The sequence below is a fragment of the Nicotiana tomentosiformis genome, chromosome 4 (genome assembly GCF_000390325.3).
Source record: "Nicotiana tomentosiformis chromosome 4, ASM39032v3, whole genome shotgun sequence".
Classification (NCBI taxonomy): Eukaryota; Viridiplantae; Streptophyta; class Magnoliopsida; order Solanales; family Solanaceae; genus Nicotiana; species Nicotiana tomentosiformis.
In genome coordinates, this window is record NC_090815.1 from 117,522,680 (window position 1) to 117,593,114 (window position 70,435).

General features: G+C 38.1%; 9 protein-coding genes across 10 annotated transcripts in view; 4 read left to right on the top strand and 5 right to left on the bottom strand.

The window, feature by feature from the left end:
* Positions 1-236: 236 nt before the first annotated feature.
* LOC104094064 (F-box protein At1g47056-like) lies at positions 237-2,331 on the top strand. Its single transcript, XM_009599922.4, has one exon. The coding sequence runs from the start codon at positions 420-422 to the stop codon at positions 2,022-2,024; it is 1,605 nt and encodes a 534-aa protein (XP_009598217.1). The 5' UTR covers positions 237-419; the 3' UTR covers positions 2,025-2,331.
* Positions 1,134-7,098, top strand: LOC104094063 (cyclin-J18). The gene is made up of 2 exons (XM_009599921.4): positions 1,134-1,259; positions 4,808-7,098. The coding sequence occupies exon 2, from the start codon at positions 6,205-6,207 to the stop codon at positions 6,907-6,909; it is 705 nt and encodes a 234-aa protein (XP_009598216.1). The 5' UTR covers positions 1,134-1,259; positions 4,808-6,204; the 3' UTR covers positions 6,910-7,098.
* Positions 7,022-11,702, bottom strand: LOC104094061 (mannose-P-dolichol utilization defect 1 protein homolog 2-like). Its single transcript, XM_009599920.4, has 8 exons — positions 11,403-11,702; positions 10,591-10,744; positions 9,626-9,698; positions 9,421-9,487; positions 9,184-9,243; positions 8,493-8,553; positions 8,372-8,413; positions 7,022-7,505 (listed from the first exon to the last, which is right to left on the bottom strand). The coding sequence occupies exons 1-8, from the start codon at positions 11,556-11,558 to the stop codon at positions 7,402-7,404; spliced, it is 717 nt and encodes a 238-aa protein (XP_009598215.1). The 5' UTR covers positions 11,559-11,702; the 3' UTR covers positions 7,022-7,401.
* Positions 11,703-32,426: 20,724 nt separating this feature from the next.
* LOC104094060 (protein RER1A-like) lies at positions 32,427-36,240 on the top strand. Its single transcript, XM_009599919.4, has 3 exons — positions 32,427-32,908; positions 35,028-35,208; positions 35,838-36,240. The coding sequence occupies exons 1-3, from the start codon at positions 32,559-32,561 to the stop codon at positions 35,889-35,891; spliced, it is 585 nt and encodes a 194-aa protein (XP_009598214.1). The 5' UTR covers positions 32,427-32,558; the 3' UTR covers positions 35,892-36,240.
* A 1,916-nt stretch (positions 36,241-38,156) lies between these two features.
* Positions 38,157-40,579, top strand: LOC104094059 (protein RICE SALT SENSITIVE 3-like). Its single transcript, XM_033655598.2, has 7 exons — positions 38,157-38,666; positions 38,765-38,818; positions 38,888-39,019; positions 39,108-39,216; positions 39,425-39,466; positions 39,562-39,618; positions 39,821-40,579. Exons 1-7 carry the CDS (start codon positions 38,518-38,520, stop codon positions 40,331-40,333), a joined length of 1,056 nt encoding a protein of 351 aa, XP_033511489.1. The 5' UTR covers positions 38,157-38,517; the 3' UTR covers positions 40,334-40,579.
* A 1,762-nt stretch (positions 40,580-42,341) lies between these two features.
* Positions 42,342-44,077, bottom strand: LOC104094068 (probable carbohydrate esterase At4g34215). The gene is made up of 3 exons (XM_070201660.1): positions 43,740-44,077; positions 43,509-43,677; positions 42,342-42,626 (listed from the first exon to the last, which is right to left on the bottom strand). Exons 1-3 carry the CDS (start codon positions 44,075-44,077, stop codon positions 42,342-42,344), a joined length of 792 nt encoding a protein of 263 aa, XP_070057761.1.
* Positions 44,078-61,782: 17,705 nt separating this feature from the next.
* Positions 61,783-62,277, bottom strand: LOC104094067 (uncharacterized). The gene has a single exon (XM_009599925.2). It carries the CDS (start codon positions 62,275-62,277, stop codon positions 61,783-61,785), a length of 495 nt encoding a protein of 164 aa, XP_009598220.2.
* Positions 62,278-65,154: 2,877 nt separating this feature from the next.
* On the bottom strand, positions 65,155-67,273 carry LOC104099566 (probable carbohydrate esterase At4g34215). Of its 2 annotated transcripts, XM_009606599.4 has the most exons (3): positions 66,878-67,273; positions 66,231-66,742; positions 65,155-65,456 (listed from the first exon to the last, which is right to left on the bottom strand). In XM_009606599.4, the coding sequence occupies exons 1-3, from the start codon at positions 66,885-66,887 to the stop codon at positions 65,205-65,207; spliced, it is 774 nt and encodes a 257-aa protein (XP_009604894.1). In that variant the 5' UTR covers positions 66,888-67,273; the 3' UTR covers positions 65,155-65,204. The 2 variants fall into 2 exon arrangements, with proteins under 2 accessions (XP_009604894.1, XP_018627422.1); XM_018771906.3 differs by having other exon boundaries at positions 66,231-67,273.
* A 133-nt stretch (positions 67,274-67,406) lies between these two features.
* LOC104099567 (low-temperature-induced cysteine proteinase-like) overlaps positions 67,407-70,435 on the bottom strand; it is a 3,213-nt gene continuing 184 nt past the window's right edge. Inside the window, exons 1-5 of the mRNA XM_009606600.4 lie at positions 70,073-70,435; positions 69,104-69,339; positions 68,871-69,011; positions 68,244-68,693; positions 67,407-67,887 (exon numbers count right to left, since the gene is read on the bottom strand). The exon at positions 70,073-70,435 is cut by the window's right edge and continues 184 nt beyond it. Of these exons, the coding sequence (XP_009604895.1) occupies positions 67,789-67,887; positions 68,244-68,693; positions 68,871-69,011; positions 69,104-69,339; positions 70,073-70,435 (1,289 nt within the window). The 3' untranslated portion in view covers positions 67,407-67,788. The remainder of the gene's footprint in view (positions 67,888-68,243; positions 68,694-68,870; positions 69,012-69,103; positions 69,340-70,072) is intronic.

Sequence of the window (70,435 nt, forward strand, 5' to 3'; positions counted from 1 at the left end):
ACCAAACACATCCTTTGAGATGTGATATTTTTTCCTAAATTTACCTGAATAAGGAATGGTTTATGTATCAAACGGTAATTTTCCCTCTCAAAGACCCCAACAGGCACGCCTACTTGCAGCTTTTAGGTTGTCCACACGGCACGCACTTTTGACTATTGTTCAAGTTTTACACCCCCCTGAAATCAGATATAACAACCATTTCCTAAAACGTAATTTAACCTTAACACTTACCTGGCCCTAACAAACTTGCCAAAAAAATAGAATAAAATCCGAACTAATTCTAATTTCAGGTCCGCTTTCTCACCCGCAATGCAGCTTCTTCACCCGAAAAAGACGAAGACAAAAGGACAGTGGAAAAAATAGCAATTCACCACAAGTGGATATAATTAGCTTTTTTCCTTCTTTTTGGCTAGTGGTGGATGGGTCAATCAGCTTCCACCGTCGCCGGAGCTCATAACCGTATCAAATTCAGATCCTCGTCGCCGATTTCTTCCATGAAAGATAGCGACGATTCCGACGATGCTGTTATTGATGTATTCGAAGTCGGAGATTTTGATTATACTAACTATATTCCTGATGAGTGTTTAGCTTGCATTTTCCAGTCTCTTAGCTCAGGTGACCGGAAAAGTTGTTCTCTCGTCTGCCGCCGTTGGCTCCGCGTCGAAGGTCAGAGCCGTCACCGTCTCTCTCTCAACGCGCAATCGGACCTTGTAACGGTGGCTCCTTTGATTTTTTCCCGATTCGATTCGGTCACGAAACTCGCTTTGAAATGTGACCGTAGATCTACGAGTATAGGTGACGAGGCGTTGGTGCTTATCTCGTTACGGTGCCGGAACCTAACTCGTTTGAAGCTCCGATCGTGCCGTGAGCTTACTGATGCTGGAATGGAAGCTTTCGCGAAGAATTGCAAGGGTTTGAAGAAGCTATCTTGTGGATCGTGTGCTTTTGGAGCTAAAGGCATGAACGCCGTGTTGAATAACTGCTCGGCGCTGGAAGAGTTGTCAGTAAAGCGCCTACGTGGCATCACAGATGGCGCGTCGGCTGAGCCGATTGGTCCTGGTGTTGCAGGAGGTTCTCTAAGAGTTATATGCCTTAAGGAACTGTATAATGGACAGTGTTTTGGACCGTTAATTATTGGATCGAAGAATTTGCGGACGCTTAAGCTATTCCGGTGTTCTGGAGATTGGGATAAGCTTCTGGAAGTGATTGCTGAACAAGTTAGCTGTGGACTTGTTGAAGTTCATCTTGAGAGGCTTCAGGTAAGTGACACTGGTCTTGCTGCTATTTCTAAATGTTTAAATCTTGAAATTCTGCACCTTGTGAAAACGCCTGAATGCACTAATATTGGTTTAAAGACTGTTGCTGAACACTGTAAGCTTTTAAGAAAGCTTCATATTGATGGATGGAAGACTAACAGGATAAGTGATGAAGGGTTAATTGCTGTGGCAAAACATTGCCCCAACTTACAAGAATTGGTTTTAATCGGTGTGAACCCGACATGTGCTAGTTTGGAGAAGCTGGCTACGAATTGCTTGAATTTAGAGAGATTGGCTTTGTGTGGAAGTGAAACTGTTGGGGATCCTGAACTGTCGTGCATAGCTGCAAAATGTAATGCTTTGAGAAAACTCTGTATAAAGAGTTGCCCAGTATCCGATCAGGGTATGGAAGCACTTGCTGGTGGATGTCCGAATTTGGTGAAAGTAAAGGTTAAGAAGTGTAGATTGGTGACTTCTGAAAGTGCAGACTGGTTGAGGACCACTAGGGGTTCTGTGGCCGTGAACTTGGATGCAACTGAACCTGAAAATCCCGATGCAAGCGCCAGTGATGGTGGTGTCCCTGAAGTTGGGAGTGAAAATAGGCAGGTGGCCGCCCAAGTAGGTGGTGCGAATATTGCGTCAAGCAGTACCGGGAGGTCCAATTCCTTTAAGGCAAGGCTAGGACTTACAACGGGAAGACATCTGGTGGCTTGCACATTCAGAAGGTGGTCGAGCTTTGGTGGGAGTTCCAGTTCCAGAAATACTTAGAAAAAGGAGCTGACTGATATCAATGTTATGCTCAAATATTCTGCTATTGGAGTTATTTGGCTCTTATTACATTTATATATTCTTGAGTTCGCGTGCTGGTTAATGCAACAACCGGTTCAGCCTTTATGGTTGGACCTTGTCCTTGAGTTTCCTCTTTTCCCTCATGTGCTAGTGATACTCTTTTTGGGCTTATATGCTCCTTTTACGTGGAGTTCTTAGTACTTCTACTGGGAGAGGACACAACATGCTATCTTCTGAAAAAGAAAGGAAGGAAAAGGTTATAATCCAAAAGTTGGTGATTTTTGAATGTGTTTTGTGGTTTGTGCTTTGCAGAGTTTTCAGTATAAATATGGTCCATACCAAAGATTCAATAATGTGAACACATTTTCCTGACATATCAAATGCACTTGAACGGGAAACTGAAAAAACAAATGCAGTAGAAGAGACATACTATTGCTTTCTCTTATACACTATGTTAAACGCATTAAGCTAATAGGAAGTCAAGATTTTGATTCACTCCTATGTTATTGATGACGTGATAGCATCATGGGAAGATTTAAAGGCTGAACTCAGGATCAACTTCATTAAACACCTCTTATGAAAATTCACTAGTCTTACAGCTTGTTTGTTCCACAGCTTTTACCTAATTAACGTTGCACTTTTTATATTATATTGTGCTTCATTTATTCACCACTCGAATCATGTGGGTTTGTGGCGTGCCCTTAGCAGAAATTATTCTTTTATTTTTGGTGAATGAGGGGAAGTTTGCAATAGTGTGATTCACCTGGTAAATGAAGGACAATGGTGAAAAGTCAGGCTTGAATAGTCAAAGCTGCTTCCTAACTGAAAAGGGAAGAGTGTTTCAAGGCCTTGGTATGCTACAATAAATTTTAAAATGCAATATAGCCTGTTTCTTGGAATGATCTTTCTTTATCATCCTCTCAATGTGCCTTATGTGACTTGTGATGACACTTGGGAAACATGTTGAGAACTAGAGCATGGATTTGTTCATTTTGAGAACTAGAGTATATATTAACTCTGCTATTAGATCAAGATATTGTTTAAGCCAAGGTTTCAACTCTAGATGTTGGGTAAAGAAATCGTTTCAGTAGATTTTCTGGTTCTTTTTGGGTGTTGAGATGTACTTCTGGACTCCTTAGAAGCTCTTTACTTTGCATTGACACAACGACACGGCACTAAGTTAAACTCTGGGTTTGGGGCTAAGAAATAGTGAGTTCCCGTGATACCATGTTGGCTTAATTAGTTCTGTTCTGGTTAAGAAAATTTTGGTGACTTCATGTAATTGGAGTCCTTAATAAGAATGGAGATCATGGATGGTTTGTGTAGTTATTATTCATACCGGTTCCTCTACTGTTGTCCTTGAAGGCCATAATTTAGCCATACTCTCCTTGTGGGCATTGTCTACAATCATTTAGCTAAATCAAATGAATATATCAACTAACTTTATCAGAAAAGGGTGATTGAAGCTAATTTAGAGGGAAAACAACATTTTTTTTGTTCTTCTGCATGCCTGATTTATTGGCTTCTTGACCAGCTTCTGTCCTTTAGTCTGTTTTCATGATGAGCTATTTCTTCAGCTTAGTTATGGCTTGTGTCGCTTTCACTAGAGTTTTCTATAAAAAAAATTTTATTAAGGCAACTGAAAACCCTTTGGATTTGGTTCTTAAGCTGCAGCATCACTGATTAGTTCATATTGTGATGGGAGAATGTTACTCTTCGGAAGTAGCTGCGACAATCAATTTAAAGTTGCTGATCTAACTAAATGACCGCCTCATAAGTATGCTATTGTGAACCGTATTTTGCTGTTTTCTTCATGCTTGGTTGTGAACCGTATTTTGCTGTTTTCTTCATGCTTGGTTGATAGCAGGTATTGGATGGTTATATTCCACTGCTACAGTGTTTTGGGTCTTTACCATATATAGCAGTAATATTCTGGCTGTTTGAGAATGCATATTCAGATTCTGTTATCATTGTTGGTCTAACAAGCAAAGCCTTCTTGGTCATTCAATTACTGAAACTATTGGTCTGAGTATCACTTATAGTTAATTTATGACCATTACTGTTAGAACTTCGGCTATGCTGCAGCCTGCATGATTGATAATTGTATGCACCTTCAGGGTTGTGGAGAATTATCCTTTCTTCAGTTATTGAAAAATTAACTAATATTTATCTCCTTTTTTTTTTAACAATGGGGTCATTAGGTTTTCTCCACCACTAAATCCAAGTCAATGGACATTGGTTATTACTATGCATGTGTGTTCTCATGGTTGATTTTTTATGACTTGAGAACTCACTCTTATAATACACTGGGTTTAGTTAGTTGATTTGGTGGTTAAACCACTGAATTTGTTCGTATTGGAATGTGTTTCGGAAGGATTTTTGCTACCTCTCTATCTTGCTTGATGTCAATAGTATTGTTGTTTTAAGACTATTACTGTCTTGCACCGGTGGTCAAAATAACTTCAGTGGTTGGTAGTAGTTTTCTTGGGTATTTCTTGATTTCTGTTATGCATTCTCGACGACAGTTTGTTTTTGAAATCTAGACTATGTATAGGATAAGCTTTCTGTTAATAGTTGTACCTTAAAGAATATTTTGTTACTTTTGCTTTACCCAAGGACTCGATAGCATCACTCCATATGTAAGTGATGTTTTGGTGATTGGTTTGTAAGCTTTTGCTTGCTTGATTCCGGTTTAATTAATGTATAAGATGTTAGATTTAAGGTTTGAAATTGACGAAGCTGTGCTTCGGCAAGCTGCACAGGTTGGTTTTGGAACAAGGGTCATGCTTCCTTGAAATTTGCCAGAACTGTCATCACCTATGGTTGATTATGGAAAAAAACTGGATACAAGAACCTGTTCAACACCCCCCCCCCCACCCCCCAAGCAGTTTCTGCTTCTAGAATGTCTGCATCGATTGTTCTTGTTTGTTGATATTTCGTACCTTTGCTTTGTTCATCAAACTCTTCCTTATCCATTGTATATTGTCAATCAATTTTCAAGTAAATTATTATTGAATCTGTTGACAATATTTTGCTTTAAGCTGCATCCATAGTGTGTTGATCTTAAATATAACGTCAGAAGCTTATGGGTTTAGTTGGAGTCTGAACCAAGTGCGCTACAGTTTGGTTTGCTGATCCTTAAGAATGTTCGCTCTAGCCCATGCACCCATGCGATCCTTTGGTCAATAAAGTGGATGAAAATCATGGGAGACCAAGGTTCACGTATTGATCGAGACAAAATGCTAAGCGGTTTCTTTTTATCTATCTTATGTTGATAGTAAGTAGAAGGTACTTAGTTGAATAGTTGAGGCGTACGCAAATTAGCACGAATACTAAAACAAGCCAATTTTTCCGTAATATACAAGAGCTGTTTTCAAAAAGCCACTCTGTTAAGCTTGCTTAAAATGTTATTTTTCGGCGGGTAATCAAGATGAATCCAATTCCTGGGATTTGAGATTCTACGAGCTAAAAGTAATTAGTGACTATTCTAGACCATAAAGAAGCAAGATACTGATAAAAATGACTAGCCTAGCCAATAAAGAACACTCTCTCAGGAATTCAGCATCTTTTCATCTCATAACATTGAGCTTGATCTTTGAAAGCATTGAGGGGATAACGTAAAAATTGAATTATCACCCACGAAATCAACCTACATTTCAATCTCTAAATTGTGTTACGCTTGAAGAGGGATGATAAGAATGAACTTAAATAGTCGCCCACTCAACTACTTAAACTAAAAATAGTCGGTAGATGTATAATCCATGTATAATATGTGTATCATCATATATACCGGCTAAGTAAAGTAAATAGTGAACCCAGCCCACTATTTGTGTAAAGATGCCGGTAAATATTGGTATATATTTATATGACGATGTGACTAGTCTAATGACCACCTGCGACCGGAAAGGAACTATGAGCTGCATATTTGAATTTGGATTTCCGATCCGCTGATTAGTTTAGTTATCCGTTCATCTTCTGATGCAGTATTTGGCGGAATTTTGGATGTCGTTTCAAGTTTAGAGCAATAATTGTGTTACAGAAATTGATAATCATACTCATATTTCCTTTATGATTTCAAACCGATTGATGGTTAAATTAGGTAAATGAGTTTCTTCTTCAGCATTTGGTTCTTTTAGGCGTTTCGTCAAATAGGTTTCGAATGAAGGAGGTTTGTACTTGTTTGCGAGGTCGAGTGGTAGAGTTCCTGATTCAATCAGCACAGGAGCTTCAAGTTTCACCCATCGTCAAATACTCGGCACTTTCACTTTTCGCCGATCGATTCTACCCATCTCTAATTTCCAGAAAAGGAATTAACGATGCTGCTAAAACCTGGCTCTTACAGCTGCCTCTGAGAGAAAGCAATTTGCAGCTATTTGCTCTCGCAGCACTATGGATCTCAACCAAAATACACGATTCTCCTCCACTTCACGTCAAATGTTTCAAGTCTTTATCCGACAACACCATTACAGAGCAGCATTTTACAACAAAGGATTTTCTAGAAGCTGAGTTAGTGTTAATGCAGGTATTGAAATTTGAGATTGGTATGTTAAGAAGCATTGCCTTCAGATTCTTAGAAGATCTAATTACCAAATTGAAGGAAGTTGCTAGAGTTGGAGAGCAATTAAAACTTGAAGCTTGTATGGATATTATGGACTTACTCTATGAAAAGGGGGAGATTTCATCTTTTAATACTTCTCCCCGTCATCTCGCCGCGTCTATAATGGTTGCTGCATATTTGATCACAGTTCCAGTACAGAAGACTGAATTCCCCATTCTTCTATGGGTTAAGTTTGTAACTTCGTGCAACGAGGATGATATTCTGGACACTGTTAGAAACATTCTAACTCATGTGTTTGAAGCTTGAAAGTTGAATCTGTAACTGTGAAGAGGTCAATGAAATGTTGTTACAGAGCTGATCTTTACCGAAGGCAATCTGTATGCGCTATATGTAATCGGAAAAAAAAGAAGAAGAAATGTTCATACCAAAGTGTTGTTGTATTTTCATGTAACAATTCAAACATTCAAGAAGACTAATCTTGAAGCTTAACTTGGACATAGATCCTATATTTTGAACTAAGTAAATCTACGACAGCTTCTCAGGGGAATCACATGTATAAATGAACTACTCTATTCATGACTCGTGTATCGATGACAACTAAAAATTCAAGAGGACTAGTGTTGAAGTAAATTTATGAAACACCCTAAATTTTGAACTAGGCAAATCTATGTCAGATACTTTAGTGGATGACATGGGCAAATGAACGACAGTATTCATGCTCGAGTATCACTGCATTGAGCTTCATGGTGCAGGAGAAAGAAGTAGCAAAGCCATTGCCAGCATACCAAGCTGAAACTTCTAATCTGTCTTCTTCCCTTTCTTAGGTGCTGGTGCTGGATACAAGAGAATTTGACTCAAGATGGTACCATTCATCAGTATACCAATCACAGATCCCATGACAACTGCAAACAAAATCAAACTCGGGGAGTTAAAAATGCAGGATTGATCAAATTACAATTTTATCATATGTCCCCGATTGATTGATCAAATTACAAAGATCATACAATGATAGGATGTGAAGAGAAATTCCTTCTTACAAAAGAATAGCATTTCAGAAATCTTAGAAGTGAAGAGATCAGTTCAAGTATATTTGAACTGCGCAAGGATTCAGCTAGCAAATGGACACGTCTCCTCAACTATGTATGTCCAAAATCTTTCACATCAGCTCGTATCAACTAAGAAAATTCCTTTTTTAGTATTTTGAATTTTCTTAGTATTTTCAACTACCTGAACTATTAAAGGTTATTCTTTACACCACATTCAAGTAATTTGTTCACTCCACTTTTAATTCCCAAAGTTGCATGTATACTTTCAAATTAATGCTATTAAACAACCGTGTAGGTCACAAAAAGATTTAGTTCTTCTCCACCTGCACCTCCAAAAACCATAACTACAGAAAGGAATAAAGCATGAGCAATATTGATCTAAAGGACACTCAGCACAAGCATCTAGTGTTTTCAATTAAATTTTCTTTTTTTTTCCCCCTAAAACATCTTAAGAACACTTGATTAGGACAAACTGAGCCGACCTCACATTCTACTGTAGCAGAAAGAGACTAGTGAACATAGTAATTAGCAATGATGATAATACAGCAGAACCATCAAGTGTATAAATCATTGTTATGCACATCTAAAAACTTAGATTATATTGCAAAATAAGAATGCATCAGCTTATTGTTTGGAAATACACTACGCCACAATGGTTCCATATCCAGAGAGCACTTTGCAGAATTATATGGAGGTTTAGATCAAAGAAAATCAGAGCATACCACTCATTGGAACTTTCTCTTGGAGGCTGGTAAACACTCTAACTGCAACATAGAGAGGAAAAGAGCGGGTGAGAACTTCAATATTTCGTAAGTGCAAGCAGAAGTTCAATGGTCAACATACCCATGGAACCAACAAAGTTCATAAAAAAGGTTAAGAAGCTTAGCTCCCCAGTACTTCTGTTCTGCTCAAACAACATTAATGATAAAAAAGAATAATTACATTAAGTAGCTGTCAGAAAAGAATGAATGTAGCAAAAATGTAACTGCACATGCAGTGATTCTTGTAAACATTATTGGATAAATAAATAAATAAATAAATGTAAGAATTCAATCAGGTACGAAACTTCATGTGTACTTGCATGGACGGTCTCTGATTTTATCTCACTCATTCATCATCTACTTTAAAAGCATTCACATAAAAGCTCCCTCCCTCTCATTACAATTCCATCACATTTGGCATGATTTCCATTGACAGAGTAGAAAACATTCAAGCAATATAGTGCATAGCAAGGAAACTGCATGTTACAGCAGATACCCATTAAACACAGCATGTTTCAGTACGGATCAAGTTTCAGATAATTAAGATACCAAAAGAGTTGACATGTTACATACACAATGACAAGTCGTCAAACCATAAGCTAAAAGTTTAATGCTACCACAAGCAAAAAGTTTATAGGTAAAACAGCATCACATTATTAGAAATCAGGCAACACTCCATATGTCAAGTCAATCTGCAAAATTACCATCTGTTATCTCCGCTCTCAACATCACAGCAATATTAAAATGAGAACCATCATCACACGAATAAGTACCTTAAAATTCTTCCAGATCTGTGGAATCCTTGCAAAAAGAAAAATTGCATGCTGAGAGGCCTGCAAAAAATTATTCCAAGACAAGAATGAGCCGTGGTATACTCTTTCTATGGAATCCACTTATGAAAGAGGAATCCATATCTTTGGAGCATTGTAGTCTACCAAAACAAAAAATTACTAATTAAGGGTAGATGAGCAAAAATATTTTACAGAAAGGAATTATAAGTCACCACTTACATATAAGGCCTCAAAAAGGATTGGATCAATTTGACCTGCCAAAAGAGTTGGAGCGACAGCACAATATCTGTTTATTTAAATAGGAGGAACAACAGATTCTAATTCCATCCGAAGGAGCACCTAAAATTAACAAAAAAGAGTAGTCTAAATGGCTAATTGATACGGAACACTTTTTACGAATTCAAAGGTGGAGGAGGTAGGATACAGTAATGCTCTAATCCATGTCTTTGTTCCCAAAGGCAGAGAAAAATAATAGATGATCGCAACCAATATGATAGCTGCAACAAGTAAAAAAGCACAAGATGATCTTGCAGCCTTGCAGACCTAAAATAAATAAATAAAAGTATCTCCTTCAACATCACCAATTCAACATGGTTTGAGCCCATCAGCAAAATATTTCCACATACTTGACTCAACAAAAAGAATCAAACCCGCAAATGAGGGGTGCTTTACAAAATTAAAGTATATTTCACTAACAATTTGAAATTATAGATGAGACACGTTACACAATTTAAGAAAACATACGAAACTAAGAAATTGAGATATTGAAGTGCAATGAAATGAAGGTGATTTACTCTATCGACAAAGGAGTGAATAACCAAACTACCATATCATAGCATTTGCCATGAACTCAAAAAAGGTAAATAGGTACAATCTAGATATTTGTTCAAACACTTAAGAAAAACCATGGTATGATGATGACATGGGTTGAGCTTAAATGACGCAATAGGCGACCCCAACTTGTTTGGGACTGAGGCCTAGAGTTGCTGTTGCTTAACAAAAACCATGCAACTACAAGCATCTTTTATTCCAATCTCGGAAAACAAATGTCCAGCTGCTGTCTCGGATCATCAGCCATTTGGCTTGTCCAGAACTGCTTAAAGGAATTGAATTGGTTGTTCAATGAAGAAGAACCAGTGAAAAAGATGCATGGTTAGCTAAAACAACCACAACACTTCTGCACCCAAACCAGTTGAATTGGTTGGTCAATGAAAAGGAAGAATAGAAACAGATGCATGGTTAGCTAAAACAACCACAACCAAACAATTCTGCACTCAAACCAGTAGAATTCCAATGCAAATTTGAGAAGCTGCATCCCAACGCTTTCTCAACATATCAGAATAGAATATTAAATGAATTCCGAAAGCAAGATGCATATGTTGAACATACCTTGAATCAAAAGAAAAACATACTCTCCAAAAGCTGAAAATGGAAGTCCTTTGTGAAGGCAATATGCTAAAGCAATGGTATAACCAGTTACTTCTAGCTCGAAGCTCACAACACTAAGCCCTCTAACACTTTTGTGCTGTAAAATTTTTAATATCTGCAAGAGGAAGAGATGGGATATGTGATACACTTAGTCCAATCTGTGAATCGCTATAGCCAGTAGACGTGCAAATTAAGAAAGTAATGACAGCCTAAACAACTTAGCTTACCAACCCATAACCCTATGTTGAATCTTTGTAGTTCCTAAATTTGGGAAAAACAGGATCCCAAAAATTTCGTTGTCTTTCACCTGAAATGTACAAGAAGATCACAGAAGCAGCACCGGACGACCCACCTACATAGTCTTTAACCTAAACATATATAAATATTACTTCCCCTATCCTAATTTATATGGCACCCTTTCCATTTTGTATGTCTTACATTTGACACATACCGCTTTTACAACTTTTAATAATTCAAATTCATTCAAATATTCAGATTTCTTGATTTTTCTTTATCTGATTACTTTTCAATTATCACCTTAATATTTTCCTTCAATATATCCAAGTCAAATTAACATCATAAACTCCGTGCCCACATGAATACCTTGCATAAAAATGGGACAGTGATGACTATGTATCAGCTGTTAAGCTAGATGAGATTCAAGATATAGACAACTTAACGTGGGTGGAAATTAAATATCATAAAATTGTAAGTCTCTAAAGTAGGACACGATAAAATGTGAAAAAAAAAGACTGGATTTTTAAGGAAAATACCTGAGGAAGTTTAACAGTGGTGGAGGCAGCAACAATGGCGTAGCCCAGGAGCTTGGATATTAAGGGAAACAAACAATTTTTTTCTGGGAATTCACCTTTGCTAAGGGATCCCATTACACAACCAAAATCCATACCAAGAAATTTGAGCTCTACCATCTTGATGATTTCAACACAATTCTTTAGGTTTGTATATAGTCAAAGGATGAATCCTTAAAAACGGTGAGCTGATTTCTGAAATTTCTGATTAACGTAGGTTGTCTTCTTGTGAATTTTTTCTCAAAATGTCGACTTTTTGGCTTAAAAAAAGGGAAAAGGGTCAAAAATACCCCTATACTATGCGAAAATGATCATTTATACCCTCTGTTATAATTTTGGTCCACCCTTACCCCTAACGTTACAAAAGTGGTACAAAAATACCCCTCCTCCATTAGGGCCCTCCACCATGGCCACCATCATCCCACGTGGATTGACATTTAGCTGAGGTTAAGGGTGGCATGTGGGCCGGTTAGGACCGTGATCGGTCCAGGACCGCAAGCCCAAATAGGCGATGGGCCTAAACGGTCCTAATCGGATAGGACCAGGACCGTGGGGAGGTGGGCTGGGTAGTGGGCTGGTCCTATAGGGGAGGCCCGTGAGACCGGGACCGTTTGGAACCGGGACCGACTGAGAAGTGGGTCGGTTCAAGCGGTCCTAAACGGGCCTATCCCGGCCCAACGGATAATTTAAGAAAAAAAAATTGAAAGTTTGGTCATTTAAAAACTAGCCGTTTGTTCTGCCAAAATAATCGTTGGCTATTTGTAAAATAGCCATTTAACCCCCCCTCCCTCCAACTTTGTTTTAACCCCAAACTTTTTATAATTATACTTTTTCCCTATTTTCAACTATAAATACCCCCTCATTCTTTCATTTTTCTCACAAAATCATCAATCTCTCTCAATCTCTCTCTAATATTCTTCTATAATTGCTTACTTAATTGTTACATTTTGTGCTAAATTGTGAAGTTGGTGAATTGAAATCTTCAAGTCTTCAACGATAATTAATTTTCAACAAGTTGTTCGTCAATTCGGTAAACTCGTTCCAAATCTTAAGTTTTAATATTATAGTTTTGTTTGTTTTATTTACTTTGCTTGATTAATTAAGATGGTTTATTCCTTAAAAAAAATGTTTAGTAAAAATAAGAGAAAATCCAAGAGTGGTGAATCTAGTGGCCAATCTGTTCCTCCTCCACTTCCCCCGGCTCTCCGACCCAAACCTGTTACCCGTCCTACACCTCTTATTCTTGATAGCAATAATAGTTTATTATAATTTACCGAGAGTCAATTTTGACATAATATTGCACCCGGTGAACAATTAAACCATGAATATATGAATACTATTTATGGTAATCCAACTATTGATGAAAATGATGATGAAGAAATAGATTTTGATGAAACGCAATTGGATGACGATACACCCACTAGTCCTGCTCCTGAAGTTAACCCAACTAATAATAATCTAAATGATGCTGTCACGACCCCAAATTCCCTCCGTAGGGTGTCGTGATGGCACCTAGTCTCTAAGACTAGGTAAGCCTATCAATGCGGAATTATAATAAATAAACTACAATTCAAACAATTTTAACTCCCAAAACCCGGTAGATATAAATCACAAGCTTCTAAGAATTTATTCTCAATATCTCTATATGTCAAGGTCTAAATAAAATATAAGGAAGCAACATAAAATAATAGAAGGGGACTCCGGAGTCTGCGGACGCTGCCAGATATACCTCGAAGTCTCCGTGCGCAGGTAACTCACTGACGTCTAGGCTGGTAAAATGTACCTGGATCTGCACAAAAAGATGTGCAGAAGCGTAGTATCAGTACACCACAACGGTACCCAGTAAGTGCCAAGCCTAACCTCGGTAGAGTAGTGACGAGGTCAGGTGAGGCCCTACTGGAATATAATAATGGCATGGTAAAATGTTTATCAATGTAGTAAAATAAAATGACATTGGAAATGAATCAAATAGTATGTCACATTTAATGACACCAAATAATTGCAAATAATATCTCGTGGAATCAAAACAGAATTTTCTTCAACTTTATGAAAATCACAACAATTAATCGAAAGCAACTATGGCCATAAATCAATAACAACAAGGGCATTACCGAGGTACCGCCTCGTAGTCCCAAATTATAAATAATTTTACAATATCTCATTTCCTTATATCACCGCGGGAGCCTTCACAATTTATTTTAAAAAAATATTTTTTCTGAAATAGCATCCCGCGTTTTAGCCTCCCTTATCACAACGCATGACTTCTAGTAGTCACCCCTACTAGTCACGCGTATCAAGCCACCCTTATCTCACCGCATGCGTATCAATATCACAATTTGCACCTCAAGTACCCAATATTTCAATTTTCCAAAAATAAATCAACAACAATATTTTTCAATAATAAAGAGCTCACGGCTCATGCCAAAATAATTCAAAAATAATATTTTTCCACAATAAAGAGCTCACGGCTCCATCACAATGAGTACCAAAAATCTTGCGAAAATAATCAGGAATAAAATAATTCAAGAAAATAATATTTTATATTAATAATACTTAATTTAAAGAAAAATCAACCTTCAAATAATGCACAGTATAAAAGAAACCAAGTTTCAATCAAACAGGTAAAACAATTAGCAGGAAAATGTCAAGCAAATTTAAGGTATACAAATCAAATCATTAATGGAGAATATAACAAGATATAATAATTTAATTAATATGTAACAGTGATATTCATAATTTGAACACATAATCCTTCACATTTAGTCTGTGTACACACTCGTCACCTCGTGTACACGACTTTCATCACATTACAATTAATATCAATCCTAGGAAAATTTCCCATACACAAGGTTAGACAAGTCACTTACCTCGACTTGCTCCAATTTAACCAAGTATTATACTTTTTTCTCGATTTTTCGACTCCGATCGACTCGTATCTAGTCATAAGTAATTCGATACAATCAACAAAAATTATAGGAATCAATTTCATAAGAAAATACTATATTTTTTAATAAAATCCGAAATTAGCTCAAAATTTACACATCTCGGAATCCGGTGAAACTTATAAAATCTGATAACCCATTCAATTACGAGTCCAACCATACCAGTTTCACTCCAATCGGATTCCGGATCGACACCGAAATCTCAAAAAATTATTTCTATGAGATTTCTAAAATTTTTCAAATTTCAATCTCAAAACACTAATTAAATGATGAAAATAATGATATATTTGTGTATATAGACCAAATCCGAGTTGGAATCACTTACCCCAAATATTTTTTTCTTGAAAATCTGTCAAAAGTCGCCTCTGTTCAAGCTCAAGTTTGTCAAAAATGACAAATGTTGAATGCCACTGTTTTTATAACTTACAGATCTGTCCAGTTCGATCTTGGGAGCTCGATCTGTCCAGTTCGATCTTGGGAGCTCGATCTGTCCAGTTCGATCAGGGACCTCGATTTTTGTCAGGGACCTCGATTTTGTCAGGGACCTCGATTTTGTCAGGGACCTCGATTTGTCAGGGACCTCGATTTTGTCAACGACCTCGATTGTAAGGGACCTCGATTTTATGAGGGAGCTCGATTTGTCAGGGAGCTCGATTTTGTTAGGGAGCTTGATTTTGTCAGGGACCTCGATTTTGACAGGCAGCCCGATTTTGATAGCATTTCCAGCAAAAAAATTGCAGCAGCTTTTGCAGCAGCTAAGTCCCACTTTTGATCCGTTAACCATCCAAAACTCACCCGAGGCCCTCGGGACCTCAACCCAAAATACCAACAAGTCCTAAAACATCATACAAACTTATTTGAAACCTCAAATCACATCAAACAACGCTAAAATCACAAATCATGCTCCAATTCAAGCTTAATGAAACTTAGAATTTCCAACTTATACATTCGATGTCGAAACCTATCAAATCAAGTCCGATTGACCTCAAATTTTGCACCCAAGTCATAAATGACATAACGGAGCTGTAAAAAGTTTCAAAACTAGATTACGACCCCGATATCAAAAAGTCAACTCCCCGGTCAAACTTTCAAACTTTAAATTCCCATTTTAGCCATTTCAAGCATAATTTCACTACGGACTTCCAAATAAAATTCCGATCACGCTCCTAAGTCTAAAAACACCATACAGAGCTGTTGGAATCATCAAAATTCTATTCCGGGGTCATTTGCACATAATTCGACATCCGATCACTATTTGAACTCAAACTTTAAATTTTTCGTCAAAATTCCATATCTCGGGCTAGGGACCTCGTAATTTGATTCCGGGCATACGCCCAAGTCCCAATTCACGATACGGACCTACAGAAACTTTTAAAATACTAATCCGGGTCCGTTTGCTCAAAATATTGACCAAAGTCAACTCAGTTGTGTTTTAAATATCTAATTCACATTTTAATCCATTTTTCACCTGAAAACTTTCCGGAAATTTTTTAGGGACTGCACACGCAAGTCTAGTAATGGTAAATAGTACTTAGATCACATAATTAATCATTAAATTTAAAGATGACATTTGGGGTCATCACATTCTCCACCTCTAAAGCAAACGTTCGTCCTCGAACGGAGTTAGAAAAAGTACCTGAGCTGGTGAATAAGTGTGGATAACAGCTGCGTAAATCATTCTCGACCTCCCAAGTCGGCTCCCCGACCGGATGACCCCTCCACTGAACCTTTACGGAAGCAATGTTCTTTGACCTCAGCTTTCGAACCTGCCTATCTAAAATAGCCACTGGTTCCTCAACATAAGATATATCCTTGTCCAACTGAACCGAACTGAAGTCTAACACATGAGACAGGTCGCCGTGATATTTTCGAAGCATAGAAACATGGAATATCGGATGAACCGCAGAAAGACTAGGTGGTAGTGCAAGTCTGTAAGCCACCTCTCCAACTCTCTCAAGAATCTCAAAAGGCCCAATATACCTAGGGCTCAACTTGCCCTTCTTCCCGAACCTCATCACACCCTTCATAGGCGAAACCCGGAGCAATACCCGCTCACCAACCATGAATGCAACATCACGAACCTTCCGATCCGCATAACTCTTCTGTCTAGATTGGGCTGTACGAAGTCGATCCTGAATCAACTTAACCTTTTCCAGGGCATCCTGAACCAAGTCTGTATCCGAAAGTCTAGCCTCGCCTGGTTCGAACCAACCCACTGGAGACCGGCACCGCCTACCATACAAGGCCTCATATGGAGCCATCTAAATGCTTGACTGGTAACTGTTGTTGTAAGAAAACTCCGCAAGTGGTAAGAACTGTTCCCAAGCACCCCCAAAATCTATCACACACGCACGGAGCATATCCTCCAGTATTTGAATAGTACGTTCGGACTGCCCGTCCGTCTGAGGGTGAAATGTTGTACTCAACTCTACCCGGGTACCCAACTAACGCTGTACTGCCCTCCAAAATCGTAAGGTAAACTGTGTACCCCGGTCAGAGATGATAGATACTGGTACACCGTGAAGTCTGACAATCTCGCGAATATATACTGAGCCAGTTGCTCTGAAGAGTAAGTAGTAATCACAAGAATGAAATGAGCTGATTTGGTCAGCCTATCCACAATCACCCAAACTGCGTCCAACTTCCACTGAGTCCGTGGGAGCCCAACAACAAAATCCATAGTGATCCGCTCCCATTTTCATTCTGGAATCTCTAACTTCTGAAGTAATCCACCCGGTCGTTGATGCTCATATTTTACCTATTGATAATTTAGACACCAAGATACATACCCCACTATGTCCTTCTTCATCCGCCTCCACCAATAGTGTTGTCTCAAGTCCTGATACATCTTCTCAGCACCTGGATGAATGGAGTACCGTGAACTGTGAGCCTCTTGGATAATCAACTCACGCAAGCCGTCCACATTAGGCACACATAGCCTGCCCTGCATCCGTAGTACATCGTCTTCTCCAATAGTGACTTCCTTGGCATCACTGTGCTGAACTGTATCCTTAAGGACAAACAGATGGGGGTCATCATACTGACGTTCCCTGATACGATCATAAAGTGAAGACTGAGAAACCACGTAAGCCAAAATCTGACTCGGCTCGAAAATATCCAATCTAACAAACTGGTTGGCCAAGGCCTGAACATCCATGGCTAAAGGCCTCTCTGCTACCGGTAAATATGCTAAGCTACCCAAACTCTCCGCCTTACGACTCAAGGCATCGGCCACCACATTGGCCTTCCCCGGATGATAGAGAATGGTGATATCATAATCCTTAAGCAACTCCAACCATCTCCGTTGCCGCAAATTAAGATCCTTCTGTTTAAACAGATGTTGTAGACTCCGGTGATCGGTGTAGATTTCACAATGGACACCGTACAAATAATGCCGCCAAATTTTTAAGGCATGAACAATAGCTACTAACTCCAGGTCATGTACAGGATAATTCTTCTCATGCACCTTTAACTGTCTGGACGCGTAAGCAATCACCCTACCGTTTTGCATCAATATTGTGCCGAGACCAATACGCGACGCGTCACAATACACAGTATAAGATCTTGTACCTGTAGATAATACCAATACTGGGGCTGTAGTCAAAGCTGTCTTGAGCTTTTGGAAGCTTTCCTCACATTCCTTGGTCCACCTGAACGGAGCACCCTTCTGGGTCAATTTGGTCATACATGCAGCAATATAAGAGAAACCATTTACAAATCGGCGATAATACCCAGCCAAACCAAGGAAACTCCGAATTTCCGTAACTGAGGACGGTCTAGACCAACTCTGCACTGCTTCAATCTTCTTTGGATCTACCTTGATCCCCTCGCACGAAACTATATGACCCAAAAATACCACTGAATCAAGCCAGAATTCACACTTTGAAATTTTTGCATATAACTTCTTTTCTATCAAAATCTAAAGCACAATCCTCAGGTGTTGTTCATGATCTTCCTGACTCCGGGAATACACAGAATGTCGTCAATAAACACAATAATGAAGGAATCAAGATAGGGCTGAAATACACTATTCATTAAGTGTATAAATACTGTTAGGGCATTGGTCGGCCCAAAAGACATCACAAGGAACTCATAATGACCGTACCGAGTCCTGAAAGCAGTCTTCGGGATATCTGGATCTTGAATCTTCAACTGATGATAGCTTGAACGCAAGTCAATTTTTGAGAATATCCTGGCACCCTGAAGCTGATCAAATAGGTCATCAATACGTGGCAATGGATACATGTTCTTCACTGTAATCTTGTTCAACTGGCGGTAATCAATACACATCCGCATAGAACCATCCTTCTTCTTTACAAATAAGACAGGAGCACCCCAAGGCGATACACTGGGTCGAATGAAACCCTTATCAAGCAACTACTATAACTGTTCTTTTAATTCTTTCAACTCTGCTGGGGCCATACGATATGGTGGAATAGAAATGGGTTGAGTTCCCGGTAACAAATCAATGCCAAAGTCAACATCCTTGTCGGGCAGCATACCCGGAAGATCCGCTGGAAATATATCAGGAAAATCCATTACTACAGGAACTGACTCCACATTAGGAGTATCAATACTAACATCTCTCACATAAGCCAGATACGCATCACACCCCTTCTCAACCATTCGTTGAGCTTTAAGAAATGAAACAACCCTGCTAGGAACATGATCTGAGGTACCTCTCCACTCTAGCCGCGGTAGACCTGGCATAACCAACGTCACCATCTTGGCGTAACAATCAAGAATAGCGTGATAGGGCGACAACCAGTCCATGCCCAAAATAATATCGAAATCCACCATACTGAGCAATAATAAATCAGCTTTGGTCTCAAAACCATTGATAATAATTAAACACGACCGATACACATGATCCACAATAATAGATTCACCCACGGGTGTAGATACATAAACAGAAGAACTCAAGGAATCACTTGATACACCCAAATACGAGGCAAAATAAGATGACACATAAGAATAAGTGGAGCCTGGATCAAATAAGACTGACGCATCTCTATGACAGACCGGAATAATACCTGTGATAACAGAATCAGATGCAACAACATTTGTCCTAGCAGAAAGGGCATAATATCTGGCCTGGCCTCCCCCTCTAGCGCGACCTCTACCTGCCCGTCCTCCACCTCTAGCTGGCTGTGCAGGTGGAGTGGCAACTGGTGCAGAAATCATGGCTTGAGAAGCCGGAGGACCCTGTGGAATAGGTGGGGCCTGAGAAATCTGTGGAGGTGCACCCCTCCTAAATCTGAGCAATCTCTCATAATATGGCGAGTGTCACCACACTCAAAATAAGCCCTCGGAGGACATGGCTGCTGGGACTAGCTCGGGCCTGATCGACTAGACTGTCCGCTGAAAGCACCCCGTACAGGAGGTACAGAAGACACTGGTGGTGCATAATATAGAACCTGAGGTCTGGGAGTAGTCGGAATACTACTGGAAGCTGGAAGTGCTGAATGAATAGGACGGCCCACATAACCTCTACCATGTCGGGCTGCAACTGGGTCACGAGAATTATTATATGTGCCAGAATCTCGGGGTCTCTTAGCTTCCCTCTCTTCCCTCTCCTGAGTCCGCATACCTTCCAATCTTCTAGCAATTGACACCACCTGTTGGTATGTGATTTCCATCTCTAGCTCTCGGGCCATACTGTATCTGATACTAGGGTGAAGACCCTCAATAAACCTATGAACCCGCTCTCGAACAGTAGCAACTAAGGCTGGTGCATGCCTAGCCAAATCACTGAATCAGACCACATATTCTGACACGGTCATAGAACCCTGGCGCAGCTGCTCAAACTCTGCGCGCCAAGCATCCCTAAGACTCTGAGGAACATACTCCCTCAAGAACATATCTGAAAATTGAGTCCAAGTAAGTGAAGCTGCCTCAGCAGGACAATCCAACTCATATGCCCGCCGCCACTGGTAGGCTGCTCCTCTAAACTGGAATGCCGTGAAAGAAACTCCACTAGAATCCATAATACCCATAGTACGAAGGATACAGTGACATTCCTCCAGAAAACCCTGAGCATCCTTTGAAGCTAGACCGCTGAAAGTGGGAGGGTGGTACTTCTTATACCTCTCGAGCCTGAGCTGCTCTTCCTCTGAAACTGTTGTCCTAATCTCAGGCCGAACTGGGATAACTGGCTGCACTGGTATAACCTCTGGGGCATGGTCAATTTGGTCACGTGGCTCTAGAGTATAGGCGGCGGGAGTCTGCGCTCCTCCCCCAGCCTAAGATGTGGCAGGAGCAAGTGGAATTAATCCTGCCTGAGCTAAAGTGCCAAACATGCTCAAAAACTGGGCAAGAGACTGCTGAAGTGCAGGAGTAGTAACAAGCGTCTCAAGTGCCTGCTCTCTAACTAGAGCTACTGGTGGCTCTGGTGCAGCAGTTCGTGCACATGCTCTGGCTGCACCACGTGGTCTTCCTCGGCCTCTAGCTCGGCCTCTGCCCCGACCCTGGCCTCTTGCGGCTCCAATAGGGGGTGCGGGTGTCTGATCATCAGATCCAGTTGTGCGTGTCCTCACCATCTGTGAGAGAATAGAAAGACAATTGTTAAGAACGTTGAAATCAACAAAGGCATACGATAAGGAATCAAAGAAGTGAATAATTCCTAACAGTTCCATAGCCTCTCGAAGATAAGTACAAACGTCTCTGTACCGATCCGCAAGACTCTACTAAACCTGCTTATGACTCATAACACCTATGAACCTAGTGCTCTGATACCAACTTGTCACGACTCCAAATTCCCTCCGTAGGGTGTCGTGATGGCACCTAGTCTCTAAGACTAGGTAGGCCTATCAATGCGGCATAATAATAAATAAACTACAATTCAAAAAATTTCAACTCCCAAAACCCGGTAGATATAAATCACAAGCTTCTAAGAATTTATTCTCAATGTCTCTATATGTCAAGGTCTAAATAAAATATAAGGAAGCAACATAAAATGATAAAAGGGGACTCCGGAGTCTGCGGATGCTGGCAGATATACCTCGAAGTCTCCGTGCGCAGGTAACTCACTGACGTCTAGTCTGGTAAAATATACCTGGATCTGTACAAAAAGATGTGCAGAAGCATAGTATGAGTACACCACAACGGTACCCAGTAAGTGCCAAGCCTAACCTCGGTAGAGTAGTGACGAGGTCAGGTGAGGCCCTACTGGAATATAATAGTGGCATGGTAAAATGTTTATCAATGTAGTAAAATTGTAACGACTCGGTCGGTCGTTTCGAGAGTTATAACCTTGTTTTTACCATTCTTACTTCTTTTTGTGTTATTCAGCTATATTATATTATATCGGGTTAGTTGGTTCGAGTCCGGAAGGAACTCGGAGTGAAATGAGATACTTAGTCTCATAATTGAAAATTTTAAGTTAGAAAAGTGGACCGTATATGGACCTATATGTAAACGACTTCGGATTTGAATTTTTGATGATTCCAATAGCTCCGTATGGTGATTTTGGGCTTAAGAGCGTATCCAGAATATTATTTGGGAGTCCGTAGAGGAATTAGGCTTGAAATGCCGAAAGTTTTATTTTTGAGAAGTTTGACCCGGGGGTAGACTTTTTGATATCGGGGTCGGAATCCGATTCTGAAAATTGGAATACCTCTGTTGTGTCATTTAGGACCTGTGTGCAAAATTTGAGGTAAATCGAACGTGATTTGATAGGTTCCAGAGTTGTTTGTAGATATTAGAAATTCCAACGTTCATTAGGCTTGAATTGGGGTGTAATTCATGGTTTTAGCGTTGTTTGAGGTGATTAGAGGATTCGACTAAGTTCATATGATGTTTTAGGACTTGTTGGTATATTTGGTTGAGGTCCCAAGGGCCTCGGGTGAGTTTCGGATGGTTGACGGATCAAAAATTGAACTAGAACAACTGCTGCAATTTCCTTCTGTTGGAAATTGCTTCTGCCCAGAAATTGAGCCCAGATCGAGCTCAAGGTCGAGGGCCACGATCGAAGCCCAGATCGAGCTCAGGGTCAAGGGCTACGATCGAAGCCCAGATAGAGCTCAGGGTCAAGGGCCACGATCGAAGGCATGATCGAGCCCAGGGTCGAGGGTCACGGTCGAAGGCCAGGTCGAAGTCATAATCGAAGGCAGGACCGAGGACCAGGATCGAAGGCAGGACCGAGGACCAGGATCGAGGACCTCGATCGAAGGCCAAGATCGAGGGCCAAGATCGAGGCAGAACCGAGGATGTCTGGGCAGAATTATAAAAACAGGGACTTCGTCTCATTTGCCATTTTTGACAAATTGGAGCTTGGGGAGAGGCGATTTTGATATATTTTCAAGGAAAACTTGAGGTAAGTCCTTTGTGATCATTTCTACTCCATAATATTGAATTATCATCGAATAATCCGACTAGATTACATGATTTTTGAGGTGTAAATCGGAGATTGGAACTTAGAAATTTGGAAATTAGATTTGTAGATTTGAGGGTCGAGTTGAGGTCGGATTTTGGTAAAATTGGTATGGGTAGACTCGTGGTTGAATGAGCTTTCGAATTTTGTAACTTTTGTTGGGTTCCGAGACATGGGCCCCACAGGCAATTTTTGAGCCAATTTCGGGTTTTGGTCTAATTTTGAAGCTTTTCTTGTGGAATTCATTCCACTAGCGTATATTGATGGTATTACACTGATTGTGAATAGATTTGGAGTATTTGGAGGCAGAATCCAGAGGCAAGAGCATTGCGGGGTAGAGATTTGACCGGTTTGAGGTAAGTAACGATTGTAAATCTAGTCCTGAGGGTATGAAACCCCGAATTTCATATCATTCTATTATTTTGAAGTGACGCATATGCGAGGTGACGGGCGTGTGGGCATGCACTGTTGGGGATTTGTGACTTGGTCCGTCCCGTAGCAACTGTAAAGTTGCATACTTTGTTGAAACCATTTGATACTTATATGTTTTAGAAAGAATTTCTGTAAATTGGGCTGAATGCTATGTTTGGGCCTTGCACCAATGTTGTTTTGACCCTTAGGGGCTGTTTCTTACCATCCTCTCACTGTTTTGATTGAAAATCTATACTCAGTCATGTTTATATTTGTTTACCGCATAACTCAGTTTTATGACTCTCTTTTGATGCATATAAATATTTTGGGCCGAATGCCCTGTTTTACTGAAATGCCCGAGGGCCTGATTTGTGAGGATGAGTATGGATCGGGGCTGCCCGCCTACAACATACTTATGACTGAGTGAGGCCGAGGGCCTGATTGGTGAGGATGAGTGTGGATCAGGGCTGCCCGCCTGCAACATACTTTATTATTATCGCATGTGAGTTGTCCGTGCAGATTATAGCGCTTGGGCTGAAAGAGCCCCTCCGGAGTCTGTACATACCCCCAGTGAGCGCAGGTACCTACTAAGTGCGAGTGCCGAGTGCCGACTGCTGAGTGATTGGGAGGCAAGAGTGATTGTGAGGTATGCCCGAGTGGCAAGAGTGATTGTGAGGTATGCCCGAGTGGCAAGAGTGATTATGAGGTATGTCCGAGTGGCACGAGTGACTGTGAGGTTTGCCCGAGGGGCTGTTTATGATTTCATCATTTTTGCTCACCTTTGCATTGAGCCTTTATTTGAAAAACTGTTGGAAAAATGTCTTTGAATGATTTTTTTTCTGGAACTGGGTTTAAACGAGATGTTTGATTCAAATCCTGATTTTTAAAAGCATGTGGTATTTTACTGAGATTTTCCTGATATGAACGTTATATGCCTTATTTCTCGTCACTACTGCTCAGTCTTTATTTATTGTTGTTACTTACTGAGTTGGCATACTCACGTTACTCCCTGCACCTTATGTGCAGATTCAGGTGTAGCGGGATACGATAGCAGTAATTGAGTGTTCTGGTTGCAGATTTTCTTGGAGATAGCAAGGTAGCTGTTTGGCGATCGCAGCCCCTGCTCTTCTCCCTCTTATCTTCATCTAGTAGTATTTAGCTATTTTTCCAGGATGAGTTAGCCTTGATATTGTTAGACAGATTATAGTAGATGCTCATGACTAGTGACGCCCCGATGTTGGGCTTTTCTTTTCCGCACTTCTGTTTTTCTTTGATTTGAACTCTTTAAATGGAGGTTTTTATGTTAAATAACCTTTAAATTATCTTTGAAATGAAAATATCATTTTGTTTTGGAAATGAGTCGGCTTGCCTAGTTCCACGATAGGCGCTATCACGACTGGGCTAGTTTTTGGGTCGTGACAAAAATAAAATGACATTGAAAATGAATCAAATAGTATGTCACATTTAATGACACCAAATAATTGCAAATAATATCTCGTGGAATCAAAACAGAATTTTCTTCAACTTTATGAAAATCACAACAATTAATCGAAAGCAACTATGGCCATAAATCAATATCAACAAGGGCACTACCGAGGTACCGCCTCGTAGTCCCAAATTATAAGTAATTTCATAATATCTCATTTTCTTATATCACCGCGGGAGCCTTCACAATTTATTTTAACAAAATATTTTTTTCCGAAATAGCATCCCGCGTTTTAGCGTCCCTTATCACACCGCATGACTTCTAGTAGTCACCCCTACTAGTCACGCGTATCAAGCTACCCTTATCTCACCGCATGCGTTTCAATCCCCAGACCTTATACCACCGCATGCGTATCAATATCACAATATATCACAATTTGCACTTCAAGTGCCCAATATTTTAATTTTTCAAAAATAAATCAACAACAATATTTTTCAATAATAAAGAGCTCACGGCTCATGCCAAATAATCCAAAAATAATATTTTTCCACAATAAAGAGCTCACGGCTCTATCACAATGAGTACCAAAAATCTTGCGAAAATAATCAGGAATAAAATAATTCAGAAAAATAATATTTCATATTAATAATACTTAATTTAAAGAAAAAATAAACCTTCAAATAATTCACGGTATAAAAGAAACCAAGTTTCAATCAAACAGGTAAAACAATTAGCAGGAAAATGTCAAGCAAATTTAAGGTATACAAATCAAATCATTAATGGAGAATATAACAAGATTTAATAATTTAATTAATATGTAACAGTGATATTCATAATTTGAACACATAATCCTTCATATTTAGTCCGTGTACACACTCGTCACCTCGTGTACACGACTTTCATCATATTACAATTAATATCAATCCTAGGGAAATTTCCCATACACAAGGTTAGACAAGTCACTTATCTCGACTTGCTCCAATTTAACTAAGTATTATGGTTTTTCCTCGATTTTTCGACTCCGATCGACTCGTATCTAGTCATAAGTAATTCGATACAGTCAACGAAAATTATAAGAATCAATTTCATAAGAAAATACTACATTTTTCAATAAAATCCGAAACTAGCTCAAAATTTGCCCGTGGGGCCCACATCTCGGAATCCGGTAAAACTTATAAAATCCGACAACATATTCAATTACGAGTCCAACCATACCAGTTTCACTCCAATCGGACTCCGGATCGACACCGAAATCTCAAAAATTCATTTGTATGAGATTTCTAAATTTTTTCAAATTTCAATCTCAAAACACTAATTAAATGGTGAAAACAATGATATATTTGTGTATATAGACCAAATTCGAGTTGGAATCACTTACCCCAAATGTTTTTCCTTGAAAATCTATCAAAAGTCGCCTCTGTTCAAGCTCAAGTTTGTCAAAAATGGCAAATGTTGAATGCCACTGTTTTTATAACTTACAGATCTGTCCAGTTCAATCTTGGGAGCTCGATTTTGTCAGGGAGCTCGATTTTTGTCAGGGACCTCGATTTTTGTCAGGGACCTCGATTGTCAGGGACCTCGATTTGTCAGGGACCTCGATTTTGTCAAGGACCTCGATTTTGTCAGGGACCTCGATTGTAAGGGACCACGATTTTATTAGGGACCTCGATTTTGTTAGGGAGCTCAATTTTGTCAGGGAGCTCGATTTTGTCAGGGACCTCGATTTTGACAGGCAACCCGATTTTGACAGCATTTCCAGCAGAATAATTGCAGCAGCTTTTGCAGCAGCTAAGTCCCACTTTTGATCCGTTAACCATCCGAAACTCACCCGAGGCCCTCGGGATCTCAACCCAAAACACCAACAAGTCCTAAAATATCATACAAACTTATTTGAAATCTCAAATCACATCAAACAATGCTAAAATCACGAATCATGCTTCAATTCAAGCTTAATGAAACTTAGAATTTCCAACTTCTACATTCGATGTCGAAACCTATCAAATCAAGTCCGATTGACCTCAAATTTTGCACCCAAGTCATAAATGACATAATGGAGCTGTAAAATTTTCAGAACTAGATTCCGACCCCGATATCAAAAAGTCAACTCCTCGGTCAAACTTTCAAACTTTAAATTCCTATTTTAGCCATTTCAAGCCTAATTTCACTACGGACTTCCAAATAAAATTTTGATCATGCTCCTAAGTCCAAAAATACCATACGGAGCTGTTGAAATCATCAAAATTCTATTTCGGGGTCATTTGCACATAATTCGACATCCGGTCACTATTTGAACTCAACCTTTAAATTTTTCATCAAAATTCCATATCTCGGGCTAGGGACCTCGTAATTTGGTTACGAGCATACGCCCAAGTCCCAATTCACGATACGGACCTACCGGAACTGTTAAAATACTGATCCGAGTCCGTTTGCTCAAAATGTTGACCAAAGTCAACTTAGTTGTGTTTTAAACATCTAATTCACATTTTAATCCATTTTTCACCTGAAAACTTTCCGAAAATTTTTTAGGGACTGCACACGCAAGTCGAATAATGGTAAATAGTGCTTAGATCACATAATTTATCATTAAATTTAAAGATGATATTTTGGGTCATCACAGATGCCCCGTCTGACCCTCATGTTACTGCCCCTACTTTTTCTAGACAGCCTTCTAAACAGGCAGAAACACCTCTTGTTTGGCCATTTTTTACTCAACTAAGAGAAAAAAATAGGGCTAAGTGTAAAACTTGTGGCAAAGAGTTAGTTTTTAAATATGTTGGAAGTCGGGGAGGGAGGAGGCGGGAAGTTTGACTAGACACATATTGCTACACCCTCAAGATAAAGCTAGATATTTTCGTATGAAAGCTTTGGCCGAGGGGACAAGTGCACCTAGTCAGGCTGACCTTAGTACCGGGTCAAATCAATTTCAACCGGGAATTAACACTGTTACCGGTGGTATTTTATATTATGATCCAAAAAAAGATCGGGAAGAATTGGCAAAAATGGTTACTGTTATGTGCTTACCCTATAGTTTTCCTTCTAACCCTCACTTTGTACATTATATTAGAAAATTTTATAATCCTACTTATAAAGGTTTTCCTCGCACAACCGTAAAGAGCGATATTTATATATATAAATATGAATATGAACAATATTTGCGCTATTTATTTACTCATATAAATTGTCGTGTTGCTATTACAATTGATATTGGTAGAAGTGGTAATGACTGTGATTACCTTATTGTTATCAGTCATTGGATTGATGAGGATTGGATAATGCAAAAGCGCATTATTGCTTATAGAATAATTAATTCACGTCACACAGGGCAGTTTATTTCTAGCACGATTACAGATATTTGTAGATATGTTTGTATTAATGATAAAATAATGTCAGTTTCAATGGATAATGCTACTAGTAATACAAATGATGTAGCCTTGCTTACCACTACACTAAGTCCTGCATTTAGTAACATTTTTCATGTTAGATGTATTTGTCATATTTACCATTTAATTGTGGGTGATGGTATGCGAATTTTAAATGTTGAAATTGAAAAGGTTAAAATGGCTCTTAATTGGTTTTTTTATTCAAACCGTAGAAGTAGACTTAGAGAATATTTTAAAAGATGCGATGAATTTGGCCTAAGAGAAAGAAAGGTTCCTAAACCTTGTCCGACTAGATGGAATTACATGTATGAAAGTTTAGTTGTTGCATATGAATATAGAAACCCCATAAACTCAACGTTTAATGCTTATGTAAGTGATGATGATGAGCACCTTACAAATGCGGATTGGGCTAATGTTAAAATACTTGTAGATTTTTTAGAAAAATTTTATATTGCTACAAATGAATTTTCTGGGCAATATTATCCTGCTATTTCTAACTGTTTAGTTTATATTGCAAAACTTGCAAATTTATTTGATCATTTTTCAGAGGATGGGAAAATTTATCAACTTGCTATTGATTCTATGAGAAAAAAAATTAAAAAATATTTCTTTCCTATTCCCCCTATTTTACGGAGTTGCTGCATTGTTAAATCCTACTATGAAATTAGGAGGTTCTCAATTTTGGTATGAAACTGTTTATAATGGTTTAGCACTTGAAGATGAGGAGTTGTCTAAACTTCCGGACGCAATAGCCTCAATTAAAATAAATGTTCAAATAATTTATAATGCTTATCAAGTTGCATTAGATCATGCTAGACCAAATGTTCCAACTCCTTCTTCTTCTAGTTCTCAATCATCTAAAAGAACTGCGGGAGTAAGAGCACTTAGTGCTTGGGCAGGGTTCAGGGGTTCTCAAGGTTCTAGTACTAGTGATTTTTCACAACTAAATGAGCTTGAAGTTTATTTGTCACAGGGAATTGAGGAAGTGAATCTCGACGGCTCCTTTAATATTTTGGAATGGTGGAAGGACAAAGAAAAATACTTTCCGATTCTTTCAAGGATGGCCCGAGACATTTTAACTATTCAAGCTTCAACAGTGGCATCAGAGAGCGCTTTCAGTCAAGCAAGACTTCAACTCGGTGATTATAGAGCGTCTATGAGGGAGAGCTTGGAAAAATCAGTACTTTTCAGAGATTAGATCCGTTCGAAAAAAAAAAATTTTGGACTTGCTGAATCACAACCAGAGGTAGACGAAGCTTACGAAGAAATGCTAGCTGAACTTGCGGAGGATGATGCTTCACCTGAAAGCGGTGATAACCAAGCTTCTTTTCCGCCACCACCAACGGAAATTCCTCCGGAACTTGAAGAATTTATGAAATTTGTAAGAGATACCATGTAAATTAATATGTAACTTGTATTTTGGCACATCTTGATTAGTTTTTTTTCTTCTCAATGGTGGTATTAGCACCTTGTTGTGCTCATTCCATAGGGGGGAGGAAGACTAAGAAAGATATTGTCATAATTTTTTTAATGCTATAATAAAATTATAACGCATTGCTTTGAATATCTCTTTAAAATATTTTTGTCTTTTTATATATCTTAAGCTGTATATATAGTATAATATAGTATATACTATACTATACTATATGTAATATATATATATATATATATATATATATATATATATATATATATATATATATATATATATATATAAAAGCTATATTCGATAGTATACATCTTAAGATATACTATATATACATCTTAAGATATATATATATATATATATATATATATATATATATATATATATGTGACAATTCTATAATATAATTTACAAATTGCCTTAGATATTATTATTACTATTTTTTTTCTCTAACTTGTTTAAAAAAAAATTATAAATAGAAGTATCCGTTGGGCCCACTTAGATCCGCTTGGGCCCGGGACTGGCCCACTTAACCCGGGACCGTTAGTTCGTGGTTCCGGTCCCGGGCCGGTTCCAACAAGAAGCCCGCGAAGTTCGGGACCGCTTAGGACCGGCTCGCCTAGGACCGGACCACTTAGGACCGGGCTCGCGAAGCCCACTTAGGACCGGAGCCGGCCCACATGCCACCCCTAGCTGAGGTGGACGCCATGTGGCATGCCATCTCACTGTTCCAACTCTATTTTACCCCTCCCTCCACGTTCTCTTCTTCCACCACTATCTTCCCCTTCACCCAAACATCACCCAAAAATAAATATTTAAATAAAAAGTAAAATTTATTGATTACTAATTTCTGCTGATTTTTAGAGTCATTTGATTTTTCATGTCAACTTATACTAATTTGTGCCAGAAATTCTTCTTATTTTTTAGGACGAATTTAATTTTTCAATATGCATGCGATTCATAATTTTTCACTATGGCGAAGTCGTAGGTACACTGGTACTATGATTTTATTTTTTATCCATGGTTTGGCTGTGACTAAAGTCAGATATGAAAGGTTTTAACTTTTTACTATTAAGGATTTGAATTCAATTATTATATGTTAGTATATGAAACTTTTTGTAATAGTCGGATATTGTTCTAGTTTAATGGTTCTTAATGTGGTATTCTAATGGATAATTTGCTAATAGCTGATAGATTTCGCCTAATAGAGTAAGAGAACGGTGGCTGGTATTTTTTTTGTTTTCCTTCAATATAATAGACGCCAAAAGTTCAAAATTAATGTGAGATGCGGCAATTTAGAAAGGAGATGTGGCAGCAGTAATGGAACTATGGAAATAAGGTAGTGGTCTTTGTGATTTCTTTTTGAATTCAAAAAGAGAAAAAGAAAAATGTGGCAGTGGTGGTTGGGTGAGGGAGGAAATGGTGGTGGAGGAAGGAGAAGTAGGGGGAGAGGGTAAAATGGGGTTGGTATGGTGATGTGGCATGCCACGTGGCATCCACCTTAGCAAAATATCAGTCCGCGTGGAATGATTGTGGCCATGGTGGAGGGCCTTAACAGAGGAGGGGTATTTTTGCATCAATTTTATAACGTCGGGGGTAAGGGTGGACCAAAAGTATAACGGAGGTTACAAATGAACCTTTTCTCATAGTAGAAGGTTATTTTTGACCCTTTTACCGCTAAAAAATCCAGTGATGTGTTGCTTTTAACGGATCGTTGGTGAGTTTTTAGCCAAAATTATACCCATCTTTGGATAAGTCTAACTTTGTACTGTTAGACTTATATATTTTTTTACCGGTTAACCGGACTGGTCAAATTCGGTCAATGAAAATTACTGTTGAACCGGTTAACCAGCCCGGTCCGGTTGAGAAAAATAGTGACCGACCAGTCACCAATTCTGGTCGGTTATCGAGTTTTTAAAATCGGGCTTAACGGGTCCGGGCCAATCCATTTGTCACCTTTAAGATTGTAGAAACAAGTATGATAATTTTTTTTTTTTAAAATAGTCGCTGAACCGGGCTGGGCCGATCCGATTTACTACCGGTCTAGGCCGGTCCGGAATCGGGTCAACCCTGCCCGTTAAATATTTTTAGGTTCACTACATCGATTCTGCAAAATTTGAGTACTCAAAGTTTCTTTACCCAGTTGACTCAGTGATTTCACTGTTAGTTTTTAGGTCTCCCTTTGGATCTTTTGTTAAATGGACTAAACCTGCTCAAGTTTAGCAAACTTAAAGGACAATAAGTGCTCGCGGCAATAGATAAAGGACAAAGTTAGACTTAACCCCAAAGATAAGGGACAATTTTGGCTTAAAAACTCTGGTACATGCAATTTGTGTGAGTCGCATTCAGTTAAGATATGTAGGTCACTGCTTTAAATGCGACTTAGGATTTAGCCAAATTATGGGCCTAGCAAAGAGCTATTTAAGTTTAGATAAAGCCCAATTAAGTACTTGACCCTCAACAATGCAACGGATCTAACAAGTGAAAACTATAGGGATCTTAACACAAATAGCCGGCTAGATTCACTGTTTACTTTTTTCTATCCGATATACATAGATTATATACTGATTATATACAATTATTTACTTTTTCTAGCCAATATATATAATATTGATTATATACAGTTATAATCATATAATACATGAATTATACATCCGTCGGTTATTTTTAGTTTAAGCATTAGATGGTGGCTATTTGGGTTAATTCTTCAAAACTATAATTGTACATAATACCTAATGTAATCCGACAATTGGGATTTAGGGAGAGTAGTGAATATGCAATCTTACAACATCTGTAGAGTTTGTTATTGATAAAATCTTCGGTTAATCACAACAATATAGGGAGAGAAATAAAGTAGCGAAAAGTCAAAGATGCAATACCACCATTGAGATATTAAAAACAAAAGCAATATCGATGGTGATAAGAATCTAGGAATAAGAAAATATAAAAAAAAAGAAAAAAATGCTTGACTGCGTATTAACTTTCTTCCCAAATTGTTTATCGACTGATCAAATATATTAAAAGCCCATCCAACAATATGGAGGTCCGAAGCCCCTTCGGACCCTTTCAACTCCTCATTGCTCTCTCTCTTCCATAAATATCTACTCCAATTCCATTCGCGGTAAATATCAGAATAAAGAAGAAGAAAATAAGTAAAAAAGGAAATGGACGTCGGTGGCGGGAAAGTCGCCGGCGACGGTGTTTCCTCCGCCGTATCACAATGGACCTTAACCCTATCACAGCGGTATCAACACCTGCTGGATAAATCAACACCTCAAGTCCTGCATCGGTGGATCTTCTTCGCAGTGATCGCTTTGATCTACGTAATACGCGTGTTCATGGTTCAAGGCTTCTACATTATTACGTATGCCTTAGGAATCTACATAATCCAGCTCCTTATTGCTTTCCTTTCACCTCAAGTCGATCCGGAAGTTGAGGGCGGTCCCACACTTCCCACTCGCGGTTCCGATGAGTTTCGTCCTTTCGTTCGTCGCCTTCCTGAGTTTAAATTCTGGTGATATGACGTCATCATCTTTACTCCTTTATGAATATTCTCAGATTTGATGTGGATATCTATTGCGATCTCATTTTGTAGTGTGATTGTTATCTAGTTTCTGAATTTATACTTTGCATGAATTGAAACTAAATCTGATGTTAATTTTTTGATAAGCAATTGTATCTGATTGTTCATATCGCCTATAGATGAAAAACAAGTCAGATTTATATTTTTAGGATTTCTGGATACTTTTTCTTAAAGGAAGAATTTTGCAATCTATGATTATGTTAGTTGATACTCAGCTGAAGAAATGATCTGCTGATCTGTTTGTTACCTGTTCAGGCCTTTATGTGATGATTTAGGATCTGATAAAAAATAGCAGAATAGGAGTGGAAAGAAGGAAAGCTACTTTTCTCAAACTATTTTGTAATAGGACCTTAGCCAAGCTTAAAACTTCGTGTTTGGAGGAATTAGTTTTTTGAGACCAAACACTACAAAAAGGGGTATCAAGTTAGCATCTTTTTACTTGTTTTGCCGTCGGATTTTTGTATTTAAGTGGTCAGCTTCTCATTGGTGCCTTTGAACTTCTCATTTCTGCTCTACCTACACGGATTAAGTAACGTGCAGAGTCTAAGATAGATAACCTGGTAGTTATTTCTTAAATTCTTATTGGAACAAGTTGCTGGAAGAGTTTTTCAAGTTCAAAAGTGTGAAAATTTGATGCTTCCTTACTGCCCCCCAGAACGCTTTGCTTAGCCCCATTTTTGGATCTGATATTCATATAGGTGGCAGGATAATAGTATCACAATTATCGATTTTGTACTGCCTAAATAACTTTGATAGATAGAAACACTATGTACTGGTTGCACAAAGCTTGAAGCTTAAGTAATATACACAGGATTTCGTTTAAGTCTGTTTATTGAATTTGTTATAAAAAAATGTCACGTTGGTTTTAACTTATACTAAATGTATAGTAAATTTCCACTGGGCTCACTCTTACAATTTGGTTAGATGCAAACAATTGTCCTTGACCACATGGAGTACATTTGTTTTCATTTTCATCTGTAGTACTCGTTGCCCAACATAATAGTTAAAAAAAAAAAGAACGTGTATTGCCTACAATGTCTTTATTTTCAGGATGTTATTTCTCACTTATCTCAAACAAAAAATGAAGCTATTTTCTCAATTTGAATAGCTAGAATGAGCTTTCTTTGCGTGCAATGTGCCTCTCTACTGCAGTTGAATTTAAGTCCTATCGCTTGGATTAATGCTTATTAGCATGAGGTGATTTAATTGGATTGTTCTTTGGTTATATGTGATAGCTTGGGTGGTTTTATTTGGAGCTCTTTGGTTAGTGAGACAAGATATCTTAATCTGTTAAGAATTAGATATTCAAGAAGTATGTCCTGATCTTGAATTATATTGGTTATAAGCAAGAAATTTTATCCTGACCATCCGTTACTTCTATTAGGTTTTCTAGGTATTTTACATGTTTATGGTACCATCTCGATGATATTTTTCGGTGAAATGCAGGAATCATGATCCTTGACCTTTATTTCATGATTCCTGGCCAACATCATTCTGTCATGGGTTTCTATGAGTTAGATTAATGTCCTACTCCAAACTTTGTCCAGATTTTCAGAAAATCCATCTCATGCTTTTTTCAAAATTATTTATCACGTCTAGTCAGAAGCTGATCACCAAGTTTACTTGGTTCCTCAGTAGTTCTTTATCACCTAGTAATGATTCCTAATCTCGGAGGTTATGCAGGATGTTTTCTAATTGCGTTAATAGTTGAGATAAATATGAATTTAGGACTTTGAGCTTGTGATATGCTTTAGCCATAGCAAGAGGAGAGCAGAGTCCATTTCTTCTACCCTTTCTCCTTTATACTCCCCATAGTTCTTTGAATTTTATTGCAGAAGATCTTGAGCTGCTTTTGTATTGTAATACGGATTCAGGATTCACACGCTTGTTGATCAATTAATCGTGAAATAGAACTTCATTGAGCACTTCATTTATTCATCTATACTTCTTCAGTTAGTTGCAGGCTTCATCCAATTTCTTTTGGCAATATTAGCTTCATGAATAAGTAGTTTGGCATGAATTTGATTTATCTTGTACTTCTCCTTGGCAGGTACTCACTAACAAAAGCTGTCTGCATTGCTTTTGTATTGACATTCTTCAGTGCCTTTGACGTGCCTGTATTTTGGCCAATTTTATTATTCTATTGGTTGGTGCTGTTCATTTCAACAATGAAGAGGCAGATAATGCACATGGTCAAATATAAATATGTTCCCTTCACATTTGGCAAGCAGGTACATTTCCCAATTTCATATCTAATTATTTTGGTAGTCTTTTTACATGTTCCCTAAGTTGCCCGGACTCTTCATTTTCGGTGCCGCACCCCGTGTTGACACGGTATGGGTGTGGGTGCGGGATACGTACCGGATATGGTCAACCGATTTTGGGTATTTTGACCAAAATAGGTGGAGAAATTCGGGACAAATACAATGATTTCTTAAATCAAAACAAAAGATAGGGTGAAATTGAAGAAAATGGAATACCTTGTATATAGGAATTTCTCTATCAGACCTTTTCCTTTTTATCTCCTTCCTTTTTATCTCCTTCCTGTATTCTTGATCAATATTTTCTCCTTCTCGGAATGCATTGTAAGTTTTCCACATAGTGTCTCATAATGTAGACCTAGTTTTATAACTCTATTTTTAGATATTTAAATTAATTTTAGCCGAATCCCCGTACCCGTATCTGTACCTGGATCCGTACCCTTGAATCTTAAAATTTAGATAGATCTGACATCTAGATCTGCACCCGTATCGGACACACGCACCCGAGTCCGAGCCATTTAACATGTTCCAGGCTGCATTGTCTCTATACTTTTCCTTCAATATGTTGAAAATGATTGGAAAATGTTTCCTTTCTACAGCGTTATGGGAAGAAGAAGCCATCAACTGATGAGGCCGGTGCTTCCAGACCTTGAGGTTCAAAGCAGATTGAACATTTCATGATGGGGAATCAATTTGTTGTAGGCTACAAATTTGCCGGGATGGCTTTATTTTTCATAGAATAGGTTTCTGAGTATGAGCAATTTATTATATGAATATAAATGAATTCTTAGATTCTAAACTTAGCTCCCCAAGAAGCTGCCATGTATCTTATTCTTTCATCGATAGGTAAGCTAGCCCCTGTATGTCATTATTCATTTTCTGAGCTCAGTCTACAACCACTCTTATTTAACTCTAGCTTAGTAGATGCCAAGAGGTTGCATATCCCTGTGGTGGAGTTCTTGTAATAATTGTTTGGTTAGAAAATATTCAAATCTTTCTATATCTGCATGTTCACTTTTTTAAAAAAAAATCAATTACTGCTGCATATTTATGTTTGCCAATAAATCGTCATGCACACTAGAGCAGTGAAGGCTTCTCTTTCGAAGGGTGGAATTTGCATCTACTGCCTTGCATATCCCATTTCTAGTTTTGATACACCATTTGTAGAGATATTTGCCTGATAACTATTAAGCTGCTGGTAACTGTACGATGGAGGTAATGCGAAGATTGTCACGCAGTGTACATCCATCTGATCATTGAGGTATCCTGCTGTTGTAACTTTCTGTGTCGGTGTAATGACAGTGAAATCTACCACTTCATGATGCAGCAAAATTATTGGATTTTACTGTAGAGATGAGAATGAATTTTATGTGCACGAATAGTGGCCATCATTTGAGTCTTCTATCCTGAAAGATAAGGGAAAACAGGGCAAGTATTATGGGAGGGATTTGGAGTCTCACAAATTCGTGTCTTTTTAGATGCTGAATAGTCCCTTTTGCTATCCAATTTGTTGTTTTTCTAGTCTTTCGACCTGCCTTCCCTGTAATGCGCTGTTGTCACATTGGGGGCTCAGTTGTGTTGTTGCCCTACCATTTATATACTTGGGGGTTGTTGGATTAACTGCACCTCTATTATTGAACAATTCGTGTTACACTTACCTTTACTCAAGTTCCTCAAACTCCCCCACACCAAATTGAGCAACTTAACTACAGATAAATATCTGATTGAAACTTGAGATAGTTTGGTTATGCAGGAGTTGCAAATCCGACCGGCTCATATTTGACTTTGATATGTATGATTGGAGTGTAAAATTGACTTATGCGTGTGGTAGTCTTGCCAGGCAGTACTTTAACATTATTGCAAAAGGGTGTTTAAAGAAGTGTGGTGTCGCTGCAAATGGAGAGTAGAGAGCTTAGTGTGTACAAAGATGCATACAATAAATGGTTGCATTTAGAAGGGAAAAGAGGTCACTTTCAACCTAGATCATTATGGATGCAGTGCCACTCACTTCAAAGGATTGGTAGAGGACCACCATTTATTGGTCTCGTGCGATTGGCCAGACTCTATCCAAGTACAAATCTTGGGAATCTTTTGCCCCTCTCTTTGGGGATTACCATTTTGTCCAAAGGTTTTGCTGATTATTAATCAGTAAAGAGACTTCTTTTGTGATCATATGTTTACTCATTTGTCTCTGCAGTCTTCTGCAACTTAAACAGCACTGAACAAAAAATGTACTTGTTCTTTTGAATGGCAATATGTAGGGTTTGACTTAACTGCTTATGGGATTTAAATGTTAGGTCATAGAAGTAGAGACAAAGGTTTCAAGTCTATATGGGTAAGTGAGTATGTTTTGCTAAGTTGCTTTGGAGATCAACTTTACAGGACCACTACAACCACAGACAACCAAGTATCTTGATGTTATAAGTTATAACCCAGTGACTTTTAATTCTTTTTTTTTTGGAGGTTAACTAAGTCCTTAAGGTCAAGTTATTTTAGGCTATGGCAACTTTAGGTAATTCTTGGTCATTTTCTATATTACTTGCTTATCTCTTGACTTGATTATATAAGCAAAGGAGAAAAAGTAATATAGCTATCACAAACTAGAAAAATGTGAATAAAGTGAACATAAAGTTGTGGTCTTTAAGGGAACATAAAGTTGGTTAAGGATTCATAAGTATGAGCTAACTGCTAAAAAGAGTTTAGTTCTACTTCAGAGTCCTCAGGGATAACACACGCATGCTATGCCCTACATGCTGGGCTAGGGCCACGCAAGTTCTGCATGCTAATACACAACTGGTTGCTTAATTATCCGAAAATCTAACTTTAACATCTTTCTTTGTACGTCTAGACCAACTCGCGTGCACCTCAAAAATAACTTTAACATCCTCATTTAACCTTCAATCAAAATGAAGGACGCCATTTTCAGCTGTTAGATCGATCACAAAAAATAACAGAATATCAGTCCTTGCATCCACGGGAGCCTATCTTATTCTCTGGTACCAAACTCGTTTACTTTTTACTGAAATCATTCATGTCAAAGTCTACTGATCTCAAAATCTATCCCCTTAACCCCCCCCCCCCCCCCCCCCCCACAAAATATATATAAGAAAACAATGGTAAGAAATGTCTCATGAGTTTCCTTCACATACCTCTCACAATCATTTAAAGGCAATAATGTTCATCTTTCTCTCTTTTCAGTTTTATTGTGATTTGAACTAACACTTGCAGCTTACGTTCTTTTCTTTCTCTGCCTTATTACCCTGCCATTATCTTGGAAAAATGGAAGGGGGACTTCCCATGCTAAACTGTCTGTTACAGCAAACACTAAGAAGTCTCTGTACTTGCTCTGACTCTTCTTCTAATGCTTCTAATAAGTGGGTCTATGCTGTCTTCTGGAAGATTCTCCCCAGAAATTATCCTCCACCTAAGTAAGCACAGTAATAATGAAAACCTGGAAATTAATTAATGAACATTGCTATTTATCTAGGAAGAATATATTATATTATTATTATTTTCTTTGTTGCAGATGGGATCATGGAGGAGGCTTGATTGATCGCGCTAAAGGAAACAAGAGAAACTGGTAATGATATAGTACTAGGAGTATTTGTTTTGTGGTTTTTGTGGACTATTTATTGGCATTTCATTTCAGGATTCTTGTTTGGGAAGATGGTTTCTGTGACTTTTATGAATGCGAACGATCCAAAAGGGAATTTGTAAGGATAAAATTTGGTGCTGACATTTTCTTCAAAATGGCTCATGAGGTTTATAATTTTGGTGAAGGGTGAGATATTGTTTTCCTCCTTTTCGCTTTATAACAAGAATAAAACGTCCTCTTAGCAAAGTATTAGACCTTTTTGTTTGTTTTGCAGAGTGGTGGGCAAAGTTGCAGCAGATAATAGTCATAAATGGGTGTTTAAAGATGCCCCAAATGAAAAAGATTCAAGCTTTATTTGCTCATGGAATCTATCCATTGAACCTGTAAGCACCACTAGACCTTAAACTTAAAAAAACTATGGATTCAAAGTATAATATTTGTTTCAACTTTAGTATTTTTCACATATTTATCTATGTTCCGTATTAAAAATAGTGTTCAGTTGAACCCATTGTACAAAGGCTGCATCGGCCTATGTTTCATACCCCCTGCCTTTTCGATCTTTCTGATTTCTGTATTTGGCTTTTTTGGAAGCAACCAAGAGCCTGGGAAGTTCAGTTCAATTCAGGCATTCAGGTAATGAATCCAGTCAATGACAAAATATACTAACTGTTTCATCATTACAGTCATTTCAAATATCTTAATTTAGGAAGTTTTTGTTTTTTTGGCAGACTATCGCGATTATATCTGTTAGGGAAGGAATCATTCAGCTTGGCTCCTTTAATAAGGTTTATCTCTTTAGTATGTTGCTCGGACTTTTCGAAAATATCGCCGCGTGCGCGTCGGATCCTCCAAAGGTAGTGCAATTTCGGAGGATCAGACACGGGTGTGACACGATTTTAGAGAGTCCGTGCAACATAATCTCTTTATTTTTCCTTTTTGGAGGTATTCATATGTTTCATTCACAACTGATTCCACTTATATATACAGGTTGTTGAAGATCTTAATTTAGTAGTAAGCATTCAGAGGAAATTCAGCTACCTCCAAAGTATACCGGGCATTTATGCAATTCAAAGACCATATTTGCCAATTCAACATCCATACACTTACAAGCCAAAAGATACCACTTTAGTTAACGCGACGGATCATCAAATGGATGATAAAAACCAGTTAATTGGCCCGAAAAGACTTCAGGGTGAACGATTACAAGAGTTTCCAGTTAAGGCCATAAACATAGGTTATAATAGCCCACAAGGCATGGCTAGTCTACCTTTATGGTCAATTCCTTCTCTTTTGCCTTCAATGCCTAGTAACGTTGGCGCTTTTCTTTCTAAAGCGCCATCTAGTTATGCCAATGCAGTACATGACAGTATTTTTCATGACGGAGTTATGAGGATGACCGATACAAGCCAGAACATCAAGGTTGATGGATTGGATCATTTAAAGTTTGAGGCAGCCGAGGAAGATGACAAATTTTCCTTAGACCATACAATGAGTCAGTGATTAATGAGAATGAGAAGAAATTGCGGCTTCCTGTTATATCTGCAGTTAAGTTGGCTCCAGTTTATTATATCTGCATAGTGTCTTAAGTACATAAGAGGCATTGTATTAAGTAATAGGGACCTGTTGCTGGTTGTTAGCTTAACTTGTTGGTGAAGTTCTGAATACTTGATTGTATGATAATGACATAGTAATCTTTAGCAATTTGTTCTCTTCATATTATTTATTGGATATACATTTTCTGAAAAACATGTACATAATGTTAGGATTTACTTGTATGTTGACCATAGATTTAGACTTGGATCTTAGTTGTTGTGGACTTGGTAGTTTGATCTACTTTGCCTGTAGCTAAAGGAGGTAGAATAGCAACACAACCGAAGATTGTAATATCAATTGAGCCAAACAACTAGAGTAAATGAATCGACCCAAACAAAACAACAACAAACCCAGTATAATCCCACCAGTGGGGTCTGGGGAGGATAGTATGTACGCGGACCTTACCCCTACCTTGAAGGTAGAGAGGTTATTTCCGGTAGAACCCCGTCTCAAGGAAAATCAACCCAAACATAAAATGCAAAAAATCTAGTAAACCACAAAGTAAAGTTTTTCTTACTCTTAACTAACCAAAATTATGCCAGAATTGGTGGAACTAACTAACTGTGACTGCAAGAGTTTAGCATAGAAGGAAAATGTCAATGCATTCTCACTGAATGTGATGATTTTAAGAAGGAAAAAAATGGATATGGTCCAGTAACTCTTTTTACGTAAGACTAAGAGTCATTCTGGACCAGTTTCTCAGGTTCTAAAGTAATGTAGGGGAGGAAATTATTGTCCTTTGACAGAGTTCCCTAATAAAGGAGTTGGCAACTAGTGTCCTATTCATGAATTTAGTACATATCACATCACTGGTTAGATCAGCTCGATGTTGATCTCTTGCCTACTTGTTTCCCACTTTTCTAATTGCAAACAAAGTTGTACCAATATTAAGAAAAATAGGAGCAGCATTGGACCAATGTATTCACTAATTCCTTAACACCACCTAACTTTTCTTTTTTGGATTTTAAACTTTATATACAATGACAGTGTAAAGAATTTTTACACTTTTGGTATAGTTTAACATGTGATAGCGCTACTTTTAGCAGGTTGCTATTTAATAAGTAATATTTATAGTTGATATTTGCCTGTAATTAAGCTACTAATGCTTTCATTAGGATAGATTGTTAACATTACACCTTTAAAGGTGTAACTCTTCCCCGGACCCTATATAAATGCGGCTTTTTTTATTTGTCTCCAACCTCTAACTAAAACAGCAAAAGGCAGAGCAGCACAATTAGTAAAGGCAAGGTTCAAGATTCTACATTTAGGAAGTAATTATGGACTATGAGTGCTAATATTGGAAAGCGAAAGAATGAAAAGTTGGCCGACAAAACAAAGTAAGTTTGAGGATCCAAGCTGTAACACAAAGACAGTGGATATCTCATCCGACAGAATGGATGGTTCCTAATCTTGAAACTCTGATATTTTTTCTTTTCGATATTTGGGGACAAGATGCTCTAAGTTTTCCAAGAAAATGTGAGTAGTGACTTAGTGATACCTGTTATACTACATCAAATGGTCCCTATATTACGGAAACGTTACTCAACTTTGGTAATTTCGGTTCAAAATGAATATAAGTATTTTCAAATAAGAAATAATCCGATCTTATGACTATAATATAAAGATTCAATTAAGTATATTATTTTTCAAGAAGCAATCGTCATCACCGGTGAAAGTTGAATGGTGCGATCTGATATGAAAGTGATGGAAAAAAATAAAATACAATATATCTAATTTTGTGAATTTATAATGATTGTTGTGTTCTGCATACTAGATTTTCTATGTTCGTATGTAACTTTTCAATTGCGAATAAATACAAGTAGCGAAAAGCAAGATGATTTATGTAGTACCAAAATGAACAATTTAATCATCGGACTAGTTTAAAAAGAATTTCTTTTGAATAACAAAAACCAACTTAAGGGTTGAAGGAAGAAGTAAGTCGATAGACTAGTACATCATATGATAAATCTTTGTTAGAATTATTTTTAGCAGATGCAAATTTGGCTCTGAGAAATGCCTCAGCCATCATATTACCAAGTTTGACTTGGCCTTGGGTTGTGAGATGAATGCCATCCGAATTCAGTGGTAGACCCTTAGCGTCAACCTTTATTACATTTGGGAGATCAATATCAAATTGTGCTTCTCTCACTACATCTACAAATTCTCCTACAAACGGTTGTTTAGGATGGTGTAGAACAACCTGCAAAAAAATAAAATAGAAAAAGAGAGACTTTAACTTCTGTATGTTGATAATGTATAACTAGAAATTGTATACTAATCATAATTTGTATTAAAGAAATGTTGTAAACAACCTAATATAACCGGTCGAAATACAATGATAGTGTAAAAATTATTCACCTTGTTATTGTATATAAAATTTAAATAAAAAAAGAAATTGCAGTTGTTTTACGACAATATAATCTCAGAAGTGGGGTCTGGGGAGGGTAGAGTATACTTAGACCTTACCCCTATCTTTGTGAGGGTAGAAAGGTTATTGCCGATAGACCCTCGGTACAAAAAAGATGAGAAAGAAGCAATAACAGCAAGCAGTACCTACAACACAACACTAGATAAACCGAAGCGAAAGAGACAAATTGAAATTGTTTTGATTGAGTTAAAGTTCCTCACATTGACAATGTATATGTTTTTAACAGCATCAGGTGAAATTGACTAACAACAATAGGTAACTCTTCATATATGTGGTAGTTGGAAAAATAGAGTAAGAACATGTTATATCCAACTAAATTATATTAGTAACGTAATCAATTTTACACTACTAGTATATATAACTTAAATCCATTTTGATTAAGGTTTATTATCTTATGCAAAAATCACTTGAAAGAGAACACAACAAAAACATGAAACTGTAAATCAAACAATAAAAGAGTGAAAGCAATTAAGGATTTTATATATAGTTAATTACCACCACCCCAACAACAACAACAACAACCCAGTGAAATCTCACTAGTGGAGTTTGAGAAGGGTAGTGTGTACGCCAGCCTTACCCCTACCCCTCGGGGTAGGGAGACTATTTCCGATAGACCCTCGGCTCAAGAAGACGAAAAAGTATATAGTTGATTACCACAACAACAGGAAGTAGAGGAGAATTCAATTCAGTACGTAGGTCTTGAACAAACTTCTCAAATTTGGATTTGTAATATTTAGCAGTGTATTTGTCCTTTGAATCACTCTCACCATGATACCACAGAAGTGCTCTAAGTGTTCCTCCATCTCTAAGAGAAATCTTAACCCTGTTATCAATTGTTCATAGGGCAAATTTCCAGGAACCCAAGCATGAATTCCAGTCCCAGACCTAGAACATGGCACTAAACCAATAGCTCCAAAATTTGGAACTTTTTTTAGAATTGCATTAGCAAAAGCCATACCAGGACCAACTCCACAATTAGAAAGACAATCAACTCCATAATTAAGGGGTTCATGTGCTATTTCCCACTTTGTATTCACTCTAAATCGAAGAATATTATCTGGATTTGGTTGGGATTCAATAGGTACAATACCATCCCAATAACCGTAGCTTACTCCACCTTGACCTGCCATATTGCTTTGACCTGCTAATATAAATATTTGTTTGTTTAATCTGTCAGTGTTCCTACTCGTAATTAGACGATGATCCTTGTCTTTACTACTCATCCTACGTAAGTAAATCAGAACCAAAATAAACATCAAGATTAACAACATTTCTTCGGTTGCATTTTGTAACTTGTTGCACTTGAACAGCATCTTAATTAATTCCCCCACTTAGTTTCTCCTGTTGTCCCAGAGCTGTTACTTCTTCACTTCTTGTGGTACAAAAATCAAGAATCTTTAGATATTCCAAATATCCATAATCAAAGAAAAAGTAAGTACTAGCAAAATACTAAATAGAAATGATTATGTTGGGCTCGTATGTCATTGGTTACAATGAATAAACAATGACTCTTTTCTTTCTCTAGAATTACTTTCCATATTTCTGTCAATTTCCATTCTTTCTCTGTTTACATGAATTGGAACAACCTGATGTATTAACATGAATTTCATGCTAAGTAACAATATCAATGACATTTAAGAAGAGGGATATTTTTCTAGCCCTCTTTTTCTTTTCCAGTGTGCGCGCATTATTGCGGGAAATTTTTTTTATCACCTGAAATTAAATGCATTTATTTTTGTTTCTATACTGAGCTTGAGTACATGAACCATGAAATTTTAAGAAAATGCGCGATTCTTCCTATTTTAGACCTAGTACGTTGAATGTAAATTGTTTATGAGGCTGTGGAACTGAAATTTATAGTATTGTATTAGATTTTAGAAAGAAATAGGCTTTGCTCGTTCATACTTCACACGATAATTACCAAAAATGAATAAACTTTAATTTCCTTAGCTCAAATGAATAACTTCTCGGTCCATCTGTACATGTTTATTGAAGATTGCGTTGTAGTTGAATTTCGGTGAAAAGTTTTTGCATCGACGAATTTTAGTCAAAATTTTGAGAAAAACAGCTACAAGATAGAATCTGTATAGTGCTGATCAACGCTGAGAGAATGTAACGAATTTTCTGTACTATATCAATAGCCGAAAAACATGTTTAATTCTCAAATATGTTACTTTTTACAGCAGTTAAGAGTTGAAAAATTAAAGGTTGAATGTACTGATCACTTTTGCTTGCATTAGTTCATTAGTTTATGTTGATTAAACTGTCTTGGCAAAGGTGAATTCTAAATTAATATAAGGTGCACATTGAACTGTTGGAAATCAGATCGATATGTCCATGCACACATAGCAATCCATTTTTCAGAAGAAGCGGATGTTACGTTGAGGAAGAGGCAAATCCGAAAATAAAGAAGATATATAAAGAATACCAATTTTAACGTAGAAAACCCTTCAAATCGTAGGTAAAAATTACGGGATCACCAAGATCCAAAAAGTTTTACCATAACAATAAGAGAGTTACAAAAGTTCTCCAAATTGGCTACACAACAAGGGCCAAATACGGAGCAACAATAGCAACAACAAATCAATTGAAGAAAGATAAGAAGTCACAAAAACGGAACTGCTGTTAGAGGCTCAAAATCGGATGCTACAGGCCACCACATACGATCTCCGCCGTTTAAATCAAAGATCAAGATGTTAGGAACACTCAGTAAATATTTCAGCCAGATCAACGGTTAACAAATCGAAAAACGTAATTTGAGATTGAATGGTCGGAACAAAATCTGCAATAAAACAAACACTTTTTTCACTTATAACTTTAAGATCATAAAGAGACCAATTAGTCACCCTTAACCCATCGATGGCGGGAAGTCAACGACTACTTAGATATGTAAATGATATTAGCAGGGCCTTGCTTGTTTTCGTCCCCGCAACTTCATTTTGCCGTGGAGGCTATGATGGATTATTCCTATCTTCATAAAAGAAGGTAATAACTTATCGAAGCATTAACATATTTTTTTCAGTCACGTAAGCCTTTAGTTCCACAGTATCTCAATAGAATTTCTACCATCCGCACAATTACGATCTCTGAACCTTTCACGGTCTTCTAATGTGTTACCCAAATAATATCCGAAAATAGTAATTTAATGTGGGCGAAATTTCTAGGAAAAAAAGGGGATGAAATTCGGCCACCATCTTCTCTCCTTTTTTTGTCCAAACATATTTTGACCATAACCGATAAAGATGCACTGTTAAGTTTCGACATCCAGTTTCAATCTCAGGTGATCATAAGAAACATCTTTGGCAAACCAAACTCTATCTGGGATATCACCATCCAAAGCAACAGTAGCAGACAAATTGATAACATAAGCAACATTGTTAAGTGTTTCCGCCCAAAATGTATTTGGAAGTTTTGCCTCTGAAAGCAAGCATCCAACTCTCTCAACTAGAGTTCTATTCATCCTCTCTGCCAAACCATTCAATTGAGACATCTTGGGAGGAGTTTTCTGATGAAGAATTCCTTGTTCTTTGCAATAGTTAGCAAATGTACCACAATATTCACCACCATTATCAGTGCACATGCATTTTAATTTCTTCCATGCTTGTCTCTCAGCTAAGGCCTGAAATTCCTCAAACATGCAAGTGCTTGATCTTTGGATTTCAAAGGATACACCCAGCCACCTTTTGACTTTACTTTAAAAGGACCACACAAATGAGAGTGTACTAGCTCCAATAATTCGGGCTTTCTTAAAAGAGGATGACTATAAAAGGAAACCCTTTTCTATTTGCCAGCTAAACAATGGATACACCTTTTCAGCTTTGCTTGTTTTACTCTAGAAAGCAAACTTTTCTTAGCCAAACACGTAATCTCCCTCTCGCTCATATGACTCAATATCCTGTGCCATAATTCTGATAAAGTGTCACTTTCCACGAGATTTATGGAGTAATTAAGAATAGAGTTTTATGTCACATATAATTGAGAAGACTTGACTCCTCGAGCCACTACTAATGAGCCTTTGGTGAGCTTTCATTGGCCATTAAAGTCTAAAGAGGCATTATGGTAACCTTCATCGTTTAATCTTCCTACGGTGATCAAATTGAAAGGAAATTCTGGAGCATGCTTGACATTTTGAAGAACTAACGCTGAACAATTATTAGTTTTCAAACAAATTGTGCCAACACCAAACACCTTAACTTCACTGGCATTGCCCATCTTCAACACTTCGAATCAAAATGAGTATAAGATGAGAAAAAGTCTTTTCTTAGTGTGACATGTGAGATAGCTCCAGAATCTACTATCCAGCTCATCTCATGGGATACCAAATTGATGATGTTTTTATCATAAGCAAAAAGAAGGTCATCTCGAACAATAGCAATAACATTGTTCTAATTATTTTCAACTTTCTTTCCTTCTCTAATGTCTTGCTTCAACTTGTGGAATAACCTTTTGATATGCCCTTTCTTGCCACAGTGGTTGCACGTAATATTATGGTATTTAGACCTTAACTTACTTCTGCTTTTACCACTATTCCTCGAACCTCTTATTTTATATCTCCCCCGGTCTTCTGTAATCAAGATATCTGCTTGTGAGGACGAACCCTGAGATTTTCTCCTTACTTCCTCATTCAATACACCACTTTTGACCTATTTCATCACCTCCTTACCACTAGGAGCTGAATTTGTCAAAGAAACACGAAGAGTTTCCCAAGAATCTGGCAGAATATTAAGGAGCCAAAGTGTATCTCATTATTAAAATTAACTTCCATTCTAGACAGCTGATCAAGGACACCCTGAAAATCATTTATATGATCAAGGATAGGACCACCTTCCTTGTATTTAAAGGTCATCAATTGCTTTAGTAGGAATAATTTGTTGTTCTTAGTTTTTGAAGCCTAAAGAGTTTCTAGATTTTTCCACAACGATCTCGCATGTGTCTCATTCACAATATGGTTGTGAACATTGTCTTTAACACATTGTCGTATATATCCACATACTTGCTGGTGTTTGAAATCCTAATCTTCATTAGATATATTTTCGGGTTAATGAGCTGCAAAAATGGGTAGATGTGTCTTCTTCAAGAACAATAAATCTTTCATCTTGCTTCTCCAAATATTATAATTGATTATATTTAAATATATCATCTTTCTCATATTCGCCTCCATTCCGTGAAAACCCGGATAAATAACCAAGGTTCTGATACCACTTGTTAGGAACGCAAAAAACTAGCAGAGCACTAAATACAGAATAATACACTATCTTGAATTCAAAGAAGAAAAATAACGAGGAGTGCTTGTGTTAAGTCTCGAAGCCAAGTAATCTTATAAGGGGGGAAGTAAATGCAGCATGCTAAACTAGCAGAGCAGTCCAATTTTTATGTTTTACGGGGTACATTAAAATTATTTAAGAGGTCCTTGATATATATACAAATATACATACACGATTTTTGCCGAAGCAAACGGGTTCCGGTGACCCCTCTACTCCCCATGTAGGCCCGCCTCTGGTTATAAGTTGTATCTACCAATTTGATAGTTCTTGTAGTCTATTTTTCCTTAACATTATCATCACCGATTGTATAAAGAAATTTTAAAAGGAAGAGGAAAAATTTGAGTTTAATCACTCAGCTCTTGAAAAGTCCTTAAAAATCTATCCCAATTTTATGCTCATGTAAAAGCAACTATTCGAAATCATTAAGAAGCCATTATAAGAATAAACTCAAGGTAAAAAACAGACTCAAAAATAAAATCTTCATAATAAAGAATTGGAAGAGAGCGAGAATTTTACAATTTGTCTCTCTACACATTTATAAAGAGTGAAGTAAGTAGTAGCCTATGGTAGAAAGACAAGAAAATCCAGATGTTTAACCACAAAATAAGATTCTCGGTCAAGAAATTTCGTACTTTCTTAATTATATGAAAGGAAATAAACGTGACAAGAAATATGGAAATAATTGATTGAAAACAAAAGAAAGTAATTGTATTCCAGTAAGAATCAAAACGTGCCTTTACAAGTAAAATTCTCTTCCCTTATATAGGGGTTTACAAATATAATATTTCATTCCTTTTATGTCTAAGTCATTATGAGCATTAATGACATTAAATAAACCATTATAATTGGCGATCGTAATTATCCATAAAGATTCTGTAACGGTTCCGATTCTTTTTCCTTATTAATTGGAGGTTCGTGAATATTCTCTTTTTATTGTCTTGATTCATTTCATCTGTGTCTCTTCATTGAACAATTTAGGCTCGAGCAACTGCGTCCTTTCATCTCGTGAGTGATTTTTTCGTACCTCTTGTAACCCGTACATCTTTTAATTATTACACTCCAGTTGTCATCTTCTTAGTGATCTACGTACCATGCCCTGTCAGCCATATATAATTCCACGTGTATTATTTATTTTTTACCAATACAGATAGTCCCCCCCACTTACCGAATATTCTGCAATTGAATATTTGGGAAGTGATACGTATTTATGGCGGGAATTTTTTGCCGCCGTTTTCCATATATCATTGCGTTTTCTTCAGAACCAACGCGTCGTATGTCACTTCCATTTAATGTATGTGCCACGTGGCCTTCGTCGATTGGGTCTGCGACTCTTCAGCAGTTTTTAGGGCTTTTTTGCGATTGTGTCAGTCACGAAGTGACTATTTCATTATGACGTTTCTATCATGACTTACTTTACATGACGGTTGTTTTTTCTTATAAATACCCCATGTGCTTTTAGTTTCACGAAACCTTCAATCAATAGTGTTCTTCTTGTTTAATCGTTCTTGTTCTTCAACACACATTATTTTCTTTTATAACCATGTCTTCATCAAACCCCGATCCTCGTAGAGTAGTAATTGTAGATGAACTTCCCCCTTCTACTACTCCTGTTAGGAGTAGAAGAGGTAGTAGATTACGTAGTTTAGGATCAATATCTATTCATGGTTCTACTTCACAAACATTGTTACTCCTTATTCTTCTAGGACTAGGTCTTCTTCAACCCATAGATCTTATACTAGAAATAGGGAATTAAGTGAACCCATTCGAGAACCAACAGTTGATGAAATCGTTCCTCAAGAATTTTCTTTCTCTACTGATCATGAATCGATTAGGAACCAAGTTACTTCTATGACTTCCCATGATTGTGCCGATGTCTATCCTTCCCAAATTACTAATGGCTTGATTTCTCTTGTGCGAAGAGAATGCCACTGGAAATTTAATTTTTTAGTTTTAGTTCCTGGCTCAAACCAAAGGATAACTTCGTACCAGGTTGGTTATTATTTTGTTTACACATATCCTTTTACCTTAGGTTTCAGACCACCTATTGACCCAGCGATCATAGAATTTTGTCGTTTCTTTAATGTTTGCTTAGGACAAATTGGTCCTATTGTATGGAAAGTTGTTGCATGTCTACGATACCTATCTAATTTGGCTTCCTTACCCTTTACCGTTCAACACTTACTTCATCTTTATTCCCCTAGGTTGTTTCATTCAGGGGTCTTTACTCTCGTGGCCAGAAGCAAAAGGGTTTTGGTTAGCCCTGAAGATGATAGAGATCGTCACTGGTATGCCTGTTTCGTTGCTGCTCCCACAAGTGATTTGGTGGGTGGGGAGAACATGCCTTTTCCAGAAAAGTGAAATTTTGCACGTAAGTTTTTTTTTAAGTATCTCTCTTCTTCTTTTATGAGGGAAGAAGAAACTTACGATCTCGTGGCTTTTTTTCTTTTCTTTTTAGCAACCATGGAAGTTTTTGAAGAAATGCCAAACTTCCGTGCTTGGGTAGAGAAATTATTGTCGGTTGCTCCTATGGAATGAAGGTCTTGGAAATACTTTTCTTATAGATTTGGTTGGAAAGTCAAGACTCATGGTATCCTTTTCTTTAATTTTCCTCCTTTCTTTTGTATTTACTTGGAGGTTACTAACCTTTTCCTCTGCTAGGGTTTCTCATTCGAGGTGTCAGTGCCACATCTATTACTTCATCAAGACTCTCTTTGTCCCTTGCTCAAGAGATGATTTTAAATTCTTCATCAAAGAGAAAATCGAAGGAAGCTCATGGCTCGGAGGGTGAAGAGGAACAAGAAGAGGGTCCTTTAGTGCGCAGACCTCGGGCTAGGAGGCGCGTTATTTCGGATGATAAAACCACCCCTACTTTAGTGAGTTCTGATGAAGAGATGAATATTACTCCTCGTGACTCTACCAATCAATTGTTTTCACGTGGTTTTGATAGTGAAGATTTTGGTCCTGTTTTCGAAGAAGTACCCCTTTCCTCTTTTCCAGTGTCAATTCCTATTGATTCTCAGATTTTCGCTCCTGTTGTTGCTGCTACTACTCCTCATGTGCCTCTTTTCACTTCCTCAATTGTCCTTATTGCTACCACTTCTCATGTTGAAGTTGGTACTTCAAGTAACAATAGTATGATAAAAAAAGTTACCATAGAAGTCCCCGAAGATGGTAATCTTTTTAAAAAATCTGGTCAAGCCGATGTATGGCTAAAACCTCTACTTGGCCCAGTTGAGAAGTCGAAGTTGGAAAGCCATAATTTCTTGACGTGGATGAATGATATTGTTCATTCATCTTTGAAGGTACAAGTCTGAGCTCTTTCCTTTATTTTTCTCGCGATTTTTTATCTTTATTTGATAATCACTTCTTCTTTTTCTTTTGTAGATCAACTTGATAGGCACTGAGCTTATTAAGAGAATTGCCCACACCGAACAACTAGTCAACGATTATCGTACGGGAGGCAGACAACTGGAAGGAACAATACGAGGGTCTTCAGTTGGAGAAAGAAGTTTTAGATGAGAAGAAGTGTGCTTTGGAACAGCAAGTAAGAGTGATGGCGGCAGAATTGGCAATTGAAAAAGCCTCTTCCAATGAAGTTGGCAAAGATAAAGACATCCTTGAGTCTTCATTTGCAGAGCAACTTTCCAAAACTACCGAAGAGATTAGGGGTTTGAAAAAACTCCTTAATCAGAAGGAGACCTATGTCAGGGAGCTTGTTCAAACACTCACTCAGGCTCAAGAAGACCTCCTTACCTCTACTGATAAGGTCCAGTTCTTAGAGAGATCCCTCGCCCCTTTGAAGGCTTCTTATGATGCCTCTTTGACTGAAAGAGAAGAGTTGAAGGCTGAAATTGAGCAATGGACGAAGGAATACGAGGCTCTCGAAGATAAATCAACTTTTGACGTAAGCTGGTCTTTTCTGAACACGCGTCTCGAGACTTTGATGGAGGCTAGCAAGGAAGGTTTTGACTTGAATGCTGAGATTGTATAGGCTAAGGAAACTATTGAAAAAACTCAGCAAAGTCAGAATTTTTCCTCACTTAAGGTCGGAGTTCCCGAAGGTGATGAACTTACTCCTGGTGAAGTTGGTGTTCAAGCCTCTTCTGCTCAAGTCGAATCTTCTCCCACTGTTGATGATGCCATATTGGATTCTGCCTCTCCCGCTGCTGATACTGTTGCTTTGGATTCTGACCCGTAGTGTTCTTAGTTTGTTTCTTGAACTTTTGATGGGAAGTTTATTTTGTTTGTTTTTGTTTTTTATTTTTGGAATGATTGGCTAGTTTTTACCCCCGATCCGTTTTGGGTTCTGTAATCAAACTAATACCTTGGTTTTAACTAAGTTTATGCTTAGTTTTAGCAAGGTTTATTATATAATATTTCGTTTGAGTTTATGTTTTACTCTTTGACTTGCATTTTAAAAATGCTTTAGTATTTCGTGATTTTGGTATAGACATGAATTTTATAAAAGAGGGCCCTTTTATAAACGACACTAATGAAGAAGACGTCTCAACTTCATATTGGCGTAAGTATATGAAAGAAGTAGGAAAATACATGTTTCGAAGAGATTTCTTGATTAATTTGAGGAAGTTTCATATTTTGAACTTTCAAATTATATAACACTTTACATGTATTCAAGTAACGTTTTGTACAACATCTACAACTCTTTCATAATTGTTTTCCTTATAACAGATTTCATAAAATTCTAGGGTATATTTTGCAACCCATGACTAATCATTGCCCTTAACCTAATTACTTGTAGGATCTTGTAATTTACATCTGCGAGTTTACACTTTATCAAAGCTTATTACAAAGGTTTTTGAATCAGGCTTGTTTTTTGGCTCTTGATTAGCTCTTGATTTTTGATTTTTGGGTTGATCCAGGCTTGACTTGAATTCTGACTCTTTTAGTCTTCTTTAGTCTTCTTTGACTTTAAGTCTTCTTTGTCTTCCATAGTCCCCCAAGTGTTAGAGCTTTGAAGTATGAAATCTCGAGCACTTAATTATTCCTTCCATGTGGTCCATTTCCTGAAAAGGAAAATACATACGGGACTCGGAGGTATATTTTTAGATGATGACTGCTTAACCCTTTTTATTTCCATCAGAAAGGTTGTAACCCATACCGGAAATAATTTTGTATCCCGCGTGTCTTTCAGGTCTAATATTATCATTTGGTGTGGGCTAGCTTTTTGCCTATCATCTAAAATTGTTAGTATAATTTAACTGAACAAAATAAAATTGTAGTTAAGTGATACCTGACCGTGGGTATTTCCCTTGCTTAGAAATAATATTTCTTCAAATGAACAACATTCCAATTCGAAGGTAACACCTTGCCGTCCATGGTTTCTAATTCATAAGCACCTTTCCTAGCGATACCTCGAACCTTATAAGGACCTTCCCAATTTGAGTTCAACTTTCCTGCTCCAGCTGTTTTTGTTGATTGAAAAACCTTTTTGAGAACGAAGTCCCCAATCTTGAAGTATATGAGATGAGCCTTCCTATTGTAGTATCGTTCAATGGTTTGCTTATGTGATGCCATCCTTATTAGAGTTTCTTCTCTTCTTTGCTAGAGTAAATCCAAGTTCATTCTTAACTCTTCATCATTTGATTCTTCTGTTGCTTGTGTGAATCTCGTACTTGGCTCTCCTATTTAAACTGGGATTAAGGCTTCTGAACCATAAACAAGTGAAAATGATGTTTCTCCCATGCCTGTCTTTGCTGTTGTTCGATAAGCCCATAATACTCCTGGTAACACCTTGGGCCAATTGCCTTTTGATTCTTCTAATCTTTTCTTCAAATTATTAATAATAATCTTGTTTGTTGACTCAGCTTGTCCATTTTCCACGGGATGATAAGGTGCGGAAGTTACTCGTTTGATTTGCCAACTTTGAAATTTTTTTTGACTTTCGAGCCTATAAACTGCGGGCCATCATCCACCACCCACCCAACCAACTCGGGGTGGGGGTCAAGAAGCTAAGGGTCGCCCAAGAGGGGGAAGCCGATCAAGTGGCAGGCAGGCTCGATTCTATGCTTTTCCTGCCAGGCCAGATGTTGTTGCCTCAGATGCATTGATCACATGTATTGTTTCAGTGTGCCACAAAGAGGCTTCTATATTATTTGACCCTAGTTCCACTTATTCATATATATCATCGTATTTTTCTCATTATCTGGATATTCCCTGTGAGTCCTTAGTTTCACCTGTTTGTGTATCTACACCGATGGGCGATATTATTACTGTGGATCGTGTGTATCGGTCGTGTATGGTAACTGTTGGGGAACTAGAGACTAAAGTTGATCTCTTATTACTCGGTATGGTTGATTTCGATGTAATCCTAGGTATGGATTGGTTGTCTCCATGTCATGCTATTCTGGACTGTCACTCAAAAATCGTGACGTTAATGATGCCGAGGTTGCCAAAGGTTGAATGAAGGGGTTCTCTAGATCTTGTTCCTAGCAGGGTAATGTCTTATTTGAAGGCCCAACGTATGGTTGGAAAGGGATGCTTGTCATATTTGGCCTTTGTGAGAGATGTTGATGCAGATACTCTTATTATTAATTCAGTACCAGTCATGCGAGACTTTCCGGATATATTTCCTACAGACCTGCCGGGTATGCCGCCCGACAAGGATATTGATTTCGGTATTGACTTGGTGCAGGGCAATCATCCCATTTCTATTTCTCTGTATTGTATGGAACCAACTGAGTTAAAAGAATTGAAAGAGCAACTTCAGAAACTCCTTGAAAAAAGGGTTTATTAGGCCTAGTGTGTCTCCTTGGGGTGCACTGGTTCTGTTTGTGAAAAAAAAGATGGTACTATGCAGATGTGTATTGATTATAGGCAGTTGAAAAAAGTTACAATCAAGAATAAATATCCATTGCCGTGTATTGATGACTTATTTGACCAGCTTCAGGGAGCGAGGGTGTTCTCCAAAATTGATTAAAGATCTGTGTATCACCAGTTGAAAATTCGGGATTTGGATATTCTAAAAACGACATTCAGAACTCGTTATGGCCACTACGAATTTCTTGTGATGTCTTTTGGGCTAACCAATGCCCCAACAACATTTATGCATTTGATGAATAGTGTGTTCCAGCGATGACATTCTGGTGTAGTCACGTAGCAAGGAGGAGCATACACAACACTTGGATATTGTATTACAGAGGTTGAGAGAAGAGAGACTTTATGCCAAATTCTCTAAGTGTGAGTTCTGGATTAGTTAGGTGGCATTCTTGGGACATATAGTGTCCAGTGAAGGAACTAAGGTAGATCCGAAGAAAATAGAAGCAGTTCAGAATTCGCCCAGGCCATCCTCAGTTACTGAAATTCAGAGTTTTCTAGGCTTGGACGGTTATTATCGTCGCTTCGTGGAGAGTTTCTCGTCTATTGCATTGCCTATGACTAAATTGACCTAGAAAGGTGCTCCGTTTAGGTGGTCGGATGAGTGTGAAGAGAGCTTTCAGAAGCTCAAAATAGCTTTGACTATGGCTCCAGTATTGGTGTTGCCTACAGGTTCAGAGTCTTATAATGTGTATTGTGACGCATCGTATATTGGTCTCGTCACAGTGTTGATGCAAGATGGTAGGGTGATCGCATACGCGTCTAGACAGTTAAAGGTACATGAGAAGAATTATCCAGTCCACGATCTTGAGTTAGCAGCTATTGTTCATGCCTTGAAAATTTGGCGGCATTACTTGTACTGTGTCTAGTGTGAGGTATATACCAATCATCGGAGTCTATAGCATCTGTTCAAACAGAAAGATCTTAATTTATGGCAGCGGAGGTGGTTAGAGTTGCTTAAGGATTATGACATTACCATTCTCTATCATCCCGGAAAGGCCAATATAGTGGCCGGTGCCTTGAGTCGTAAGGCGAAGAGTTTGGGTAGCTTAGCATACTTACCGGTAGCAGAGAGGCCTTTAGCATTGGATGTTCAGGCCTTGGCCAACCAGTTTATTAGATTGGATATTTCCGAGCCGAATCAAGTTTTGGCTTATGTGGTTTCTCGGTCTTCTTTATATGATCGCATCAGAGAGCGCCAGTATGATGATCTACATCTGCTTGTCCTTAAGGACAAGGTTCAGCACGATGATGCCAAGGAAGTCACTATTGGAGATGACGGTGTATTACGGATGCAGGGCAGGCTATGTGTGCCTAATGTAGATGGTTTGCATGAGCTGATTCTCCAGGAAGCTCACAGTTCGCAGTACTCTATTCATCCAGGCACCGAGAAGATGAATCAGGATTTGAGGCAGCACTATTGGTGGAGGCGGGTGAAGAAAGATATAGTTGGGTTTGTAGCTCGATGTCTAAATTGTCAACAGGTTAAGTATGAACAACAGAGGCCAGGAGGATTGCTTCAGAGACTTGAAATTCTGGAGTGGAAATGGGAGCGTATTACCATAGATTTCGTAGTTGGGTTTCCACGTACTTTGAGAAAGTTTGATGTTATTTGGGTGATAGTAGACCGGTTGAAAAAATCTGCGCATTTTATTCCAGTTGGTACTAATTATTCTTCGAAGCAGTTGGCTGGGATTTATATTCACGAGATAGTTCGCAAATACGGTGTGCCAGTGTCCATCATTTCAGATCGTAGCACGCAATTTACATCACAGTTTTGGAGAGCATTACAACGAGAATTAGGCACACAGGTTCAGTTGAGTACAGTATTTCACCCTCAGACGGGCGGACAGTCAGAGCGCACTATTCAGATATTGGAGGATATGCTACGCGCTTGTGTCATTGATTTTCGGGGTTCTTGGGATCAATTTCTGTCACTTGCGGAGTTTGCTTATAATAATAACTACCAGTCAAGCATTCAGATGGCTCCGTATGAAGCTTTATATGGGAAATGGTATCGGTCTCCGGTGGGTTGGTTTGAGCCGGGTGAGGTTAGAATATTGGGTACTGACTTGGTTCAGGATGCTTTAGAGAAGGTCAAAGTGATTCAGTAGCGTCTTCACACAGCGCAGTCTAAACAGAAGAGTTATGCCGACAGGAAGGTCCATGATGTTGCTTACATGGTTGGGGAGAAGGTTCTGCTCAAGATTTCACCAATGAAGGGTGTGTTGAGGTTCGGGAAGAAGGAAAAGTTGAGCGCTCGGTATATTAGGCCTTTTGAGATACTTAAGAAAATTGGAGATGTGGCTTATGAACTTGCTTTGCCACCTAGTCTATCATGTGTTCATCCAGTGTTCCATGTATCCATGCTCCGAAAATATGTCGGAGATCCGTCTCATATTCTGGATTTTAGTATAGTACAACTGGACAGTAATTTGACTTATGATGTGGAGCCGATGGCTATTTTAGATTGGCATGTTCGAAAGGTGAGGTCAAAAAGTATAGCATTAGTGAAGGTGCAGTGGAGAGGCCAGCCAGTTGGAGAAGCTACTTAGGAGATTGAGCAGGAGATGCGGAGAAAATATTCACACTTATTTGAGACTCCAGGTATTATTCTAAACCCGTTCGAGGATGAACATTTGTTTAAGAGGGGGAGAATGTAACGACCCGGCCAGTCGTTTTGAGTGTTATAACCTCGTTCCTCCATTTACTGTTCAATTTATGCTTTATAGTTATTTTATGACTTACCGGGATAGTTGGTTCGGGTCAGGAAGGAATTCGAAATGAAATGAGACACTTATTCTCAGAATTGAAAATTTAAGTTAGAAAAGTTGACCGGATATGGACCTATGTGTAAACGACCTCATATTTGAATTTTTGATGATTCCAATAGCTCCGTATGGTAATTTTGGACTTAGGACCATGTCCAAAAAATTATTTGGAGGTCCGTGATGGAATTAGGCTTGAAATACCGAAAGTTTAATTTTTGGGAAGTTTAACAAGGGGTTGACTTTTTGATATCGGGGTCGGAATCCCATTCTGAAAATTGAAATACCTATGTTATGTCATTTATGACTTATGTGCAAAATTTGAGGTCAATCGGACGTGATTTGATAGGTTCCGGAGTCATTTGTAGAAATTAAAATTTTCAAAGTTTATTAGGCTTAAATTGTGGTGTAATTCATGGTTTAGCGTTGTTTGAGGTGATTTGAGGGTTCGAATAAGTTCGTATGATCTTTTAGGACTTGTTGGTATATTTGGTTGAGGTCCCGAGAGGTTCGGGTGAGTTTTAGAAGGTTAACGGATCAAAAAATTGGACTTGAACAGCTGCTGGAATTTTCTGATATCTGATGTTGTTTTCCTTCTACGCGATCGCGTGAATGCGTCTGCGATCGCGTAGGCTTAGTTGTTCAGTGGGGTTTTTGTTCTACGTAATCGCGTGGGGATATCTGTGATCGCATAGGGTTAATTTGAGACAGAGACATTTTGTGCTTCGCGATCACGTGAAGCGGGACACGATCGCATGAAGCGGGACACGATCGCGTAGCTATGTGAGTTTGTTATTCGCGAACGCGTGAAGAAGGTCGCGTTCGCGTATAGGAAATGGGGCAGAAATGAAAATCACGCATTTTTGCTTCGCGATCGCGTGGTTAGGTCCGCAGTCACGTAGGTTTGTGATGTTGTGCATCGCGATCGCGTAGAGTTAAATCTGGGCGATGAAAAATTGTTCTTCGCGATCGCGTGGGAATGTTCGCAATCACGTAGAGCAAATGTCTGGGCAGAGAGTTTAAGTTCTGAAAATGGGACTTCCCTTTTTGACGAATTGGAGCTCAGGAAGAGGAGATTTTCGAGAGTTTTTCAAGAAAAACAATGGGGTAAGTATTCTTAACTCAATATTGGTTAAATTACCCGAATCCATGGTCATTTTTAACATCTAATCGGTGAATTAAGTTGAAAAATTGTGAAAACCCTCTTGGTTTAATTTGTAGATTTGAGGGTCGAGTTGATGTCGGATTTGAGTAAAAATTATATGGTTAGACTCGTGGTTGAATGGGCTTTCGGATTTTTTAACTTTTGTTGAGTACCGAGACGTGGTCCCCACAGGTGATTTTTGAGCTAAATTTCAGATTTTTATGGAAAAATTAGTATTTTCTTATGGAATTAATTTCAATAAATTTTATTGACTGAAACGAATTAATTGTGACTAGATTTGAGGCATTCAGAGGTCGATTTGCGATGCAAGGCATAGCAGAGTAAAGAATTTCATGTTTTGAGGTAAGTAACAGTTTTAAATCGGGTCCTGAGGGTATAAAACCCCAAAATTTTGTGTCATGTGATTATTTTAGAAGTGACGCACATGCTAGGTGACGGGCGTGTGGGCATGCACCGAGGGCATTGTGACTTGGTCCGTCCCGTGAAAACTATAAAGCTGAATAGCTTGTTGATAGTTATGTGCTCTTTAGGTGTTGTGAAAACTTGACTATAAGTCATGCTAGAAACCATGTTTAGGCTATATATTAGTATTGTTGGGACCCACAGAGGTCGTGTACATGTGAATTATCTGCTTAAATTATTTTTTTGTACTCAGCCACAGCTTACTTGATTATTTTATCTCAGTCTCTATTGTTCATTATTGATGTATCATATCATTGTTGTTTGGGCTGATTTTATGATTGTGAAGAGCCCGGGAGACTGGAGAGCTTTATGACTGAGTGAGGCCGAGGGCATGATTGTGAGATATTATACCATAGCACGTGAGTTGGCCATGCAACACGTGAGTTGGTCGTGCAGATCCTTATATTATACTATAGCACGTGAGTTGGCCGTTCAGCATGTGAGTTGGCTGTGCTGCACGTGAGTTGGCCGTGCGGATCCAGAAATTTATATTATGGAATGTGAGTTGTCCGTGCAACACGTGAATTGTCCGTGCAGATTATAGAGCTTGGGTTGTAGGAGCCCCTTTGGAGTCTGTACACCTCCAGTGAGCATGGGTACCCATTGAGTGTGAGTGCTGAGGGCTGAGAGCCGAGTGGTTGAGTTGTTGTGACGAGCGGAGTGACTGTTGCCCTGAGAGGTTGTACTTTCTTTTCATTTGTTGTTGCACTTAGTTGCTATTTGTCATTGTTATGAAATTCTCTGAAAGATTTATATCCGGATTACATGAACTTGAACAGTATAAATTGATTTGACTTAAACTGCTGGATTTGAAAGCATGTCTATTCTCTGTTAGAATTACTAGAAATGAACTATAACTGTGTAGCTCATCACTATCTTCAATTCCTTATTTATTACTGTTACTTTCTCAGTAGGTTGTACTCACACTACACCCTGCACTTCGTGTGTAGATCCAGGTGCTTCTGAACATAGCAGGTGTTGATTTTCTCGCACTGTTAATTTTTCGGAGATTCAGAGGTAGCTGCCGTGTTTTGTAGACCTTGTATCTCCTTCCTTGCCTCCTTGTTTACTGTATTTGGTCTTAGACTATTATAGACCGTCTTCTTTTGAATTGTATCTATATTAGATAATTATGTACTCAGTGACACCAAGTTTTGGGGAGTGTTCGTATCAGTATTTGTGGGATCTTGTATTGTATTCAATATTATATTTTTAAACTTAAAGGAAATTATGGTTTATTGAGATTATCGGCTTGCCTAGTAACGAGATAGGCGCCATCACGACAGGTTAGGATTTTGGGTTGTGACACTAGCATATCATCAATATATACTTCTATAGTCTTTCCCAGGTGTTCTTGAAAGATCTTGGTCACCAACCTTTGATATGTGGCTCCAGCATTTTTCAAACCAAAAGGCATGACTTTATAACAATAAGTCCCCTTGTCCGTAATAAATGAAATTTTTTCTTCATCCAAAGGGTCCATTTTTATTTGATTATAACCTGAATACGCATCTAAAAAACTCAATAGCTCATGACATGCGGAAGAATCAATCAATTGATCTACATGCGGTGAAGGGAATGAATCTTTTGGACAAGCTTTATTTAGATCAGTATAATCTACGCAAACTCGCCATTTACCGTTCTTTTTTGGAACTACCACAGCATTATCTAACCAATTAGGATATTTTACCTCACGTATTGAACCGGTCTTTAAGAGTTTTTGTACCTCATCATGAATCACTTGATTTTTGAATGGACCTTACTTCCGCTTCTTTGCCTGACAGGTACGTATGATGGATCTTCATTCAATTTATGAGTCATCACCTCCGGAGGTATACCTCTCATTCCTGGGCTTAACTTTGGTCCAATATAAACTTTTTGATCTGGCCATTGTTCGAATAGCACAACAGCTTCGAGTTCCTCAATTGTTGTTTTGATGTTTTCATTCTCCTCTGGTTCTTGAATTACATCCGGTCTCGAATCCATATCAGTTTTCTTTGATACATTTTCATATGAGATTTGATTTACCACGTCTTCCACGAAATCCTCATTTGTATCAATGCTTTCCATGTGTGACCGCACCACTGAATTGATATTCTTAGAAGTTTGTTAATCTCCTTGAATTTGTTGAATTCCCCATTTTAAAAGAAACTTAATAACTTGCTGTAACGTAGAGGGCACATCATCCATTCCATGAATCCATGGCCTCCCAAGAATCACATTATAGTCCATGTCCGTGTCTATTACTTGAAATTTCGCTCTTTGATTACTCCTTCCGTGAATGTAGTTAACATTATCTCACCCTTCGTAATAACTGTTGAATTGTTGAATCGAGATAAGGAGCGTGCTTTTGTTATCATCTGGTCGCCAATTTGCATTTCGTTCACCACTCACAATAAGATAATATTCATGGAGCTACCTGGATCAATCAAAACTCATTTTACATTAGTATCATGTATAAGTAAAGATATTACTAGTGCATCATTGTGAGGAATCATTAAGCCATCCGCATCTATATCATCAAATGTTATGCTATCTTCTTCCAAGGTTTGTCGAACTTGCTTTCTGTGGGTTACTGTGAATTTCGTCATCTTTTTCGCAGTTGTGTACGTTACACCGTTGACTTCTTCTCCCCCACTTATCACGTTCACTATTCTCTTTGGAGATGGAAGTTTTGGAGGTTCTTGTCTATTCTTTATGTAAGACTGTTTACCTTTCTCGCTGAACAGGTCTGTCAAGTATCCCTGCTTCAACAAATGTTCTACCTCACCTTGTAACAGTCTGCAATCTGATATTCTATGGACGTGGTCATTATGAAACTCGCACAAGAAATCTGGATTTCTTCTGTTTGGGTTTGATCTCATTTCCTTTGGCCATCGTACCTTATCTCCCATACTCCTTAAAACAGCTACCAACTCAGAAGTACTCATACTGAAACTATAGTCTCCAATCCTTGCATTTGCGTTGGTATCCACATCACTCACATCTCAATCTTTTCTGAACCTAGATGATGATGAACCTGAATCTCTGTTCCTCAATCTATGATCAGATCGTACATTTTCTGGCTTGGAACGTGCGTCTCGCCCTGAGGGTCCCATATAAGGCTCGTACATGTTTTTACCGGACCTCTTTTCAGATTCTGACCGCCTCGATCCTGTTCTCTCATCATCCTTCGACTGAGCAACGATGTCTTCTTCAATCCGCAACTTGGTACTCTACCTGTTATATACGTCATTCCATGTTGTGGCAGGGAATTCTCGTAAGCTTTCTTTGAGCCTCCTCGTGGCTTCTGAACTTTTTTCGTTTAGATTACTCGCGAACGCTATGGCTGCCCAATTATCAGGTACTTTTGGTAGCATCATTCTTTCACGCTGGAATCTATCTACAAATTTTCTGAGCAATTTTGTATCTCCTTGCTTCACTTTGAAGATATCTTCCATTCTTTTTTTAACTTTTTGAGCCCCCGAGTGTGCTTTTATAAATAAATCTGCAAGCTCAGCAAAAGAGTCAATAGAATTTTCAGGTAAAAGAGAATACCATATTAACGCCCCTTTCGTGAGTGTTTCTCCAAACTTTTTGACCAACACTAACTTAATATTCTGCTTGGTTAAATCATTGCCTTTTACTCCTGTGGTGAATGCAGTGACATGGTCACGTGGATCAGTTGTTCCATCATATTTTGGGATGTCAGGCATATTGAACTTCTTGGGAATGGGAAATGGAGCCGCGCTTGGATTCCAGGGTTGTTGCGAATATTTGTCGATATCCACTCCCTTAATCACATGTGGTACGCCAGGTATTTGCTCGATGCGGTCGTTTTGTTCTTTCACCTGTTTCTGCAAAGTTAGTAATAAATTTTGTAAATCAGAATTATTTGGTGTACCTGGTCTCCCATCACGTGATTCATTGGGTGTTCCCCCGCTTCCTGAATTAGCAAGCCCTGAGCGTGGAATTTTTACCATTGCAGTATTATTTGGGGGAGGAGTTGGTGGTACTAGGGCTGCTTATCGGTCGGATCGGGCGGTTATTTACTCTTAACAGTTCGGCTTATCGGTTATCGGCTTTTAAATGTATTAATCCACTAGCCACCCGATAAGATATCGGACGGGTTGGTATCGGTTTAGCTATTATCGGGCGGCTATCAGTTTAGATTGTGCTTTTTTAATTAGTAAATCGTGTAGTAAACCAAAGTAAAAATATAAGACACGGAAAGATAACATTTCATATCTGCACGAGTTCGGCAGCAGCAACACATTTAAGACCTTTCTTCAATATATGAAACTCGTTCCAGTGAACAAGCTTGTTGGGTCAAAGTTAAAAGTGTCATACATACAAGTTGGGAGTAATAATTAAAAATCTGTTTGGACAACACCTCTGCCCAGAGAACTAATTAACCCACTACTTAGAAGAAACAACATCCAAGAATATCAATTCATATTTATGGATAAAAATAAATCAGTACAATTCACTTTGCACTTCGTACAATTGTTCAGAGCAGTAAAATGGATAAAAATAAATTAGATATATATATATATATATATATATATATATATATATATAATAATTGAATAATCCGCCCCCAAATCGATAAGCCATTAATAGAAAATTTTCAATCTGTTCCCTGTCCGTTAAACCGTTAACCCGATACCAATAAGCCATTAAACTTCGATTTCGGTTCGGTTTTCGATTTCGGTTCGGTTTTGAACACCCCTAGGTGGTACAGTTGACAGTCCCCTCACGAAAGCTTGGAGAGCATTATTCACGTGTTCAGCGATCAACTGTTTCACGGCATCCTGCTCAACGGTCTGCTCATCTCCATGTTGTTTATTCGTGTGAGTAGCAGATCTTTCAGGTGTTCCCTCTAGAGAAGTGTGTGGAGATCCCTGAGGTGATGGAACTGGAGTTCCTTCTATCTGTTGGTTGTGGTCATTGACAGTTGACATGATTTGGTTGTGAGAGAGAAAGATTTGGAAAGTAAAAAGATTATCAGATTTCCGGTAACAGAACCAATTTGTTTAACCAAAAAATAAGATTCTCGGTCAAAGCCTATTTTTAGAAGAACTCGGGTCACTGATAACCAAGAAATTCCGTACTTTCTCAATTATATGAAAGGAAATAAACATGACAAGAAATATGAAAATAATTGATTGAAAATAAAAGAAAGTAATTGTATTCCAGTAAGAATCAGAACGCGCCTATACAAGTGAAATTCTCTTCCCTTAAATAGGGGTTTACAAATATAACGTTTCATTCCTTTTATGTCTGAGTCAATATGAGCATTAGTGAAATTGAATGAACCCTTATAATTGGCGATCTTAACTGTCCATGAACCTTCTGTAACGGTTCCGATTCTTCTTCCTCATTAATTGGAAGTTCGTGAATCTTCCCTTTTTATTGTCTTGATTCATTTCATCCGTGTCTCTCTATTTTTACAATTTAGGCTCGAGCAACTGCGTCCTTTCATCTCGTGAGTGATTTGTTCGTACCTCTTGTAACCCGTGCATCTTTTAATTATTACACTCCAGTTGTCATCTTCTTAGTGATCCACGTATCATGCCCTGTTAGCTACATATAATTCCACGTGTATTATTTATTTTCTACCAATACACCAGAATTATTGGTCACCCGATGCTCGCTAATTAATGAGTATTTTAACCATTTTGCCACCCCTAGTTATGTCTATGATTAACATGTCAATGACGGCCCTTTTTTAAGATTTCATATGACCTGTTTAAGAACAATAGAGACTTGATATATGAAAATAAATTGATTGAAAAGAAATTCATGAATTTTAGAAACATGTCTCAGAAGGAGCAACATACACAAGGTTTCTGAATTTCGTATAATGCTGAAAAAATTAAGATAATATATTAAAAGGTAAAACATATCTATTTAGAAAGGAAAAATTATTAAATCTGAGAAATGCATGAGCAAACATATGACCAAGTTGAACTTGGGCAGGGGTAGTGAGATGAAGGCCATCTGGACCCAATTCTAGTCCCTCTGCATCTATCTTGATCACATTTGAGATGTTAATTCCCAATTGAGCTGCTCTCACTTCTTCTATATATGGCCCTACAAATGGTTCTTTTGGGTATGGTATGATAACCTGTATATATTGTAATAATTAGTTGATTCTAAAGCCACGCTAGCATAAAAAGTATTTATTATAAACCACAATATCTAGTAAGAAATACCTAAAAAATGTCTAAAACTCATAATTGAAGAAAATTTATTTGACTCTCCAAATAACGTATAGCAATAGTGACAATCTTCCCGGATGGAGAGAGCAATAAATAACATGCAAATATCTTTTTGGTGATAAACACTTGTGGGAACTAGTGGGTGCGTATATTTTACACTCCCCAGATCCCACTTGTGGAAAACTACTGAGTTTGTTGTTGTTGTTGATAAACACAATAACATTGTACAGGGGACTAACTACAACAAAAAGCCTTTAGGAAAATGTGAAAATTTTGACAGTAGCAAGAGCAAAGTTGATATGCAATTTCTAACACACTAATACTTTAAAAGAATTTTACATTTTCAGTCTCCAAAAAAATAATTACAGGTATTCATCCATAATAAACGGGACTAGTAACTTGAAAAATAATGCAGCTAACAATACTATAATAGGTTAACATGCATAAAGTGTAAAAAGGTTGAATATTCTTCGTGTAAAATGTTGAAGATCACAATGAGTACAATCAAATCGCTCTATAATAACATTGTTTGTTCCTATATTTTTTTAATATTATATTGAACTGTTATTATAGAGAACAAATATTATAACATAACATGAAAAATTGGTTTCAAAGAAAACTTGGTCATTATAGTAAAATGTTATTATAAAGAAGCATGTTATAGGGATGTCCTACGGTACCTGAAAAATGGGAAGGGTAGGAGCATGTAAGTCACTACGCAAGTCATGAATGAAGTTCTCCAAGTTTCTATTATACAAACTAGATGTATTCTTTGCTTTACCATCACTCTCCCCATGATACCAAAATAATGCCCTAATATTTCCTCCATCTTTGACAGCAAATTTTGCTCTTCTAATCAAAGAATCATAAGGACTAAACCCACGTCTCCATTTATGTAGTGGTGTCCCTCCTTTAGCACAAGGTACTAAACCTATAACACCAAATTCAAGATCTTTTTTAAGTATCTCATTAGCAAAAGCCATTCCAGGTCCGAGTCCACAAGCGAGTAAACAATCAATCCCATAATTCAGAGGCTCATGAGCTTTTTCCCATTTTCCAGCTGCATTGAATCGTAAAATTTTTGGATTTGGTTTACATTCTTGAGGTACAAAACCATCCCAACTTAGATTGGTGACAACCCCATTTTCAATTTGCCTATGGACTCCTCCATTTCCAGCCATATTGCTTTGTCCTGCTAATATGAACACTTGTAAATTCTTCTTGCCTTTTTTGTGGCTTTCCTTGACTTTAACAGGACTCATCACCCAACTTATGTTAAAGAAAAACACAACTAATGTAACAATCAATATAATTTCTTGGCTCTTACCTGGCAACATATTGTAGTGATAACTCTCTCTAGGAAGGAAAAATAGCAGCTGCTGAATGCAGATTGAAGCTTTAGTTTTGAATCTTCTTGTATTTGCTTATGGAGGAAAGTAATGTCCACGTTCTGTGTATGCATCTTAATCAGAAATGGACAAATGAAATGAATCTTAAATGCTTTCTTTGGTAAGCTACTAAACGCATTAACTACTAAGATTGCCTGTTTTTTTTTATCGACACATTAGTAATTTCTCAAAGAAACAATTTCTGAAATGCCATCTGTAACAGGAAGATTAGAAGTTAGCTACAGTATAAGATATAGTGATAAAGAAATGTTAGTCTGCTGGTTTTTCTCCTGGACTGAGAGGAAGAAAGGCTGAACCAGTTACTTAACATAAATACATAGAAACAAATGAACAATGGCACCACACAAGTATAGAGAGACCAAAAGAGCAATTAACTGTGCATAGTCTATACTCTATAGACTATGGGTGCTAAAATAAATTTGCAGAAAAGTTCAGAATTTAGGACACTTGTCTTAAAGGTGTGGAAATTATAGTCTCAGGTATTATTAGTGAAAGGAAAGTACAAGCACCACATGGAATAATAAACTGCATGGTGAAAGTAGCACATTAGTCATCCTGATAAAGGAATAATGACTATTTACATAAATCAGAAATAGCAGAACAATAATCTCTTCTTCAATCTTGTTCTAGTGCATTTCAAGCACTAAAGAAGCACTATACAGAAATCATCATCAGCATCTTTGTAATCCTCCCTTTTGGAAATGCCTATAAACTTTCAGCTGTTGGAAATGAGGTTTTGCAAATTCAGTGACCAAATGAAGATATCAAGTCATCCTCCATTAGCCCGAACTCACTCTCTCATCCCTCAGCATTTTAGCTTGAGACAGTTTCAAGAAGAAGGGGTCTTCTTTCCCTCATTTCCGAAGGTTCCAATAGGTTTGGCAAGAATGTGCTGCATTGCTTTGACTCCTAGTGGATTGTTCTTGCTCTGTACCAACAACATTTAAAACACAATCACGTAAGTAAATGAAACAACCATATCCTTCTGAACAAAACTGTTAAAAGATAAACCTTGGCCTAACTAAAGGGCAGCACGGGGCACTAAGCTCCCGCTATGCGCGGAGTCCGGAGAAGGGCCGGACTACAAGGACCTATTGTACGCAAACTTACCCTGCATTTTTGCAAGAGAATGTTTCTAAAGCTCGAACATATGATAGCTACTTTACCAGTTAAACCTTGGCCTAACTCAAACAAAAATCTAGCTCATGAGATGAGAATTGCCAAAGAACCCATTCCCTTAATCAATGTGCGACAATCTAACAATAACAAGCAGAGATCACTTACAATTGAGCAGGTGCCTGCTTTAACATTGCAGACAGGATAATCATGTGGGCAACAACTGTTATGGTCTTTACAGCAAGTAGCTCCTTCCATGGGACAACAACCCCAAGCAAAACAGTAGTTATAATACTTGTAGACACAGCAGCACGTTGTTCCGGCTGGGCATTCGTTATAATCATCACATTGAGTGGGTGGCTTGACTGGTGATGGAGGAGATGGAGCTGGTTTTGGGGGGTTTTGGCCTGTCTTTACAGGGTAAGAAGCAATTGTAGCAATACCACACAAACCTTTGGGGTTGCCAATGTTTCGCTGCATCCTGAGGTAACCATTTTCTCCCCACGAAGCACCCCATGAGTTCCTCACGATCCAATAATCCATGCCATTTTCACTACCATATCCTACTGCAACCACACCATGGTCCACTGCTGCACCACATTTTCCGGTAAAGATACCCTGGAGCATAGGCGGATCCAAGATTTAAACTTAATAGGATCAACATTTAAATTTTTTAATACTGAACTCATTGTGACTTTGAAAATACAGAAATATTTGTTGAATCCGTGTAAATACTGGCTAATTCGATCAAAAAGATAACAACTTTATTGACAATAGGCAAATCTGAAGTAATACCGATTTATAGTGCTGGAAGTCTTTGCCGCCAGCTTCGATAGCAACGCTGACGGGTTGACCCGCGACGGCCTTTTTCAGTGCCTTTTCATCATTAGCAGGAACATCTTCATACCCGTCGATGGTGACAACCTTGGCATTTTTCTATAATTGTTTCAAACAAAATATTAATAGTCATAACTTGTATTTAGTTCATTTCCAATAATCCCTTTTAAGACAGAGAACACCATACCGACCCTTGCTTGATCGCATTTTCCATCTTTGGCTTTGTAGGGGTAGTCTTCTTCAGTGTCTATTCCTCCATTTTGAATGACGAATTTAAAGGCATCGTCCATTAGACCCCCTTGGCAGCCTTGGTTATCGGCAGTATCACAATCTACCAGCTCTTGTTCAGATAACGAGATCAGATTACCTGTCATTATCTTGTTTACTGCTTCAATTGAAGCAACTGCTGAGAAAGCCCAGCAACTCCCTATTTCATTTCCCAATTGTAACACAATTAAGACGAAAATCATTAGTTGCTTTACGTAATATAAAAATATCATTATTTCTTCAGCATTTATTTATGCATAAAATGGAAGATAATCCAATCAATCAAGGCTGCATAATTTGCCAAAACAATTGCACAAAAATACATACTGATGAACATAGTGTTTTGTTCAAGGGAAAAAACATTACTTATATTGCCATAATTAGATGCGGAAATTGGAGCAAAAGTCCTGCTAACCTAATTTATCATACTTAACAACAACAATAACAAATCCACTGAAATCCCATCGTGTGGAATCTCCTTACCCCATCTAGATAAAGTATAGAGACACTTTCTGACAGACCCCAAAAGATACAAAGGTAAAGAGGAAAAAAGGCCCACGAAAGGTAAAAAGCAGGGAATTAAATAACAATAAACAGCAATACCAACAAAGCAATCAGAAAATTTAAAAATTAAACATGCTTAACCTTAGCTAAAATTAACAATAATGAAGGGTCAACTGAACTTGCCATTGATCTTAGGTTAAAACTTATGACACTGTGATCATTTGAATCCCTTACCCTAGCAAACTACTAAATTTTCCGAATTTCCATCAAAGCCATCAGTAAAGAAAGCATTGACAAATGTTAAACAGAAAATAAGTATTAACAAAAAGGAAAACAAAAACAAGTAAGAGGTGCAGAGATGAAGAAGGCAGAGTACGAAAGGAAAATACCACATTGTCCTTGATTTTTGACGTCAACAAGAACACCTTTCTTCCTCCAGTCAACGGAATCCGGCAAACTATCTCCGACCTTGGGGGCATAACGGTCACTTTGGGTATACGACAACCTACTACGACCATCGGGCTTAGTACCCAAGTAGATGGACTTGTACTCCTCGTTGGTCAAATCTGCAAACTGAGTCAAACCCAGCTTGTAACTTTTTTCAGGCGCAGAGTTCTGTTCATCGATGTATCTAAGGTTGTCCTTAAAGATCTGGAACCGCTTGTCCTTTTCTCCTAAGGCGTTATACACTTTTTTATGTTCAACTAGCCAAGATTCATACAAAGACACGATTTCATCGTCTGTTCGCCAGA

Excerpts from the sequence above, each read along its gene's own strand:
- LOC104094068 (XM_070201660.1), bottom strand. The coding sequence starts at position 44,077 with ATGAGTAGTAAAGACAAGGATCATCGTCTAATTACGAGTAGGAACACT. Across the intron at positions 43,678-43,739 it reads GGTTTAGTGCCATGTTCTAG|GGTTAAGATTTCTCTTAGAG; the intron begins GTCTGGGACTGG and ends AATTGATAACAG. Across the intron at positions 42,627-43,508 it reads CTCTACTTCCTGTTGTTGTG|GTTGTTCTACACCATCCTAA; the intron begins GTAATCAACTAT and ends ATTTTTTTGCAG.
- LOC104094063 (XM_009599921.4), top strand. The coding sequence starts at position 6,205 with ATGAAGGAGGTTTGTACTTGTTTGCGAGGTCGAGTGGTAGAGTTCCTG.
- LOC104094067 (XM_009599925.2), bottom strand. The coding sequence starts at position 62,277 with ATGAGTACTTCTGAGTTGGTAGCTGTTTTAAGGAGTATGGGAGATAAG.
- LOC104094061 (XM_009599920.4), bottom strand. The coding sequence starts at position 11,558 with ATGGTAGAGCTCAAATTTCTTGGTATGGATTTTGGTTGTGTAATGGGA. Across the intron at positions 9,244-9,420 it reads TCCTTTTTGAGGCCTTATAT|GCCTCTCAGCATGCAATTTT; the intron begins GTAAGTGGTGAC and ends AATTTTTTGCAG. Across the intron at positions 8,554-9,183 it reads AGATCTGGAAGAATTTTAAG|AACAGAAGTACTGGGGAGCT; the intron begins GTACTTATTCGT and ends TTGTTTGAGCAG.
- LOC104094064 (XM_009599922.4), top strand. The coding sequence starts at position 420 with ATGGGTCAATCAGCTTCCACCGTCGCCGGAGCTCATAACCGTATCAAA.
- LOC104094059 (XM_033655598.2), top strand. The coding sequence starts at position 38,518 with ATGGAAGGGGGACTTCCCATGCTAAACTGTCTGTTACAGCAAACACTA. Across the intron at positions 39,020-39,107 it reads GTTTATAATTTTGGTGAAGG|AGTGGTGGGCAAAGTTGCAG; the intron begins GTGAGATATTGT and ends TTTGTTTTGCAG. Across the intron at positions 39,619-39,820 it reads AGCTTGGCTCCTTTAATAAG|GTTGTTGAAGATCTTAATTT; the intron begins GTTTATCTCTTT and ends TTATATATACAG.
- LOC104099566 (XM_018771906.3), bottom strand. The coding sequence starts at position 66,887 with ATGTTGCCAGGTAAGAGCCAAGAAATTATATTGATTGTTACATTAGTT. Across the intron at positions 65,457-66,230 it reads CTACCCTTCCCATTTTTCAG|GTTATCATACCATACCCAAA; the intron begins GTACCGTAGGAC and ends CAATATATACAG.
- LOC104094060 (XM_009599919.4), top strand. The coding sequence starts at position 32,559 with ATGGACGTCGGTGGCGGGAAAGTCGCCGGCGACGGTGTTTCCTCCGCC. Across the intron at positions 32,909-35,027 it reads CTTCCTGAGTTTAAATTCTG|GTACTCACTAACAAAAGCTG; the intron begins GTGATATGACGT and ends TCTCCTTGGCAG. Across the intron at positions 35,209-35,837 it reads CCTTCACATTTGGCAAGCAG|CGTTATGGGAAGAAGAAGCC; the intron begins GTACATTTCCCA and ends TCCTTTCTACAG.